Genomic DNA, 72089 nt, shown 5'->3' with positions numbered 1-72089 from the left:
GGTATGGGGAAAGGGTACGGCGCCACCATGCCTTCTCAGAAAGCACCATTTTCCCTGAATCTCCAAGTGCACCAATCTGGAAGCTTCCCAAATCCCATACCTCTCAGTTTTTATGGAAGCTTTATTACATAGGCATGGCTGATGAAGTCGCTGGCTACTGGCAATGGACTTAACCTCCAGTATTCTCCCTTCCCCTTCCCAAACTTAGATGACATAGGGACATTCCAAGAGTCAACTCATCAGTACCATAGCAGAAGACATCTTCATCACTCTCAAAACAGAAAAATTCCAAGGGTTTTAGAAGCCTTTTGCTAGAAACTGGGACAAAAACATTTCTTATTTCTTATAAATGACAAGATCACACCTTTCCTAAATTGAAGCATACTTTTCTTTTCTTTTTTTAAAAAAGATTTTATTTATTTATTTGATAGAGAGAGATCACAAGTAGGCAGAGAGGCAGGGAGAGAGAGTGATAGGGAAGCAAGCTCCCTGCTGAGCAGAGAGCCCGACGTGGGACTCGATCCCAGGACCTTGGAATCATGACCTGAGCTGAAGGCAGCGGCTTAACCCGCTGAGCCACCCAGGCACCCAGAAGCACACTTTTCTAAACCTTGTATTTCCAACCACATAAAAGATGCAGCATATTGATAACTCACTGTCAATTCTGGATTATACCTCAGAATTTTTTCTATAACATTCCCCAAATGGACACTGGCATATCATATCAGACAGTTACGTGCAGTAACAGAAGCCTTTAGAGATTTTAAGATCAAATGTGGGTTTTTGTTTTTGTTTTGTTTTGTTTTGCTTTTTGCTTCAGCAACTTTACTTTTCTCATTGTGAAAAATAAGCATTATCTTGCTACTGGGTTCTGGTGAGATAGAATACCTGACCACAGGACACCAGGTTATCACAAGTCCTAAATTTTTCCAATATGAACACGGAGTTCTAAGCTCTCTTATTGATAAAGTTAGGTATCCCATGAAGAACATTATGTCATAGAATTCTCATTCATGAGGCTGGGCCTTAACAAATCCTAAAGGTCCAAATAATTTTCAGGAGACCCTCACTTACTTTCACAGTATAGCATGGCACCAAGGGACTTCTCTATGGCTAATTAATGGAAAAGTTCAAACAAAGCAAACAAACAAACAAACAAACAAACAACTAAGCGTGGTTGCTGGCAGGCTCTACATACTGTAGTGATTACTGCAAAAAATAAATTGCCATGGTATTATTACCTCAGGCTAAGGAATTCCTGAAGAATATTGGAGAATATTGGATAATTTATCCATTAAGTAGAGGTTCCAGAAATAAACATTTTTAACTATGTTGCTCATAGAAGAAATCTATTTCAGTTTGGCCAATCAGGAGCATGAAGGAATATAATTGGTAGCAAACGGGAGGTTCAAGGAAGTTATATGGGGATGGGCTTTTTGGTGTAGGTTGTGTAGTTAATATCACACTCCTCAAATAATTCTTCCTTACCCTGGTTCAGTGGCTGGTGTGCAGGAAAGCAACACTTCCTCTATGGGATGGAGTAATGGTTGAACAGAATCAGGATGCCACAATGCATTTCCAGCCCCATAACAGTCTAAGGAGAGAGAGAGAGTTCATCTCCAGCTCCCCAGAAACTAAAGCTGGAATATGTGCCCTACTCTTGGCTAATCAAAAATTCCATTCCTAACTTTTGAGTCTTTTGAATGTAAAGCAAGATGAGGGATTATTCACAGCAGCTGACAGTGGAAGGGGCTGGCAGTTGTCTGAAATGAAGCAGACTGTTTCTATGGTGCTACCCTCACTCCTCTATTTCCTTTGGTTCCTGCCAAGTTTCTCAACTCATCCTCCAACTTCCTTATACTTCCAAGGAGTTAGCCAATCTATTTTCTCCTTTTAATAAGCAGAGCTGTTTTACTGTTGTTTGTCTCCATATCATTGTTTGTAAAACAGAAGAGTACTCTTTTTAAAGTGAAGGATATAATGGGGCTTGGGTAGCTCAGACGGTGAAGCATTTGCCTTTGGCTCAGGTCATGATCCCAGGATCCTGGGATCAAGTCCTGAATCAAGTCCCCTGCTCAGGGGGGAGTCTGCTTCTCCCTTTGTCTCTCATGAATAATAAATAAGATCTTTTAAAATTTTTTAAAAATGAAGTGAAGGCTATATTTTTGGGTTTTTTGTTTGTTAAGATTTTATTTATTTATGAAAGAGAGAGAGAGAATGAGCAATGGGAAGGGGCAGAGGTAGAGAGAGAAGCACACTCCCCACTGAGCAGGAAGCCTCATGCAGGGTTGGATTCCAGGACCAGGAGATCATGACCTGAGCTGAAGGCAGATGCTTAACCAACTGAGCTACCCAGGTGGGGTACCTACCTTTGTGTTTTAATAACAAACATACACTCCTTATAGAAAGGGAGATTTTCTTTATAATCACATCTTTTTTTAATTTAATTTTATTTTTTCAGTGTTCCAAGATTCACTGTTTATGCACCATACCCAGTGCTGCATGCAATATGTGCCCTCCTTAATACCCACCACCAGGCTCATCCATCCCTTCACCCTGCCCTGCTCCAAAACCCTCAGTTTGTTTCTCAGAGTTCAGTCTCTCATGCTTTGTCTCCCCCTCTGATTCTCCCAATTCACTTTTCCTTTCTTTCTTTTAATGTCCTCCATGTTATTCCTTATGCTCCACAATAAGTGAAACCATATGATAATTTACTTTCTCTGGTTGACTTATTTCACTTAGCATAATCTCCTCCAGCTCCATCCATGTTGATACAAAAGTTGGATATGCATCCTTTCTGATAGCTGTGTAATATTCCATTGCATATACGGACCATATCTTCTTTATCCATTCATCTATTGAAGGACATCTTGGCTCTTTCCACTGTTTGGCTATTGTGGACATTGCTGTTATGAACACTGGGGTACATATGGCCCTTCTTTTGACTACATCTGTATCTTTGAGGTAAATACTCAGTAATGCAATTGTACAGTCATAGGGTGCTCTATTTTTAATTTTTTGAGGAATCTCTACACTGTTTTCCCAAAGTGGCTGCACCAACTAATAATTGTATCTTCTAAAAATACAACTAAGAGTTTACGATTTTTTAAATCATTTTTCTATTTTTTTTTTTCACAAGATGCATAGGTTTATTAAATGAAATGGAGGGGGAGAAAGAATAGTGATTTTGGTACCTTCTCTCTCTGAATTTTTTTTTAATTTTTAAAATTTATTTTCAATGTAACAGTATTCATTGTTTTTGCACCACACCCAGTGCTCTATGCAATCGGTGCCCTCTCCAATACCCACCACCTGGTTCCCCCAACCTCCCACCCCCCGCCCCTTCAAAACCTTCAGATTGTTTTTCAGAGTCCATAGTCTCTCATGGTTCACCTCCCCTTCCAATTTCCCTCAACTCCCTTCTCCTCTCCATCTCCCCTTGTCCTCCATGCTATTTGTTATGCTCCACAAATAAGTGAAACCATATGATAATTGACTTTCTCTGCTTGACTTATTTCACTCAGCATAAACTCTTCCAGTCCCGTCCATGTTGCTACAAAAGTCCTTTCTGATGGAGGCATAATACTCCATAGTGTATATGGACCACATCTTCCTTATCCATTCGTCTGTTGAAGGGCATCTTGATTCTTTCCACAGTTTGGCGACCATGGCCATTGCTGCTATAAACATTGGGTACAGATGGCCCTTCTCTCTGAATTTTTTTAAAGACTTTATATATTTATCAGAGAGAGAGCACAAGCAGGGGGAGCAGCAGGCAGAGGGAGAAGCAGGATCCCTGCTGAGCAAGGAACCCAGTGTAGGGCTCTATCCCAGGCCCCTCAGATCATGACCTGAGCTGAAGTCAGTGCTTAAACAACTGAGACATCCAGGCACCCCCTCTCAAAAATTTTCAAGCTGTATTTTTCTAACTCTTAATTCTCACACACATTTTTGTTTTGATTGACAAAAGATAGCCATTTTTTTCTAAATACACTGATCTTTTGTCTATTAAATAAGAAACCCTCTAGTAGCAATAAAAATGATTTTAATTTTCCCATTAGATAGAAAAAAGCAGTTGTTTACAATATCTGACATACAAGACTTATCCATTCTCCATTCTGTCTACCTTTAGAGTCTTCAGGTATAGGCTCTATACTAATGTCAACAAGTTAAAATACAGAATCAGAAATTTAAGTACTTATCAATGCTGTTGCAAATGCTGCTATAATTGTTAAAGAAAGCTAACAGTTGTTAAATGAATACAATCTTCTTCACAAGAGGCTAGGTTTTATACGCATTATCCTAATCACAAGAATTTGGTGAGATGGGCAATTATTATTCACAATTTAAAAATTAACAAAAATCAGGTTAAATCAAGCAGCTTAATGTCTTACAGTTGTGACATGGCAAAACTAACATTCAAACTGAGGTTGCCTGAGATATAAGCTCTCACTCCTGCAGCTTATCATTCAAGACATATTTTCTTGTACTCACCTAGAAAACCGAAAACCAAACACAAATCAGGGTGTTTGGGAATCTTCTTAATAGCATTGCGATTGTACTTTCGAATCGCCTCATATAACTAATGCTTTGAAGAGTCTTTCAGTATCTGATGGAAATCATAGCATTTACAGGAGAAAGCACAATTTTTAATTGTTTGATATTACTAAAATATTTTTTTTAATCAAACATCTCCCAGTGATGGAGACATGTGTTTGGTTGTAATTAGCTACATTAGAGTCCATTCTGTTACCATTTTTCATCTTTCTCATTTAAAGTAAACCATTCAAGCCACACCACAGGAAAGGAAGTAGTTGCCTATCCAAAGTCCTCTTGGGGTTGGGAATTATCTCGGGGTCATGTCCCACTTGTCACCGCCAAGAAGATAAATAGTCATCCATTATAAGACCCATTTGTAAAATTTGGAGAGAAAGGTTGTCAGCCTCTCCAACAAAAGAAAAATCCTAGATGGTGCTAAGGTAGATGACTGCTGTAAATGCAACAATGGAACAAAGATAATGTTGTCTTAGCTACAAGGTATGTTCACTGAGTCTCTGTGGTGTTTTCTTAGTTTGTGTGTGGATGTGTGGGCTGGAGGAGTGAATGGAGGTGGTTAAAGATTCAATCCAATGGTGAAGATATAAGTCTGACCTAACCTTACCCCTGGCATTTCCCAAAAACACTGTCTAATTCATTGTGCCCCTTTTTGCCAGGAGGCAAAAATTAACTGTTGCCTATTTTGGAATTTGGGTAAGTCCAATGGTCTAATTAATTGAGTAAGCTTAAGTAACCCTCATCAGTAAGCAAATCTCTCTCGCCATGAGCACATACGTATGTTCACATATAGTATGATTACTTTGTGTTTGTTGCTATAATCATCAGTTCTGGGAACTTTGGACTTTGAAGTCAGATATTGAATTATTTAACAATCATAATGCCCTTAAGAGTAATAATAGATAATTATGGATTCATTTTATGCATCTATAATATAATAAATTCTGTAAATGATGCTATGAATTATCCAGTGTAATCCTCCTTTCAACCTTATGGAATATTATGATGCTAATAAACAAAACCAAGACATTCAGGAATACAGAACTTGAATACCTTACAGAAACGTAGATGCTACACCTGAGGTTAACATCAGTTTTGCCTCCCTTTGTATCCTCTGTGTTTAACCAGTACTGCACAGTGCCATTTGTTTTGGTGTTGCCAGTAAGAAAATAAAACACATTTTAATAAACTTGCCTGACTTTAGAATTTCCATTACTAATCTCCAAAGATGAAAGTTTCCTAGATAATCATGAAGCTCTTGAATGTTCTGACTCATTTGTCCTAAAGGACAATTCTATACAATAAATGAAGTAGGTGTGATTTTATAAACAAGGACAGTTTGACCTAAGGATGGAATGACTCGTAGTACAAGAACCCAAATTAGAGCCCAGGTATCCAGACATTTACTCTATTTTCAATTTGCTGCAGCCTCTTCTGTACCAGTGATGGCAATTTGAGCCCCAATAAGCAGGCAAATGTGATGGTCTGGAGATCTCAGTGTAGACTGTCGTTACTCTTAAAATCGAACTGATGCTAATAGTGAGATCTCATCTGATACAATCATTGAGAACCAATGGCATGAAATCTCCTGAATTTTGTATACTTTTGTTATTTAATTGATTCTTTTTTTTAAAGATTATTTATTTTTTTTATTTATTAGTCAGAGAGAGCAAGCACAAGAAGGCAAAGTGGCAGGCAGAGATAGAGGGAGAAGCAGCACCCCCCCCTCCACCCATGAGTAAGGAACCTGATCCATGACTCCATCCCAGGACCTCGGGAACATGACCTGAGCTGAAGGCAGCTGCTCAACTGACTGAGCCACCCAGACATCCCTGATTGATTCTAATGTGAATTCTTTAGTTAGAAGTTTGACAAAAATGATATAGAAGAAACCTTTTTATGATTATTGGATTGATTCTTTAACCACTGAATCTGTATAGATTGTTTATTTAAAGTTTATACAGCAAGTAATTAATTATATATTCTCTAACCACTTTAATCTCTGAATTGGCTTTTTAGCCACAACTTCAGAGAAAAAAGAAAAAAGAAATTTAAGTGAGAATGTGAATGTTATATAAATCTTACAAATGACGTTTGCACAGCATGGCCACGTAAACATTTTTTCTCCTTTATTTTAGGAATTTGGATTTCTTCACCATAGTTTCAGACCCTCACCTTTCTACTTCCTCTTTAAGATCTGGTTCCCAAAGAAGACTGACCTCTCTTCTCAGTGTCTCTAGAAGATTGCAGACCATTTTACTTAGGGGTGGGGGACATCAATTCTGAGCTTAACCAGCATGGAAGACAGAATAGACCTCCATTATTCATTTTCCTTATTGCTCACTGTAGTGTTACTCTAGTATTACTAAACCTTAACTGCTTGCTGAATATATTCCGTCATGCCATAATTTATTTTCTATTTGCACTCACCCTATCTTTTTCCCCTCAAATAATTTCCTTCAGGGTATTTCTCATATAGCTAGTTTAGAAGCCCACTAATAAGAGCAGAAATACAGTTGTTCTTCAAGACATTTTATGTTTCAAGGACCTCACACCAGAGGTTGTCTTATCTCAGAGTTGAGATAGAGACATAAACCCAGGAGACAAAGCAATAATTATAGGACAAGTGTAAAAGAGTTACTACTTCCAAACAACATATTTGCATAGAACACACACAGATACACACACATACACACACACACACACTGGCTTTTCTCTATAAAAGAGCATAGATCATATATCCAGGATGAAAAGATAAGATGGATTTTGAGGCATTTTAATATTTTATTAAAAATTAAATTGAGGGGTGCCTGGGTGGCTCAGTCAGCCAAGCTTCCAACTCCTGATTTCAGTTCAGGTCTTGATCTTAAGGTGGTCAGTTCAAGCCCTGAATTGGGCTCCATACCCAGTGTGGAGCTTATTTATAAATAAATAAATAAATAAAATTCAGTATCAAGCAAGCAATTAAAAGAAACAAAAAGGTCAATTTATTTGTTTTAATTATTTTTATTTAATACATGCTCATATTAGTGTTTATTATATGCCAGTAACACAAATGTTTTACAAATATCTACTCATTTATTCCTCTAGCCATCACAGAGCAGTTAAATAACTTTATCAAGCTCACACAACCCATAAGTAACAAATCTAAGATTTGAACCCAGTCATCTCTTATAGTAACTACTGTGTCTTAACTGTTATGTTAACTACTTCTCAAGATCACAGATATTCTTCTGTAGAATTAGCTAGCTTACCCTCAGGCACTTTTTTCCTAGAATTTTTCCAAACTCTCTTTTACATGAAAGAACATGATTTTAGGAGGGAAAAATAAAGCTTTGCTTTAAGGATTTTGCCAATTTTCACAATTCTACTAGATCTTATCGACCAAGCCACACTCTTTTCCCTTCGGCTTGAAAGGAACTGATTTCATTTCTTAAAGTGCACAGATTTTGGAGAATGACTGCTCCTCTGAACACCAACTCAGAATAACATCTCCTGGTACCAACGAAGATGTTTAACTACCTCCTTTAAAGAAAATGATAAGAAAAGTAAACAAACCAAATAGATCACAGAAAATGTCATAGCTGTGATTTTATTATCCTTCTATTGGCTTCCTTAGAAAGGAGAATAAAGATATTCTCACTTCATACATCACTCAAGTCAACTCTGATAACATCTATTTTGGACAAGAAAAACAAGAAAACCAAGATGTTGGAGACCAATTATACCATGCCAACTGAATTTCTCCTTGTTGGATTCACAGATTATCTCCCTCTCAGAGTCACACTATTCTTGGTATTTCTCATAGTCTATACACTAACTTTGGTGGGAAATATGAGTTTAATAATCCTAGTTAATATCAACTCAAGTCTTCAAACCCCCATGTATTTTTTTCTCAGCAACCTGTCTTTCTTAGACATCTGCTATTCTTCAGCAATTGCCCCTAAAATGTTGGTGAATTTCTTAGCCTCCCAGAAAAGCATCTCTCCTTATGGCTGCGCTATACAAATGTTTTTCTTTGGTTGTTTTGCTGATGCTGAGTGCCTTATTCTAGCGGCAATGGCATATGACCGTTATGCAGCCATCTGTAACCCGTTGCTCTATTCTACACTTATGTCCAGGAGAGTCTGTGTCTGCTCCATCATGTTGGCCTACTGCAGTGGAAGTATGACTGCGATGGTACACGTGTGCCTCACGTTCAGGCTGCCATTTTGCAGCTCCAATATCGTGAATCATTTTTTCTGTGATATCCCACCTCTCCTAGCTTTGTCGTGTGCAGATACCCATATCAATGAGCTTTTGCTCTTTGCCTTGTGTGGCTTCATTCAGACGAGCACTTTTGTGGTCATATTTATCTCTTACTCCTGTATCCTTATCACTGTTTTGAGCATCAAGTCCTCAGGGAGCAGGAGCAAAACATTCTCCACCTGTACATCCCATTTCATAGCAGTCACACTATTCTACGGAACGCTCCTATTTATGTACTTACGTCCCACGACCAGCTATTCCCTAGACACGGACAAGGTCGTTGCGGTGTTTTATACTCTTGTCTTTCCCATGTTTAACCCGATAATCTACAGCTTCAGAAACAAGGATGTAAAGAATGCCCTCAAAAAGCTATTAGAAAGAAACTGGACTTTTAAATGAATAAGAATTTAAATTATTTAAGAATATTCAAGATATAGCTTGCCCTTCCACTGTCATCATGCCATGAATACCTAGTATGTCAACTCTTCAAAATTTATTATCATTTTTCAGAAATAAAGATAACTCTTTCATTCCCAATACGTTAAAATATTTTTGCCCTCTCATTCAGAAATAGGCTCTCCAAAATCATTCTACTCTGTGAAAGATACTTGAAATAGAATAAATAAAAATAATTGCTTTCCAGTTAGTGTTCACTAAATACTTTGTGCAATACTTTGTGACTCATTATGTTCTTTATCATGTTATATCAAAGATGTATGTTGAATTGTCTGTCAACCGCCCCATATGAGAAGCTCCTTGGCAACAGGGGCTATTTTTCTTGGTTTATTGTTCTAACTCCCATATAGTATTGGACATACAGCACATTCTCATTACATGTGTGTTTAAAGGATGAAAGGCTAGAAAAATTGATGATGTAAAGATGAGTGAGTAAATTTAGCTTTCTTTGGGAAACTGAGTCTAGATTCTGCACCCGCAGAACATTCATCATCAGGGGCATTTGATGTCATTCATAATAAGCAATGGTGGTTTCACTGGCTCTTAGGAAATCAGATAGAAGTCACATTGCAATGGTCTTTTTAATATTAGGACAGTGTGAAGTTATAAGATTCTGATTTTCTTTGGGCTAGATTGATTAGTATAAGAGATCCTCTAGTGTTCCATTCATAGTGGGTACATACGAAAACCAAAAAAGTTTGTGAAGACCATCAAGATTATAAGCTGTATATATTACTAATTATTTGGCCATATGTTACTGAGTTAATCTTTGAGTCCCTGTCTTCAAGAAGAGGTGAACAATTGCTCTAATCATTTTATGCTGCAAATTGACAATGCAAACCAATTGAAATGTAGACACTCCTTGCTCTGGGATCGCTTTTGATGATTAAATTATCAGACATTTTCTGTGGTTGAATTTGCTCCTTCAGTCTCCATTTCCATTGTTTTATCTTGATAAAGTTGAAAGAATAAATTGTGTACATGTGAATATATAATACTGTGCATTTTCTAGTAAGTCTGAAAATATGAATGACTAGATTAGTTTCTACTGGTTGTAACCCTATAAATGGAGATAAGTCAATTGCCATGGGTTGCTTTGAGGATTAAATGAACTAATATTTGTAAAGCTATTAGCATATGTATGATTTGAGAATTAGGTGATCAAAAATGTATCAATCTCCTAGAATACATGCAAAGCTTATACTGCCAATTTTAATGTAATGGTATATCATTGTTCATTATTTTTCTACTAGTATATTACTATTTGATTTTAAGAAACAGGGAAGGTTTGATTCCCAGAAGAAATTAAGCACTTCAAAAATATCTGTGAAGCATTCCAAATGTTCTGAGATGTTGCCAGAAAGCAAAAAAGAAAAAAACAAAACAAAACAAAAAAGAAAGAAAAGAAAAGAAAAAAAACCCAAAAACAAAAATGCAGAACTCAATATTTAAATTAGTGACCTTCAGCATGTTAAAACACCTGTCCTGGGGCACCTGGGTGGCTCAGTGGGTTAAAGCCTCTGCCTTCAGCTCAGGTCATGATCCCAGGGTCCCGGGATCGAGCCCCACATCGGGCTCTCTGCTCAGCCGGGAGCCTGTTTCCTCCTCTCTCTCTCTGCCTGCCTCTCTGTCTACTTGTGATCTCTGTCAAATAAATAAATAAAATCTTTAAAAAAAAAAAAAACCTGTCCTACTACGAAGACTGTCCACGTGCACAGTACAATACCATTAATTTGTTCTTATTTTTTAATAAGAACTTTCTGAAACTTATGGGCTAGTTCAAAGTTTTCTTTTTAATTTTCATGTAATTTCTTTTTAAAAAAACATTGATGGGAGTGTTGTGGAATGAATTTATTCTTTCTCATCATCCATCATCCATCATCCATCCATTGTGTTATGGATATAAGGTTGCATAAAAAAAATTATCAGTTTCCTTAATAGGGCCTATTAAATCTGAGACTGTTTTCATTTTTTTTAAAAATAAGTTAGTTTAAAATAAATGAACTACAATGTATTTGGTTTTGTTCCTGCTGTCATTGATTTTATTTTTTTAAGTTTTTGTTTAAATTCTAGTTAGTTAACATACAGTGTAATATTAGTTTAAAGTGTACAATATAGTGAACCAACACTTCCATAGGACACCCTGTGCTCATCACAGCAAGTGCCCTTCTTAATTCCCATCACCTGTTTAACCTACTCCCCCTGCCAATCTCCTGTCTGGTAACCATCTATTTGTTCTCTATAGTTCAGAGTCTGTTTCTTGGTTTGCTTCCTTGTCTCTCTCTCTCTCTTTTTTTTTTTTCTTGTTCATTTGTTTCATTTTATAAATTCCACATATGAGTGAAATCATATGGTATTTGTCTTTCTCTGACTGACATATTTCACTTAGCATAGTACTCTAGCTTCATCCACATTGTTGCAAATGGTTAAGATTTCATTCTTCTTTATGGCTGAGTATATCCCATTACATATATATCACATCTTCTTTATCCATTCATCAGTTGATGAACACTTGAGCTGTTTCCATAGTTTGTTATTGTTGACAGTGCTACTGTACATGTATATCTTTGAGTTGGTGTTCTTGTATTCTTTGGGTAAATACCTGGTAGTGCAAATGCTGGGTCACAGGGTAGTTCTATTTTTAACTTTTTGAGGAACCTCCATACTGTTTTCCAGAGTGGCTGCACCATTTGGCATTTTCAACAACAGTGCAAGAGGGTTCTCCTTTCTCTACATCTTCGTCAGCACCTATTGTTTCTTGTATTGTTGATTTTAGCCATTCTGAAAGTGTGAGGTGGTATCTCATTGTAGTTTTGATTTGTATTTCCCTGATGACCACGGTTGTTGAGCATCTTTTCATGAGTCTGTTGGCTGTTTGTATGTCTTCTTTGGAAACCTGTCTATTCATGTCTATTCACGTCTTCTGCCCATTTTTTGACTACACTGTATGCATAAACTATAAAATTGTTAAAGTTTAATGATTTTATTAATTATTAAGAGTTTATTAATTGTTAAGAGTTTATCTAACCTAGAGTTCCTATTGACATTTTGGGCCTATATTTCTTTACTGGGGAGGAGAGAAGCCTATACTGTACATTTTAAGGTGTTTAGAAGCATCCTGGATTTCTATTCACTAGATGTCATTAGCATTCTCCCAATGGAGGACAACTAAGTGTATCCAAACATTGCCAAATATCTCTTTGGAGGCAAAATTACCCCTTAATGAGAACCACTGAACTTAGTCAAGACTATTTCTTTGTCCATAAAGCAAGTGAAACACATAAGAGTGAGGTCACTGCCTGAATATATCAGAATAATAATTTGCAAAGAACATCTCAGATCAGATTTTATCTTCTTCTGCATTATTTCCCTAATGTTGATTTATTTCAAAAATCCACCACATGAATACAGAAAATTAACACATAATTTAATAAAGTAAGCACATAAATTTAAAGCTGAATGAATGTATATTAAAAAGTGATCTATAGTTGAGAAAAATTATAATAAAGTGGGTTCTTTTGGTCATCACATCTTACGAGATTTACTTTTCTGCTTTTATGTTGAGAAAGAGAGGATGTTACCAGAGAAGCTATATTACATTTCAGTTACAAGAAAGCAAAATAGTATACAAAGTTAAAATCCTAAAAATATTGTTCCTTTTGTAGTAATATCTGCATATTTAATGCAGATCTTTTTTCAGGTCAGAAATAAAGTATATGTGATAACTCTACATCTTTATTACCTTTACATTGAGCATTGGAGTGAATTTCATGGCAGGAGTTAAAAAATATAATTTTTTCTGTGACATGAAACCAAATACAATTGTTGGTCATATTTAAAAGATATATTTTTTTAATTTAATTTAATTTTATTTTATTTCAGTGTTCCAAAATTCATTGTTTATGCACCACACCCAGTGCTCCAGGCAGTACATGCCCACCTTAATACCCACCACAAGGTTCACACATCCCCCCAACATTCTCCCTTCTAAAACCTTTAGTTTGTTTCTCAGAGTCCACTTAAAAAAATACATCCGTAAGTAATTTTTGCCTGAGAAATAAATAAAAAATACTCTCCTAAAATACATGAGATGTTTGTCAAGTTGATAGAGACTGGGGGTGAGTATTAATTGAGAATCCATACTTTCTCTTAGTCAGCTGCTAAGCCTGGTGAGGACATGCCATAATTTATAAATGATACATTGTTATTTGTTCTAATTAAGTATGTATATGCCCCATTGCATTGTTATATAAACATAGTCATCATTGTTTATAAAAACAAGGATTTTATCATAACTTATCATTTTTCTCCTATAAGAAGATAAAAGATTTTATGCTCCATAAAAATCATTTTTGTTTTATGTGTTCTTGAACAAACTAAAGGAAAATTTCTTTTTTTTTTTTTCTTGGCACCACCTCCTGGTGTCATCCCTCCTCACAGTTGGAAGCAACATCAAGTGTACTGTTCTCGTCAGCGTTTATCCCATTTTGAGATAATGTATGATAATCTGGCTGGATCAGCCATCATTATTTGAGAAGCAGGACGTGGCTTTTAACGTGTATTCTTAGGGAGGCAACAATTCCTCCTTCTTCCCATCAGAGGACAGCATCTATATGCCATGGCCAAACCCTGTTTTAACCCTTTCCTGAAAACTCAAAATTCACTAGCTGGGGGAGCACCAGCTTCTAAGATTTGATTTTGAGGTTGAAAAACAAACCTTATAATTGAGACCATGCAAGAAGATGAAGCCCTGGTATTTCCACAAAGGGGCACTACCACACATCAGGGTGAGCCAGAGCTGAAGTCCAAATCTTTCAGGTGTAGCTATAGAAATAATGTCAGAATATGTGACCTGAGTTGCCCTGTCAGCATTTGTTCTGGTTGTATATTGCTCTAGTGGCTAAAAACAACCATTCATTTTGCTCAGGAATCTACCATGTGGGAAGAGGTAGATAAGGATAGTTTCCTTGCTCCCCAATGCTTGATGTCTCATTTGGGGTCACCTGAATAGCTGGAATGGGAATAGCTGGACATTGGCAAGGCATCTCTTTTCCATGCAGTCTTAGGACATCTTGTTCTGGCCTTTCCAAGTGTTCTCTTCAATAAATGGTCTTGGGATAATCCAAGAGCAAGTGTTCCAAAAGCCTAAGGCAGATGCTACTAGCTTCTCATGTTCTAGCCTCAGAAGTCCCAGAACATCACTCCTTTTGTCTTCTGTTAAGAAGTCAGTCAGGAAGGTGCCCCCAGATTCAAGGGGAGGTGTGTCCATGAATTTACAGCTATCTTTGGTCCATCACAGCATTATATCATAATTGATTTTCTTAACTTCTCAACCCTATATACTTTTCATAGCCAGCAAAGAATTAGTTTTGAACAAATTGGCCCTTCACTCTAATTCTTTCTTTCCTATTCCAAGGTGGTGTCTTCCATGATTTCTACCACACTATGTCAGTGATCCTTTCCATTTCCAATAAAAAGTGCTGTCAACATGATCCCTGACGTTGCTACAGGAGCAAGTATTTAGGATTTAGGATTGTGAACATAGCAAAAAACTGTGTAGTGACACTTGATGCCTTTTACTAAGCCAGGAACCAACCAATCTAAGATTCCTCCAAGAGAAGATGTCCAAGGATGGTGATGTACACTTTAGACAACCATCTGGGTTTTTTCCCAATCCAGAAGGTTGCTAATGTTGATCTATATGCAACACAAGTCATGAACCAGGATCCAAACCAAAGTGTGGTCGTGAAATTGTAGGTCATGGAAGAAGTATGGAAACATGAGGATGGTTAAGCGACAAGCCCTAGAGTACAGACCATGTTCACATGTGGCTGACAGGGGTGGACACTTGTCCATATAAAAAGATTAGTCTTATAGGAATAAATCATCCAGTAAATAAGGTGTCATGTGAGTCAAGCTGCCCATAGCTGTTATCATCATCATGAAAATAAATAATGTATAAACAAGGCTAAAATCTGTGGCTACAGTATAAAACTGGGTAATTTTGCTTAGAAACATTTTCCAATGACCATCTGGGCAGGTATGGTAGACATAATAATGACCACCCAAAGATGCCACCTCAACACTTACATGTCGGGAAACATCAGTGTCCTCATGACTTGTTGAAGATCAAGAACCTCTGGTCCAAACCTCATAAGTGAAAATACAATAAATTAGGCAGGAGCCTGATCTACTACCTCAGGCTTCATGGTTAAGGAAACGCCATCTTTTTTCCTGGCTTAATCAGGGGAATGGAGTCCAGTTGCTGATGTTGAAGCTTTTGACATGTGGCTTCCCTGCTTCCTCACCTCAGCACTTTCCTTTGCTGCTTTCACATTGATCTGTAGCCGATATCCATATAACATTGCAAAAGGACAGCCTGTAAGGAATCACTCCTGAATAAGTTAACCCTTACCTGTCATTTCTAATAGCCCATACGTCTTAGCTTTTTATATTAACAAATATCGCTTCACATTTCACTAGTGAATATATTTTCACAGAATTTATGTAAGCCACTATGATCAGTTTGAATGCTGGCATCCATTTATAGAGGAATAGGCAATGGTTGATTATTCTGCTTGTGGTGCAAATTTTTCATTGATTATTCTGGAATGCAACTCAATTATTCATTTATATCTGGCACCTTTAGTTATTCACACATGCACAATCTTAATTGATCCCTTCATATTTTATAATGTTTACAACTGTTATTTATTTCTACCTAAAACTATAAAGATGGTGAGTACAGTAATATAAAATATATTCAGTTTTTCAGCTAATCATTAATGTACAATTTGATACACGAAGCATTCTATTAGGCACTACTAGAGAAAGACAGAAAGATTTTCACTGTGGGACTCTGACAAAAGTCTTGTACAAGGAGGTAAAGTCTGACCTAGATCTATAAAACAAGGTTAAAGAATGCCTGTGATCTTGAATGGGAAGGAGGCTAAATGTAGTGTTTCCCAGACATAGGTCTAGATATTGAAGAATGCCGAGTATATTCTAAGAAAGCATGCTAGTAATTCTTCTTAAATTTTTCAATTTCCAGTCCTTACCTGAGTAACAAATCATTCTTCATATGCTTGAATTTTGTACTTGAAAGTGAAATTACAAAAGCTTTTAAACTAATGATGGAAATTCTAATGTGTGTTCTAGGTTACCTGAGTGGCTCAGTTGGTTAAGCATCTGTCTTCAGTTCCAGTCATGATCCTGGATCCTGGACGAGTCCCACACTGGTGCTCCCTCTCTACTCCTTCCCTTTGCTCCTGCTGCTCGTTCTTGCTCTCTCTTTCTCTCATAAGTAAATAAAAATGTTTTTTAAAAAACCTAATATCTGTCCTAAATTATCTATTATTCTACAATTTATATTTAGAGTTATATGGATATTCTCTCTCACCCTCTCCTCTCACTCTCTCTGTCTCTTCCCCTGTCCCTTCCTTCCTTTTCCCATTCTTTCTCTCCTTCCTCCCTTCCTCCCTTTTTTCATTCCTTCCTTCCTTCTGTCCTTTCTTTCTGTGTTATTTAATACTGGATTTCATAGATGCATATAGAGAGATACATTTTTTAATCCAATGTCACCAGAATTCCATAAATGATGTGTGAGAAGCTGAATATAATAAAGTTTTCAGTGTGTTATCAGCAATTAATGTAGTGATAAGTTATCAGTATGTCAAACTTCAAATATCATTTATCTAAAAGCTAGAAATTAACATGAATAGTTATTTTGTTTTGGAATATTGAGCAAATTATTCCCCCAACTATTTCTTGAAATGTGAATTATTTGTTAACTTCAAGCACCACTTTTCCACACAGAAATGTCTTTTCACTACCAATTTTCTATTATTTTATTCAACAAGCAATCTTTTGCTGTAATAGATATAAAAAATCAACTTTTCTCCTTGCATTTTGATTCAGAGTGCAAAACAGGATAGTCTAATTATAAAGCTAGCGAAATGTAACAATCACTTCTCTAAGGGCTCTTTAAAATTGCCATAATAGGGGCGCCTGGGTGGCTCAGTGGGTTAAGCCACTGCCTTCAGCTCAGGTCATGATCCCAGGGTCCTGGGATCGAGTCCCGCATCGGGCTCTCTGCTAAGCAGGGAGCCTGCTTCCCTTCCTCTCTCTCTGCCTGCCTCTCTGCCTACTTGTGATCTCTGTCAAATAAATAAAATCTTAAAAAAAATTGCCATAATATATAATCCTATTTAATTAAATTGATTATGTTTTCAATTGAATTTATAGATTTCTTTTTATTTTCTCAAGCTTATTGGCCAACAAATTAAATCAACACAAGAATATGAATGCTTTATATTTTAATACTTGACTATATTAATATGGTGAATTCCAAATTGTCTTATTACTTTATACTCTCCAAAATCATACTAACATTCCCTTTAATTTTCAATAAAATACTCAGTTCTAGGTCAGTTGCTGATTATGTATTTGGAGTTGGTTTTGCAAACATGATCAGTCTGATGATAAAACAAGTTTTCTTAAACTGTGGATTTTGTGAATTTAAGTTTATCATTTTTATAATAAATCTAACCTTCCTTGTATCCAAAATACTTCCCCATTTTTGAAGGAACTAACCCATCTCAAGAAAGTCAGAGATTCCATTTCAGAAAACATAAGTTGTATACCAGCCAAGATATTTTTGGCCAGCAAATACAGGATTTTCTTCTTGCCATTGACACTGATCCCTTGTTGGAGTTATTGTAGCAATGACTTCACAAGTTATGAAACAGTTGATTTTAGAGTACATGCCATTGATTTGGCTACATTTAACCATATTGCTTTTTTTCCTCCTGCTTCTAATTTGCAAATCTAATTCATTATGTAGCTAATTCCATTCCTCACTGACTATTTTGTTGGATTCCAAAATTCTTTTCTCTCATTACATGGCAATATATTCTATTTTGTATCTAAAGACACTCCAATGTTGATTTATTGGAATCTTCACAACTGCATATAACTTGTGATAATTATTTGGGTTTTGTACAATATTTGGATTGACATGACTTCATGCTTTAATTTATCTGTATATATTGTGACTTACTCTGCTTTCATGTTAAAATTAACAACACACCTTCACAAAACCAACGACCACCTTCTCCCAAACATACAGTAATAAATATATTATTTGTATGATTAAGAGAGCTAGATATAAATTATGCAAAAAGCTAATAAATCTATGTGAAATATATGTAAAATCTTTACAGTGTCTTATGTGTCTACTCTTCAGTAGAATGGAAACTACAAAAGAATTATAAGACATAATCCACAGTTCTGTGATGTCTATTGAATTATTAAAGAAAAGAAAAGCATACTATTTTATACAAATAAACCAAAAAGAGATTATAAAGTTCAATTAATTCTGTATGTGTGTAAAAATTTAATGCAAATTATTGTTAAAGTTTAGAGAGTATGATATCCTGCATTAATATATATCAACTTCATAAGGAACCAACGAGGATGATAGAACATGTGTGAATGTCCCCATTTTACAGGAAAAACATATATAATCTCAGCTGTTTCATCACTAGAACATTTGAAGATTTGTCTAAGTAGCATATATTTCTTTAGTTCCTGCATTGCATTTATTCTCTATTTTGTGTCTATACCCCAAGATGTATGAGTGATTTATTTATAAAAGGAAGAGTGAAGTTTTATCAAAGTGAAGGCAAAGGCATCTAGAAGACCTTCAGGGGAATGATTATCTCCAGTCTCCAGAGACCAGAAAAGATGCTAATGATTCAGCCTGCGGACATCTAAGATTCACATACACACATGAGCTACAGTTCATGTCCCCAAAAGAAAAGCAACCAAACATTAAAAAATCTCTATGCTCAGGAATTAGTCTTTAAAGAATCATGAAAACCTGGTCTTCTCACTAGATATTCTGCTTATTCTGGACTTTATTTTGTTGTGAATATGTTCGAGAAGCAGTAATGTAGGTTTATTTAAAACTTTTAATATTTCTTTTCTCCCTACACTAAAAGAATCTCTCACCAGCTGTATGATTTCAGTATTGTTTCCAAATAGCCAGAAAACAATGTCCTTAGTTGTGGGTTATTTATTTTTCAAAGATTTCAAAAGTTCCCATTTTATGGGAAAAAGAGCAATATTTACATAATACCTACATTCAATATTTTCGTGTATGCTTGTGTATTTATAGTATTTAACATTTGTTGTATGTAGTAATGTAAGAATAGTTACACATTTATGGAAAATTCTTTTTAAAATAGAATATCTGAGAATTACAATGTATTTTAACTATACAAGGAAAGCCATTCCTTTCATAACTGTATGATAGTATTTTGGAAATGTTTTAGATATAATTTTATTTTATAAGTCCAATGATAATATTTTAAGAATTAGTTTCTATCTTTCTTGAGTTTGTCACTGTATCCTGTCTCTAATAAAACCAGGGCATGTACACAGACATTTGATTCTCAGAGCTTAAGACTGTTTTTGCTACAACAAGCTGATACTTCCCACTACAACACTAGTGTGCCAGGATACAACAGACTTCAAATCAATGTGTATTGTTTTTAAATCAGACTACCTGAGCTATAAGGCTGTTGTTGATAGTGGATTTTTACATTTTTATTTGTGATTATTGTTTAAGTTTTATTTTTTGGGGTGTTATCTGATTTTTTTGCTTCCTTTGTCTTAAAAGCAATTTTTAGCCATGAACTATTCAGTGTATGTCATTTAAAATTATAAGTACATGTATATACTTATGAGGTTACAGATTATGAATTTAAATATATAAAATATTTCATGTAATGCTTAATCCATTATATATTTATTTGTATATAATATCAGACCTATCTGATTGGTATAGTTTCAATATCTTGCTCTTACACCCAACCCCTTGACATTGGGTTTTTGGGGGGATTAGAATTAATGCTGATAAAAATCAAAGATGCAAGGTGAAGTTATCCAGAGATGCAAAAGAGAAGGGCTTTCAAATCAATTTTTTGATGGGCTTTAACACTATTAAATGAAGAAAAGATTGTTTTGCCTCTTCCTCTCAGTTCAGTTCTTATGGAGAACACAGTCATTGATATTCCAAGTGCAGAATCTGAGGAGAAGGTGAGTCATAAAAAAGTTCCGAAGTTTGAGATTTGGAAAAGAAAGGGATTGCATGTTATGAAAGTCAGCATCGTGAGTGAACCAGGTGTTGAAAAGTAGCCACAGTTTGGCCAGAAGACGAAGGAATCATTTCTATTACAAAAAACCCCAGTGTGTAGACGATGTAAGCAGAGAACTTGTCTATGCCCTAGCATGAAATAGAAGTTTGGTATGAGGCATATTTGGGTTTGACTGTCAATTTTACCAATTAATATTTTCTTGATCTAAAAGAGTTTCCTTCTCTCAATATTTATGATGTGGAAGCTGAGAAGCTGGGCATGAAATCATTTCTAGTTCCAAGAATTTGAGTCACTGTAAGTAGATTGTCTAGTACATGTATACCCCACTGCTGAAGTTAATTTCTTCTCTTCAACCAACTGCAGGGTAAACATAAACAACCCAATACTATTACGGATACTGGATCATGGAGGAAACTGTACATATATCTTTTTCATCTGAGTGATATCACCTTGTTCTGCAACTGAAAAGCTATATAAACCTGAATGTATGGCAGGTTGGAACCATACAGGGGTGAAGGAATTCCTTCTGGTAGGTTTAACTGAAAACCCTAATTTGCAGATCCCTCTCTTTTTGCTTTTTACCCTTATTTATTTCACCACTCTGGCAGGTAATTGGGGGATGATTATCTTGATCTGGTTAACTACCCAACTTCATACTCCAATGTACTTCTTCCTTAGCAACCTCTCTTTTTGTGATATCTGCTATTCTACTGTCTTTGCTCCAAAGATGTTGGTCAATTTCCTATCAAAACATAAGTCCAGCACATTTGCTGGCTGTGTTCTACAGAGTTTCTTTTTTGCAGTATATGTAACCACAGAGGGCATCCTCCTGTCTATGATGGCCTATGACCGCTATGTGGCAATAGCTAATCCCTTGTTGTATACAGTCATAATGACCCAAAGTGTTTGTGTTCAGATGGTCCTTGCATCTTACCTGGGTGGGCTCATTAACTCACTCACACACACAATCGGTTTGCTCAAATTAGACTTCTGTGGTCCTAACATTGTGAACCACTATTTCTGTGACATTCCCCCTCTTCTGAAACTCTCTTGTTCTGATGCCCATAACAATGAAATGCTGCTTTTAATATTCTCTGGGGTCATTGCAATGTTCACTTTCACTATCATTATGGTCTCTTATATGTGCATCATCATTGCCATCCAGAGAATCCGCTCCGCTGAGGGGAGGCGCAAAGCCTTCTCCACTTGTGCCTCTCATCTGACTGCTGTGACATTATTCTATGGTTCTGTGACCTTCAGTTACATCCAGCCAAGTTCTCAGTATTCCCTGGAGCAGGAGAAGGTCTCTGCTGTGTTTTATACATTGGTGATCCCCATGCTAAACCCACTGATTTATAGCTTACGAAATAAGGATGTGAAAGATGCAGCCAGAAGGTCAATATGGTGGAAGAGAACTCCCACTTGACCCAATCTTTTCAATGGATTTGTTAACCTAACATTAAATAGATAGGCTTTTCTTAAAATTGTGTCACAGACACAAACGCCCAAAAACTGTAATCAAGGTAGACTCATGAAATTGAAGACGTGTTGAGATTGACAGGAAGACTGAAAATCACTATATTTTATCATTCGTTGTTTTGTGACTTAACAATTTCATTCTCTCAAGAGCTAGTACATCTTTTTTTCCCTAAAAAATTCTGATGCTATGCTATGAAAGAACTCACCACAGATTTAAAAGACTCTGACATTGATTCAAATGAAAAGAACACTCCAACAATAGGAATTTAACAAATGCATTCTGATTTCAGAGGAAAAGTGAAATAGCCTTTTGGCATGATTTTCTTGGATCAGATCTTTGTTGTTTTTGTTGTTCTAAAAATGCTATCACCCAAGTAAAGACATATATCTCCATTTTTGTATTTGAATTATATATCTTAATGGTATCTTAGAATAGCTATAGAAAAAAATAACTGTCATTAGTTATAATTTATTCCTTCAACACACTTCTGTTTAGTACCTTTACTTGTACCAGTTACTCTGTGAGAGCCAAACATTAAGAGATTTAAGATATGGGGCAAAAGCTGTTAAAGGAACAAGTAATGGAAGGGTATGGTAAATAAGTTTTCAAAATATTGTGTGAAGATGAATGCATTACCTCATGTTACATAGCAAACTTTTGGAAAGCATGACTGTATACTGGATAATATAAAATAATATTATGTCATTACTATTATAAAGAAAGATATGTGTATATAAATGGGTATACACACACACATACATATATACATATAGTAAGATAGAGATTAAGAGACTGATGAAGCAAATAAGCAATTGCAGTTAGTATCTATAGGGAAGGAACACAGGAGAGATCATTTAAATATTCTTGCAAATCTCTTATTCTTGATTCTGTTCAATAAGTTTAAAATGTTTCAAAATTTTTTAAAAAATTAGGAAAATATACACTTTTACTTCTGGATCAAAAGAACATCTATGCAAAAATAATGAAAAAAAGCAAGATAAGTTAAGACATCTGTTGAATGAATTGAATGACTTTTGAAGAAAAGAGAGTTGGAGGGGCTTATATTTCAGAGAGACATGAACTTGGAGATGCAGCCTGACTTAGTCTCCCTGATTCAGGGCACACTTGACAATGCAGGTGAGGACTTGCATGGAGGGCTCTGGAAAGGGTTCAGCAGACTCAGGAGAGGTCCAGACAGAAATTTTCCAGGTTTCACCACACAGTGACATTTCTTCTCAGGGAATTAGCCATATTCTGGGTCTGAGCAGGCTTGAAGACCAGGTAAACAAATAAACAGAAGGATGAACATGTAATAGACTAGATAGATAAATTAGATATATGATAGATGAGGATAGAAAGATGATAGATGATAGATAGATAATAATAGATAGATAGATGGTAGATGATAGATAGATAGATAGATAGATTTAAATGAAAACTTCTAGGGGCATCGGGGTGGCTCAGTCGGTTAAGCATCTGACTCTTGCTTTCGGCTTGGTTCATAATCTCAGGGTCTAGTGATGGAGTCCTGTGCTGGGCTCTGTGCTGAGCATGAAGCCTGCTTAAGATTCTCTCTTTCCTTCTCCCTATGCTCCCCTCTCCCTAAATAATAAACAAACAAACAAACAAACAAATAAATAACTACTGAGAAACAGAGAGAAACGTTTGGTGTTATCCCAAGCAAACCAAATATTAAAATTGCTGTCTGTCAAAAGCAGGGGCTTCTGTACCCTGTAGCTGTTCTGGCGGAAGAGAAAACAGTGGTCTTCGCAGCAGTTACTTGGCCTGAGGAGTTGAACTGGAGTATATTGGAACTTAAACACACAGCTATTTCCCTCTCCTTCCCCGCCCCACCCCAAGAAATTGGATGGGATGGAAGGTGGAGGGTGTAAGACACTGGTTTGGGCCACAGGGGTTGATGGAAATCCCCCCAAACTCTTGCTGTGCTTAGAAGACACAAAATCTTGCTGGAAGGAAGAGCTACCAAAAAATGTAATAAAGGTTTCCTCCCCAGAACATTTACCAGATTCTGATCTTGCTATAAACCAGGCGAAAAGGGCTAGAGTTTTCTTTGTGCGGCACAGAAGATTCAGATGTCTGCAGATTCAAATGGGATTGGAAAGACAGTGGTATTTTTTCTCAGCCTCTAGGTGCTTGGTTGATAAGGTCTCACCAGAGGAAGAGGGCTGCGTCAGACACAAGGTTGGCAGCCCCCTCCAGATATTGGCTGCAGTTGATGTGTAAGCATGCCTCCCTTTAATATGCTTCACTTTATTTAACTTCACAGCTACTGTGTTTTTACAAATGGAAAGTTCATGGCATCCCTGCATCAAACAATTTTATCAATGTCAGTTCTCTGACAACATCTGTTCACTTTGTATCTCTGGGTCACACTTTGGTAATTCTTGCAATATTTCAAACTTTTTCAATATTGTCATATTTGTTTCAGTGATCTGTGATCAAGGATGACAATTCGCTGAAGGCTCAGAATGGTTAGCATTTTGTAGTAATAAAGTGTTTTTATTTTTTCTCAAGCTTTTGTTTTAGTTTTTTTTTAATTTTTATTGTGTTGTTTTTAAATTAAGGTATGTGCACTGGCTTTTTTAGATACAATGCTATTACACACTTGCTAGACCACAGCATAATATAAACATAACTTTTATGTGTACTGGGAAACCAAAAAACTCATTTGACTCACTTTATTGCAGTGTTCTGGAACCAAACCCACAATATCTCCAAGATATGCCCATATAGGACAGGGAGCTAAGTTCACACCACCAAAGAATTAAAACTTAATTTTCTATAGTGTTTAAAGCTAGAGAGAGAGAAAAGTGCAACTCTTAACCAATATCTTGGGAAATCTACACCCAAACAGGGAGAAGGCAGAAGAAAAATGAGGTCCAACTTCAACCCAAGGCAGAACCAGCACAAATAGTATTTGAATTAACTTAGCTTTTCATTGTTATGCCTTTTTAGAAAGAGTGAAGCCCTCCCCGGTGGAAAGTAATGCCATCTTTACTTTCTATGTACCTTTAATCACATGCGAAGAATGAGAAATTATTTTTAAAAAGAGTAAGAAAGAGTGGGGGAAAAAGCAGGGTCACATAAGAGCTATGAATCTTAATTTTAATTCATATCGTACATGAAGATTGATTTAAGATGGATCATAGAAATGTGTGAAAGATGAAAAAAAAAGAGCCTCTAGAAGTAAACATAAGTCTGTGTTTTCATAACATCAAAATTGGCAAACATTTCTTAATAAGGATATACAGGCCACCTGGGTGGCTGAGTTGGCTAAGCATGTGCCTTCCGCTCAGGTCATGATCCCAGGGTCCTGGGATTGAGTCGCTCATCAAACCCCTTGCTCAGCAGGGAGTCTGCCTCTGTCTCTGCCTGTTGCTCCCATGCTTATGCTCTCTCTCTCTCTGACAAATACATTTTAAAAAATCTTTTTTTAAAAAAGGATACACAAATAGTAAAATAAAAAGAACAATGGGAGAAAATATCTCTTTCATTTATTCTTTCTTTCTCCAATTTTAATTTACACTCCAGTTGCTTAACATACAGTGTAATATTAGTTTCAGGTATAGAACTGAGTGACTCAACACTTATATACAATACTCAGTGAGGTTTTGTTTTAAATAAAGAGTTCCATCCCTGGAAATACATCATTACAAGACTAAAAAGGCAAGCCACTAAATAAGAAAGAATATTCATAGAGTGTATACTGGCAAAAGATTCATCCAAAATATATTAAAAAGAACTGCCAGTCAATAAAAGACAAATAGGACAACCAAATATGGAAAAAAACAGAAAAATGTTTATATGAAAGTCATTCAAAATAACCAGTAAGCATATGTAAAAATGTTTAATATCATTATTCACACATTTCCAACAGGTGTATGAAAATGGTTCAGGTATTTTGGAGAACTGTCTGATGGTAAATTGAATATATGGCTAACTCGTGTTCCAAGATTCCCTAGATATGAGTGTGTGTTCACAAACATGCATGAACAATGATTTTTTCAGAAGTTTTATTCATAATATTTATACTTACAAACTAGAACCAAAAACCTGACCATTTAAGAGAATAAATTAAACATTTTGATATATTCACAAAATGGAAGACTAAACAGCACTTTAAAAAAAAAAAACACTGATGTACATTAAGGTAAATGAATGTCATAGATGTTATGCTCAGTAAAGGAAAGCAGAAACAAAAAGTCCATATGTTTAAAATAAAAAAAGACAGAAAAGCAAAGTCCATGTGTAGGATTCCATTTGTGTAAGGTTTAACAACAGATGAATTTAAGTTATGGTAATATAGTTATGAGAGAGCATTCTGTAGTGTTGGAAATATCTGTATCATTATGTCTGTATGGTTTTTATGCTCATGTACATATACAGAAATTTGAAATAAATTGTATACTTAATTTCAAGGTGCTTTACAATGTGTGTGTATGTGTATGCATGTATATATAATTCTTGAACAAGTGCTCAGAGGAAAAGACAAAAAATGGAATTTCAATGAAAATATGGAAAGCAAAGGGAATGGTAAATTGGAGATTTGAGGGTAATTATAAATTGTAATTGAATTTTGACTGTACAACAATATTTTATTAGGAGGTTTAAAATAAATACAACATAAGTGCATAGAAACAATAATGCAAAAGCAGTGTAAATTAATGGGACTAAACCTTCTGAGGCTTTAATAAGAGAAATGAAATAAGGAACAGAGTACATTATATTTACTGTTTAAAATTGCATAATTTGGGGCACCTGGGTGGCTCAGTGGGTTAAAGCCTCTGCCTTCGGCTCAGGTCATGATCCCAGGATCCTGGGATGGATCCCCACATCGGGATTTCTGCTCAGCGGGGGGCCTGCTTCCTCCTCTCTCTCTGCCTACTTGTGATTTCTGTCTGTCAAATAAATAAATAAAATCTTTAAAAAAATAAAATAAAATAAAATAAAATTGCATAATTTAAAACAGAAGGCAATCCATAACACAGTAAATGCAAAAGTTAGAACAATAAAAAATATAAATTGAGACATCTTAAAAACTTAATAGATAAAACATTTCTTAAATAGGACATAAAATGTTCTGACCATTAAGGAGAAATTAAGAAACACTGAATTATATTGCTACTTAAAATATATTTATAGGATGAAAAAGTAACCCAGAGTCAGTGAAAATAGTTTCCCTACATATTTATAAACTATAATAAAAATGTATAATGAAATCTTACAAACCAATAAAACTAAACATAATAGAAAAAAGTTGGGGACAAGGGCGCAAAGTACTTGTAATGCACATGACACAATAAATACCAAAAACCTCCCAACTTCCAGAAAAATAAAGGAAAGTTGCTCAGCTTTATTAGTAATCTGGGGAAAGAAAATTAACCACAGTAAGATATGGCAATACAAGCTGTATATGATATCAGGGGCACCTGTCGTTCAGTCGGTAGAGCAAGTGACTCTCGATCTCGGGGTTATGCGTTTGTGCCCCGTGCTGGGTGTAGAGATGACTTAAAAAAATAAGATTTTTTTTTTAAATATACAATATCAAGTGCTGAAGAAAGGGAGCAGCTACACCACTCATAAAGCAGTGATGGAGATGTTACTCATGACAACTTTGAAAAATAATTGCCGGTCCTTAACAAAGCTGCCCATACGAAATGCAGAGCATCAACGCTGTGTTGTATATAAAGTATAGCTCTTAACAGAAATTTGCAAGACCTACAAAGAAGCAGGAAAATGTAATACATTGGACTCGAAAAAAAAGAAGCTGGTAGAAACTGAATGACCCGGATGTTCGATTGAGCTGAAAAAGACTTCAAAGTACTAATATAAATAATATGCTTAGATAACTAAAGAAAATATATAAAAAATTAAAGGAAAGTGTTATAGTAGATATTCATCAAATAAATTATCTCGATTTTAAAAATGGATTAATAAAAATACCAAATGAGTATTCTGTAGTTAAACATACGGTAACTGTAATGAAAAATTCCACTAGAAAGATCCAATGACAAATATGAGGTGATAGAAGAAAGAATCAGTGATCTTGGAGCTAGACCAATGGAAATCACCCCTTTTGAAGAACAAATATGAAAAGAATGAAGGAAAATAAACAGCCAGAGATTTGTATGCCACCATTCAGTGTATCAAGAGATACATAGTGCAGTTCCCGAAGAGGAGGAGAAAAGAAGTGAAAAGCAAAGCAAGACAAAATAAAGCAAAACCTGAAAACAAAACCTGGAAAAAACTGCATGTGTTTGGTAAAAAATAATTCCAGTCAAATTTTACTAGAGATTCCTATCACATAACATATAATACACAAAAATACACAAAAATAAGTTTCAAGAATCACAGACCTGTACCCCTAAGACAAAAAATACATTATATGTTAATTTAAAAAGAGTATATACTTAAAAAAAATAGATGAGCTTAAATGTGAAAGATAGAACAGTTCAAAAGTGAGACAAAAATACATACGGAATAAATGAACACTACAAAGTAATGGAATGTATAAAATGAAAGAACAATACAGAAGAAAATAATACAAAATAAAATGAATAATACAAAGCAAAATGCTAAAGGCATCCAAATTAGAAAAGAAGCAGCACAATTCTCATTATTTTCAGGTGAAATTATCATGCATCTAACACACAAAATCAATATACAAAAATGAACTGTGTTTCTGTATATTAATAGCAAATGATTCAAAAACTAATAAAATATTTCCATTAACAATAGGACATAATAGAGGAATAAATTCAACAGCAACAAAAAAAATTAAGACTTAAGAGTAAAATCATGAAAAGTATAAAAAATTGCTGAGAGGAATAGGAGATCTAAATTAATAGCCATTCCCTGTTAATGAATTGGAACACTCTATTCTTAGGTATTTATCCAGGAGACCTGAGTAATCATGCCCATTCAAAACTTTTACTCTAGTATTTATAACTGCTTTAAAAAAATTTTTCTTTATTTTTTTGAGAGAGAGAGCATGGAGGATAGAAGAAGAGGGAGAAACTATCCAGCAGGAGCCCCCTGCAGGGCTCCATCTCAAGACCCTGAGACCATCACCTGAGCCAAAACCAAGAAGAGGATGCTTAACTGACTTAGCCACCCAAATGCCCCTATAGCAGCTTTATTCAAAGTAGCCAAATATTACAAACAACCCAAATGTCCATTAAGAGGTGAGTGAATAAACAAAACATGCTAATCCATACATTACCAAGCAATAAAAAAAGAAAGAAAGAACTAATGATTTATGTAACAATGTGAATGTTTCTAAAAACATTACTCTGGGGCACCAGGGTGGCTCAGTGGGTTAAGCATCTGCCTTTGGCTCAGGTCATGATCCCAGGGTCCTGGGATCAAGAACTGCATTCTGCCTCTGTCTTTGTCTCTTTCTCTGTCTCTCATGAGTAAATAAATAAAATCTTAAAAAATATATAAAAATAAAAATATCATTCTGATTGAAAAAATATTCAGACAAAAAAAACTGTATTACCCCAATTTTATGAAACTGCAAAAACAAATCTCACAAATATAATCAACTGATCAGCAGTTTTTTGAGGTTAGAGGGCAGAGATTGGGGTTTCTTAGAAAAAGAACAAGATATTCTAGGGATTATGGAAACATTTAGTTTTGATTATAGTAATAATTGGTCCATAGCATATATTTGTCAAAACCCATTAAATTATACATTTAACTGACCTCTGCTTATTGAATCATAATTATTCCTCTAACTTTTATTTGAAAAAAATTATTTTCTAAAATATAACACTTCAACATATTGTATTCATTAATATAATTCTGAATCATATTTTCACAAGAAGTCTTCTTTCATGACAGAAAATCAATAAATATATACTAAATTCATTTCAAATAATGCTGCTAATTTTTTCTGTATGTCAAATTCAATTGCAGCCCTATATATGTGCTAAATATCAACTTTTAAATTTAACATATCCATTTCTATTGTTAATAAAGCCATTAGATCTTAGTTTGGGTCTCTAAGTATCTGATGATTGGTATGAGGTCATTTCCCAGAAATAAGTGTTTTAAAGACAGCATTGCATGGGATGCCTGGCTGACTCAGCGGTAGAACATTTGACTCGATCTTGGCGTCCTGAGTTTGAGCTCCACGTCAGGTGTAGAGATTAAAAAAAAAAAAAAAAAAAAGGGAAGGAAGGGAAAAAAAATAAGAAAATAGTATTGCATATAATCTCAAGGGGTTAATAGATCTGCAGAAGATAGAGAACCTGATAGGGACTTTCTAAATGCAGTGTTTTGTTTTGTTTTGTTTTTTCCCCTACACTGAGTGTGTGTCAACCAAGGAAAGACAAAACAGCACGTTTCAAAATAAAGTATGTGTGTTTATTTGGGGATTTAGGGATTGCAATCCAAGAGAGAGAGAAATTTAACCAAAATCAAAAGTGTGTTTTGGAGAAACAAAGGAGGTTAGAGTTTTTAAAGAAGAGAGGAAATTTACATAAGTCATTTTGAACGAGATGAGATCCGTATGCCAGAAGCATTGGTAGAGCTAACCATTAGACTTGGCTGTATGGGACTGGCTGCTAGGCAGAACTGTATTAAAGCAGAAAGCCCATTTCTGTCCGTTTTAACATAGAACACATCGCTGGCTTCTAGCCCCACCTCTTCAATGTCCTCCCCACTCCATTTAAGATAATCGTCTTCGGGCCACTTGGGTGGCTCAGTCCTTAAGTGTCTGCCTTCTGCTCAGGTCATGATCCCAGGGTCCTGGGACCCAGCCCCGAGTTGGGCTCCCTGCTCAGTAGAAGGCCTGCTTCTCCCTCTCCCACTCCCCCTGCTCCTGTGCTCTTCCTCACCATCTCTCTCTGTCAAATAAATAAAATCTTTTAAAAAGTAAAAAATGTAAAATGTTAAAAATTTTTTAAAAGTGCTAGTTTTCATTTTCTTTGATTTCCTCTTCATAATCCAAGAAAACAAAGGCGTAGATTTTTGTTAACCAGCTGCTCTTCTCCTACCTTAAAGCCCACTGATGTTTGAGTTTTAGTTTCGCTTTTGTGTGTGTGTGTGTGTGTGTGTGTGTGTACGTGGATGTGTGCACGTGCATTTTCTGACAAGCAGGCCCAACTACTGGATTTTCTGAGAAGCTTCCCTTGCTAAAGTACCAAGCAGGCATCACTATCTATTCTTTGCACTGTTGTTCAGAATTTATATATTCTTTTTTTTCCCCCTATACTTAGCCCTTCATTTCCTTCTATTTATTCTAACGTTCAGGAAATTAAATGCTTTCAGGGAGCCATTAAGGTCCTGAGAGTTTCCTACGTCCCTCAAGAAACACAGAGGAACTTTTAATCATGTATTTATTATATCTTTTTGATTAGAAAATTAACTCTAGAGACTCTATTCCCATTTGTACTAAAGTAAATATGTAAGTAAAATTTTTGGCCGTCTTGCTCTTGCTTTCATACGATGGAGGCTCTGCCTGTGGTTATCATATTTTAAAGGAGAAGTTTGAATTTCAGTCCTCCTACCTGTAACTACCATCATTTATCCAATTATTGTATTACTGTAAGTGTTAGATAAATACAACTTTTGTGTATGCTTCATTAATTGTTTTGGGAGGAAAATAGAGAAATATCCATTGGAATGAGCAGTTGTAAGGTTCCTAAATAAGCTAACGTATTGAATGTTTTTTTTCTCTTACTGGTAAGTAAAACTCACTTATTTCACTTTCTCATGTAAATATATTTTACAAATCAGTTAAAATTGCAAAAAAAAAAAACAAGATGAAAGAGACATAAAAATTATGTTTTAATTTTATTCTTATAAGTACAGAGTAGGAGGAAATTATAATTTGGCCATTTATTCTCACCCCTTATCCTACACATCAATTTCTTTTTCTACAGTAACATCAAAATTTTTAGGTAACATCTACTGAAACAATGAAAAATCAATGTTTTAATCATTGTGGAATGTTCTTCCCTGAAGGATGAATTGCATCATGTCATAATTAGATATTCCTATAGGGATTACTTACCTATCAGTGTAGAAACTCTATGTCTAACAGTTACATCATTTCTTGCTATTTCAATAATTTTGTAATGTTTTTCTGAGTTTTACCAACTGTAGTAAAGAAATAATGTCTCCCAAGTAGAAGAATAATGAAACCATCAAAAACCTCTCCCTTTATTCTCAAGAGATAAAACCATAGCCTTGTGAACTGTTTAAAATATTTATTTTTATTTTCCATAAAATGTAAAAAGGTAGTTGTATTTTTTCAGACAATATGTAATAATCAACCATTGTGTATTAAGTGGAAAAGACATAGTAAGTTTTAAGAAATGTGTTTCAACATCCAAAAAATATGGTAAAAAGGTATCTATATGTTTTATAGGTTTGCTTTATTTTATAGGTTTACACTGCTCTTTATTAGAAAAAGGTTAAAAACTCTGTATTCTGAGTCTCCTGAGTAAGATATTTCTATTGGATTTCAAAAGCCAATCATTTCTTTTTCAAGATTTTTTTTTTTTTTCATTCGACAGAGATATAGAACAAGCGGGGGAGCTACGGGGGAGAGGCAGAATCAGGCTCTCCCCTGAGCAGGGAACTCCACATGGGGCTCCATCCCAGGACCCTGGGATCATGACCGGAGTGGAAGGCAGCTGCTTAACTGACAGCCTCCTAGGCGCCCCTCAAAAGCCAATTATATAAGTTGTTGTTCACATTCTAGCTCAGACTACCCTCTCCTCTCATTCTCTGTGGCATTTTTCTCAGAAACCAATACTTCTGGCTATTTTCTAAGGATGACCTTTTGGATGTTAAGGCTTTGTCTTTCATCACATTCAACTTACAAAAATACTGTGGTATGTGAAGTAAACATGAAGGCGTATCTGGAATTTCACAGTTCAAATGCCATAGTACGATTAATTCTTATATTTTGATGTATTTGACATTAGCTACCATTAAATCCAAAGTGAGAAGTTGAAAAGATCTTCTGTGAGAAAACAGATTAAATTTCCAACCTTAGTTATTATGCTTAAAAACCAGATTTTGCATCACATATATTTTAGAATGAATTTCACTTCAGCTTTTTTTTTTTCTTCACATAAAAGGGGAAACATTTAAATGCACCTTGAAGCTAACACCTTAATGTTTTATTTTTCTCATTTATGGAATTTCCTTTTGGAATAGACTTATAAACAGTACTTGAAGAGACTAGAAAGTTACTAGTTAAAATTTTCTAATTTTATAGATAAAACAACTGGGAAAGAAAAGTCAACAACTCAAGTTGCAAGGTGAGTTAGGGATTCCAAGTAGTCTTGATGGTGTGGCATGATCATCCAATTTCATTTTTCTTATCATTAACAGGTACCAAGAAACACACACACATGACTGATGTTAATTTTACATTGGTTACGGAATTTATCCTTTTGGGACTGACAGATCGTGCTGAACTGAAAGCGGTCCTCTTTGTTTTGTTCCTGCTGATCTATATCATTTCTTTGGTGGGGAATCTAGGAATGCTCTTTCTAATCCAAATAACCCCCAAACTCCAGACACCCATGTATCATTTCCTTAGCTGTCTGTCATTTGTTGACGCCTGCTATTCGTCAGTCTTTGCACCCAAAATGCTGCTGAACTTCTTTGTTGAACGGGAGACGATCTCTTTCTCAGCTTGCATCGTGCAATATTTTTTATTTGTGTCACTCCTTACCACTGAGGGCTTCTTGCTGGCAGCCATGGCTTACGACCGCTACATGGCCATCGTGAACCCGTTACTTTACACAGTGGCTATGACTAAATTCGCCTGCATTGCCCTGGTCATTGGGTCATGTGTAGGAGGCTTAATCAACTCACTGACACACACAGTTGGCTTGGTGAAATTATCTTTCTGTGGGCCAAATATCATCAGTCACTTCTTCTGTGACCTTCCCCCACTATTGAAGTTGTCATGTTCTGACACATTCATGAATGAATTGTTGCTTTTAATCTTCTCTGGAGTTATTGCTATGATCACTTTCTTGATTGTGATGATCTCCTATGTCTTCATTGTTGCTGCTATCCTGAGGATCCGCTCAGCAGCAGGCAGACACAAAGCCTTCTCGACCTGTGCTTCACATTTCACAGCTGTGACTTTATTCTATGGCTCTATAAGCTTTAGTTATATCCAACCGAGTTCCCAATATTCCTTAGAACAAGAAAAGGTGGTATCTGTGTTTTATACCCTAGTGATTCCTATGTTAAACCCGGTGATTTACAGCTTGAGGAACAAGGAAGTGAAAGAGGCTGTGAAAAGAGCTATAGAAATGAAATATTTTCCTTGTTAATTTCCTACCATATTGTCCCATAATAGCAATTAAGAAGTTCTCTGGATAAGAATATTTATATGAATTTATTAAAGTTTTGAGCCCAAAGGAATCCGAGAGTTTACTTAATGGGAGCCTCCTATTACACAGCAGAAGGAAAAACGTCTAGAAGAATAACAGATACAGGAGATATGACTGGTTATTGTGTAAACTAACCTAAAAACCATAGTGAGATCTAGGCTACTTATCTCTAGACAGTTGAAGACATTTTCGTTCTGTACATGGGTAGAAATGAATACATGCAAATAGATATGTAGGCACAGAAACAGACACACAAATAGACATACAAACACAAGATTAGTAAGTAATAAGGTATCTCTTAACTCATTATCTCTATTAAGCACAGAAATAAGCAAAATACTTGTAAAGCAAAGAGGATTGGTACATGAATTATCCACAAAGCTAGCATATGTATGTTCTGAAATTAGCCTAGATTATTTATAGCATGACTTTTTTCAAAATAAATGCAAATACTCAAAAATAGTCTGAAAGAGAACTTGGGTTCTCTTTTGCCTGTGTGATTTCATTCCCAGTGGTTAGTCTGGACCGTTTCCCTGTTCCTAACTTTGGTTTCCATCACTACATACAAAACTGAACAGGACTGAACACCACACTTTTCCTACCACTCCACATGGTAGGGTTACTAATACTCGAAGAAAACTTACAATGAAGAATTTGACTTCATGTTTAGAAAGGAGGCCTCCAATATACTTAAGGAGTCATGAATAATCCGACCCATTTCCCTTTTTCCATTAAACATCTCCCAGAATCTCCCTTAGACTTTAAAAAAGAAATTTCCTGAAGTTATTCTATTCAGGAGGAAATCTGTGCTGTCTATTCAAGGTAGGGAAAATATCTGAACACGTTGTTTTCCCTTTGATTCAAATTGTACATACAGGTGGATAGTGATGAAATCAGTCCCGTAAATATTTATTTTTCCATAGTATCTCTTCCCCCTAAATTGCTATAAAGTCTTCTTTATCTGGAAACCAGTGTTCTAGATAATATCTCCATTTACAAATAAAATTATATTTGAGTTTTTGAGATTCTTTTAAATATTGAATATTAAGAGGCAACAAGGCCAAGCAGCACAATGAGATAGCTGAATTGTCTTTAAATATTAATGCATGGTTTTACATGGCTCATAGATTAAACTTTTATTTTCTTTCCTCTCAGTGACAGACAAACTCATAAGTGAATGGCTCCAATATCTGTGAAGGTAGCAAATTGAAATGTAAAAAAAGATACCATATAGGCATCCCCATTATATTAGAAATGCAAGTAAAGAAATGCATATGAAAGTTTACTTTTCAGAATGAAATAAGCACACCAACAAGAACATCATATAACATTTGTATGGTCCTTTATAATTATCCAAAATCATTTATTTATTTTTTATTTTTTAAAAGATTTTATTTATTTGTTTGAGAGAGAGAGAGAGAGCACAAGCAGGGGGAAAGGGCAGAAAGAGCGGGAGAAGCAGACTCCCAGCTGGACAGAGAGCCCAATGAAGGCTCAATGCAGGGCTCCATCCCAGGACCCAGGGGCCATGAGCTGAACCTAAGGCAGACCCTTAGCCAAATGAGCCACCCAGGCGCCCCTAAAATTATTTAATATATTATTTGAAATTGAGTCCCATAAGGCTACATATATGTGACATTTATGTATAAGAGGCATTCCTATAAATGAATTTGTATTAAAGTTTTGATTTTCAGAAAAAATAAAAAGGTGAAATAATAATGATAAGTGAAACTAATTTTATAACATTCTTCACAATTTTTTTCAACAGCAGTCCACATCTTATATCCTAAAGTATCAAACACAAAGCATAACATACAAGCCAGGTAATTAAAACTCAGAAAAACAAATTGAACTCATCCTGTTACAATACTCACCTCATAAAATAAGGGGCTGGCCAGGATGTAGATAAAATAGTTTACTAAGTAAACATGTGTGGGAGGGGTGTAATTTTATGGAACAAAAGTATGATATTTGTTTATGTTTAATATTGACCTTCAACTCATCCTAACAAAGAATTACTGTATTACAGTATATACAGTAATATATATTATAATATAAACAGTACCTGAATGCTCGAATAAGATTAAAAAAAAATCCCTTTCTTACATTGTGAGGCAGATGAAAGGTGTGTGGCAGATTTGTAGCATGAAGATTGGAAAATGAGTAATATATTTTATATAATGGGTAATATACCCTATATATAACTGACTCATATATACATATATGTGTGTATATATAATTTATATATAAATACATATATATATTTATATATTTATATACATACACACACATCAGTAAATACAACTCAGTTAAGTAGATTCCAAATATCCTTAAGTGGTTAATATACTTACTCAATTAGAAATAAACGAGGACTTCATGAATGAAATACCTGACACTATTTCTTCAAATTCCATGTAAAATATCAGGATACAAAATTGAGAATGGGCACTTTCAGCTCCAATCCCTCTATCCCATCCATAAAATCGGTTACTGCTCAAAATCAACACTTGAAGAAATCAGGACTCAGCAGATGTTTATCTAGCATGACTTTCCTCTCAGCTCACAGAGAATCTCCAGTAAATGTGTATTATTTTTTTTATTTCACATAGTTCAACTTGGAGTTTGTAGTTTAAAAATTGGCCTAAGTCATCAGAGAAATAAGTTGCTGGCACTATGTGGACAAGTCATGAGTACATTTGCATCATGGTCATTTTTGTTATTTTTTTATTTATTAAGAGACCCACAAGTCAACATTCCCAAGATTTGAGATTTGATCTTGTGCTCTGAATGCAATAGTAATTGCATCAGCTGCAGCTCTGATGGCCATTTTCAGTTACTCCTTGGTCAGTTATGGCTTGTGAACAAATTGTGACCCTCAGCATTATGGATATCTAAGAAGCACATTGTCATCCTATCAAAACCCTAATTTGCCATGGAATGCCCTCTACAAATGGTCCAATATTTGTCACCCTTCCCCTATAAAACTAGCTTGTTAAATTTTACCAATTAAATATGACTTCTTTTTTTTTTTTTCCGATTTAAGCAAGACCCATCTCTTTCTTTAGAGTTGGTATCAATTAGTCTTAGATATGTCTTATGAAGTCTTAACATTCATATATTTACTCTTCATTCTTAGACTGCTTCAATGTTCAGTGTTTGCTGAATCAGACCAGCATCCAGAGGGGTGTCTGGGTGGCTCAGTAGGTTAAGTGTCAGCCTTCAGCTCAGGTCATGATCTCTGGGTCCTAGGATCAAACCCTGTTTCAGGCTCCTGCTCAGTGGAGAGCCTGCTTCTCCCTCTCCCTCTGCTACTCCCTCTTCCTGTGTTTTCTCTCTCTCTGTGTCAAATAAATAAATAAATAAATAAATAAAATCTTGAGGGGGTGGGGAAGAATATTATCCTGAGTCAAATTTTTCTCATACTGGATATTGCCTATCTTTTCCACTATTTTTCATGCAATATGGTTTCAAATTTCATCATTATTGTGTTCACTCTTAGTTTGTCAATATTAAAATGCTGTATGGAATAAACAGTAAAAGCAGCACCAATTTTTACATGAGACAATCATTGTATTAAGATATTGTTTTACCATTTCCTAAAGTCCACACTCAATTATTCTGAGGCATGTATAATGTGAATTATATGGATCAGGATATTCAATTAAATAAAATTACATGATTAGAGGTAATTAGGAGTTGTGAAGTGCCTGGAACATACAAGGCATTTAATAGATAAAAATAACACCAACGAGTATCTTACTTAATATTTCTTTGCCAGAGAAAAAGCAATATTCTTGTTAGTTAAATTAATTATAATGTTTCCTGTGTGTTAGTCTGTTTGAGCTATTGCTTCATTTTAATATCATTGCAAATTCTCGCCACCTTGTTCTTGTAAAATTGTGTTTGTTGGTTTGGTTGCATTTGATCTGTATCAGTGACTTATTTATTCTTATTTGCCCCCTCCCCTTTTTTACTGAATGTAAATGTCTACCATTTTATTCTGATTTACCACCTTTTATGTTTTTCGTTCTATCCTCCAAGGAGCAGCTTACTTAGAATTTCTAAAAATTACATTTATGTTCAACCACCACAGTGATAAAAATGTTAAACTTGATATTTATTTTAGTGTCTTAATTTGTTCAATTATCTCTTATATTAAAAATGTATGAACACACGCACATTTGAACTCTATCTAGTGATTACTGATTGCTTCCCCTTTTTCTGGGTTATCTCAAATTGAAATATATGTCTATTTTCCATAATTACTACCCAATAATAATACATGTATATAGAAGCATATGGTCATCAACAAATGGAATTTAGCCCTCTTTAAAACTAAAAAAAAGATATATATATAATATATATGATATATGTAACTATATTATGTAAATTATGATAAACAGTCATGGAGTTCATTTTTAATAATTTAGGGGTTGTTTTGCAGAGGCTTATATAGTTGAGACAGGAATTTATGTGACCGTTTTCTCTAAAACTGAGAAATGGCCATATCCATGAATTGCTACAATTTGGAAAGATAGTGCTGGGACTTTACCTTCCCCAAGTCTCTCTTTGCTCTTTTAATGAAACATAGTGTCACAGAATCACTGGGGATTCCATCCTCCAAAGACCCTCAACCAAATATAAGCACAAGTCAAGAAACTGAGAGAAAGGTCTAAGTGTCATCTCAACACCAGGCAGGTATTATATTTATGTGTTCTAACAAAGGAATTACAAATGCCTCTCCAGTTGTCAAAACCAGCAACTCTTAATACATGCTATGAATGGAATGTGAAGAAAAATCATCAGCTTCAAATCCATTCAAATTATTGAGATAAGTGAAATAGAATTAAACCATTACCACATCAGATAGCTCTCTCTTTTTCTTTCTTTCTTTCTTTTTTTTTTTTTTAAGATTTTATTTATCTATTTGATGGAAAGAGAGAAAGCACAAGCTGGGGGAGCAGCAGAAGGAGAGGGAGAAGCAGGGTCCCTGCTGAGCAGGGAACCTGATGCAGGGCTTGATCCCAGGACCCTGAGCTCATGACCTGAACCAAAGGCAGCTGCTTAACTGAATGAACCACCCAGGTATCTCATCAAATAGTTCTCTTAAAATAATTACTGGGTTTGGGTTGCCTGGGTGGCTCATTCAGTTAAGTTCCAATTGAATTTTGGCTCAGATCATGATCTCAGGGTGGTGAGATCAAGACCTGTGTATGGCTCCCTGCTCAGAGGGGAGTCTGCCTGAGATGCTCTCCCTCTCCCTTTGCCACTCTGGCTCATGCTTTCTAACTCTCAAATAAATCTTTAAAAAAAAAATAATAAAGGGTTCATTCCCTATTTTCTCAGGTAGCTGTATTTAGAGCTTCATATAATTATGTAAATTACAAAAGGAAATTTATTTAAAGAAATTCTTTAAAATTTAAGTTTAATTATTACAAGCTGTGAATTGTATTAAATCTGAGAGAGTGGTGATTTTCACCCTGTTACCAGAGCTAATTTTTAGATTCAAAGATTAATTTATTCTGTACAACTGACTTTACAGTTAAAGAAAAATGGCATGAAAGTCAGTCCGGATGAAAATTACTACTTATTAAATGAAAATCAAAGAAATACATACAAAGTCAGTGACTTAAGAGGGACCTCATCGTCAAAGTAACAAATTGAATTGTTTAAAGTCAAGGGAGGCAGGCAAAGCTATCTAAACGAAATGAAACAAATGAACGAAAAAATCAAAGATCCAAAATATTACTTTAGTCAAAAGCCATTTGTCCAGTATGTCAATAGACAGTCTGGTGTCTGTTTTACTTTGATTGTACAGCAAATATTTAGGGGCTGTGCCAGACAGTTTTCATATATTTTCTTATTTAATTATCACAGCTACCTTCTGAGAAAGATTCATAGAGGAAATGGCAGTTAAGCTAGAAACTGAGACTTAGACATGAAATCACAGTTTAATTGAGCAAAAAAGAATGTGTCCTTCTTTTTCACCTCTGGCATTTTAGTAAAGTAGACATGATCAAAGCAATCTGGTCCCAAGGTTTGCAACATTTGAATTGTTACTAACTTTATACCACACTGTGAGTAAAGGGCAGAGATCCAAACTCATGTCATTCTCACTTTTTATTCAGTATAAGGAAAATATTATTCCCAAAGCCTGGATTATGAAACACCATATTCATTAATGTTCAATAAAAAGATTCAATTGTCAAATTAATGTGAAGCATGCTTTATTTTTATTTCTTTTATTGGAAACTCCCAAAGTGTAACAGTCCACCATGTATTCCTATAAATCTTGGAGTGAAAAAAGATTTCCTCAAAAATTATTTAATCCTGTGTTTCTCTAATATACCAGCTATTATAACCTCATTTTTTATGTATTCTGGGATTAAATGAGAAAGCCTAAAATAAAATTAATTTAATAATCCTTTTCTTGATAAAAATCTGTATCCATGCATGATCTAATGTACCTAAAGTATATGCATTGTCCTTGAAATCAGACTTGAGGTCTTTTGACTGCAGAGATCAAAAACATATTAAAAAGTATCTTGATTCAAAAAAAAAAAAACTATCTTGATTCAATCTTAAAGAAAAAAAAGTCTGATATGGACTAATTCACATCATTGGCTAATAAATGCTCTTGGAAATCAGAAAATGAAATGACAAATATCTGTTGGAATAGCAAAGAACAACTTCCTGGAACAATTGAGTTTTAAGAAAGGAGTAATGTTATGTAGAAAATGATTACTTTTTCTCACTCTCTATTCTAGACATCCTTAATTCTCATTTTCCATTTTTTATGGATAGTCTATAAATCTAATCATGTTTATATTGTGTATATATATTATTGTGTAACATGTATAATATTTTATTTCTTTTATTGTTTTATTTATGTATTTCTTTATTTTATTTATTATTATTTTATTTATTTATAGTTACTTATTATTTTGTCTAAGTTAAAAAGATGTCATAGACAGTAGTTTTGCTAGATGTCTCAGAAATTTACCTGTTACATACTGAGTTTTTGTGTACTTTGTTAAGGGATGTTTTTCCAAAAATACAGGGTCCTTGCCTTATGTTCTGGAATCTGGAATATGCTGTTACCCCAGGTCCATCTCCTAAACTCTTTCTGTTAAACCTACATTCCTATGAGGCTTTCCAAGGGAGTTTGGATTCCTCCAACGTTCTCACAGGGCATAAAGTCAGTTCACACCCCTAGAGGAGACTTTGAATCAACCAAAGTCTCTTATCGGGCTGACTTCTCACACTTACTGTGGACTGTGATTGTTAACTAAGATCGTGCAGTTTTCTAAAAATGCTAGTTGACTGAATGCACATATTCATGCTATACGCTGCTTATTTTCATTGTTCTCTTGCTCCCTGCAGATCCCCCGTAGTGGGGGACACATAAATGGCCAACAGAAATGTCAGTGTGGTAACGGAATTCATAACCCTGATCTAAATATTGTCCTTTTCGTGGTATTTCTCTCAATCTACCTCGCCACTGTGGTGGGCAATGTTGGCATTATCACAGTCATCTGGGCTAGTGCCCAGCTCCATTCCCCCAAGTACTTTTTCCTTTGTCACTTGGCTTTCTTGGATTTCTGCTATGCCTCAGTCTTTATTCCTAGAATGCTGGTGAGCTACACAACAGGATGGAAAGTCATCTCCTATCGAGGTTGCCTCCTTCAGTACTCCTTCTTCAGCATGTTCCTGACCACGGAATGCTTCCTCCTGGCGGCCATGGCCTATGATCGCTATGTCGCCATTTGCCACCCACTTCATTACAAAGGCCTCATGACCCGCACGTTCTGCGTCCATTTGGTGACTGCTTCCTACCTGGTAGGTTCCACCAGCTCACTTACCCACCTGAGCGGCTTGCTCAGCCTGTCTTTCTGTGGGCCCAACGTCATCAATCATTACTTCTGTGATACCCCACTGCTCTTTCAACTGTCCTGTTTGGACACCCAGTACAGCAAGATTTTATTTACTGTCCTCTGTGGCACGACATCAGTGACTACCTTTCTGGTAGTGGTTAGTTCCTATATGGGAATCCTCCTCACTGTCCTGAAGTTACACTCCACAAGGAGCAGGTATAAGGCATTCTCCACATGTGCATCTCATCTAATGGTAGTGACTCTCTTCTGTGGAACAGTGATATTTACTTATCTGGGAAGCGGCTCTAACTACCCACAGGATAGAGCCAAAATCCTGTCTGTGTTTTATACTCTTTTGCTGCCAATCCTGAATTTCCTGATATACAGTGTGAGAAACACAGAGGCCAAAGAAGCAATGAAAAGAATTATTTTGAGAAGAATATTGGCTCAGTGACAGTGAATTTTCAAGAAGAAAATTTAAGGAATGTTTATTGATTTTGTAGGCAGGTGCATTGTTAAATACTTGTGAGATTTGTTAGAGGGAAAAAAATGGTATTTTCAAATGTATTCATTATTGGCTTTTGGAAACACACACACACACACACACACACACACACACATATATATATATAAAATATGTATGCATGCATATATGTACATATACACACACAATACATTCTACCTGGGAGGAAATACATTTCTCCATCCTCTTAAGTTTACTCTTTGAGGACCTCTGAACTGATACAAGATTAACAGGCAGAGTTTGTTCATATGTATGAACAAAAAAGATGCACAAAAAAAAAAAAAGTAGCTTGTTCAATAATTAGAGAATGGGAGTTCATATACTTAATTTAGTATGTGAAAGGCTTTTGTAGGAAGACCAAATGGGCTTTTGAGGGAACAAAGGAGAGAGAAAAGATTCTGTGAGATTGCTTGTTTATAAAGGGGCAAGTGGTCTTCTTTGTCTTCTTTCTTGGCAGACAAAACCCCAGGGAGAGAGCAGTTACAGCAGCCTGACTCTTAGAGGTTCCTGCTTTTAGTCAGATAAGGGAAACTCTGAAAAAGCCTCTTATGCATCAATTGAATCCAAATGGTCTCCAGCTGAAAATAATTTTATGCCACTATGTAATTTGGATCTGTTATATTTGCAAATTATTATTTTGGATCTCTACTAACTCAATGAAAATCAGTTACAGAAAATGCCCTCAATCTTCCTTCTGCTTTACAATTCTAGAGGAGCTGACTTATTTCACAAATGAGAAAACAAAGGATCAGTAGACATCAATGCTCACCCAAGACCAGACATCAACATCTGAGAGATCAACATCTGAGAGAATTCAAGCACACACATATCCACACACTTGCACACGGACCTCCATCCATTTTTAAGAAACAAATAGAATTCTCTGTGTGTACTTTGTATTCCATCTTTACCTAGAACTGTTACAACTGAATATTTAGCTTAAAAAATAATTCCACAACCTCTTTTTTTTTTTTTTCTTTTTAGAGAAAGAATGTGTGAACAGGGGAAGGAGGGCAGAGGGAGAGGGCGAGAAGAAACTTAAGGAGGCTCCATGCTTACCATGAAGCTTGATGTGGGGTGCAATCTCATGGCCCTGAGATCATGACCCAAGCCAAAGTCAAGCGTCAGACACATAACTGACTGAGCCACCCAGGTGCCCCTCCACAGGCTCCTTTTTCAGGCAATTCCATTTCTGCCCATTGTTCAATATTTCTTTTTAAAGTAGGCTCCACACAAACATAGAGCTTGAACCCACTACCTGGAGATCAAAAGCAGCAAGCCCTACTAACGGAGCCAGCCAGGCACCCTCGGTGTCAGTTGTTTAAAAGAAATACCAAACAACAATGCAAAGGTATTCTGTCATATCAGGTTATATTCGGATTCACTTAAAATCAGGCTTTAGGAACCTTCCATAAAACAGCTGCTTGAAAGTGCTAATAAAGATTTGGTATATAGATATAATGGAATATTATGCAGCCATCAAGAAACCTGAAATCTTGCCATTTGCAACGATGTGGATGGAACTAGAGGGCGTTATGCTAAGTGAAATAAGTCAATCAGAGAAAGACACTTATCCTATGATCTCACTGATATGAGGAATTTGAGAAACAAGAGAGAGAATCATAAGGGAAGGGAGGGAAAAATGAAATGATATGAAACCAGAGAGGGAGACAAACCATAAGAGACTCTTAATCTCAGGAAACAAACTGAGGGTTGCTGGAGGGGAGGAGAACGGGAGGGGTGGGGTTGCTGGGTGGTGGACATTGGGGAGGGTATGTGCTATGGTGAGTGCTGTGAATTATGTAAGTCTGATGAATCACAGACCTGTACCCCTGAAACAAATAATACATTATATGTTAAAAAAAAAAAAAAAAAAGAAGAAGAAAAAGAAAATGTTGATAGTTTCTTAAACAAAATGACTATTAGGACCCCATGTTGCATATCTTCATCATTCTATATACTATTTATTGTTCTGCTTACTCAGCTGGGCATCAAGAACTCTGTCCAGTATCATTGTTGTCACCACAATTGTTAAGCAAGTAAGCATAGACTTTAGCTAACAGCACTTTTGCAATAGCTAGTGAACAATGGCTTTGAGTGTGTGAAAAGAATGTTTATCAAAAAAAAAAAAAGAATGTTTATCAAATGAAATGATATCTAGCTCATAGCAATAAATCTATCCTGTTAAAATCTGTAAGTCTGTGAATTTTTTTTTCTTAGTGCTTGACAAATTTAGATAAATATGTAGTATAATGTGTTAAAGTAAATTTTATTTTACTGTTTCTATACTGTCCATATTTTCTTCCAGAATAATCCCATTGTCAGATATTTTAATATAATAGCTTTTCAGTAATCACTGTAATTGTTATAATCAAGCATCCAAAAGCAAAACTATCACCTAATAAGGGAGATTTTGGACAATGGTAAACAGTTTTCTGGATATCTCATAATCACAGACTATAATTTAATGTTACGTTGGCCTACTAAAGTGTCCATCTCCCTGTGTTACATACTTTGGAGTTTTTTTATAAAGAAATTTATATCACAATGATAAAGTCTGTATATAAATCTTTATTTTTCTAATTTTTTTTACCTTAATGGATTTCTGATAATGAAATTTTTGGTAAAATACATAGAAAATTTTATTTTAATACTTCGTTAAATTACTTTCCAAAAACATTCTATAAAACCCAATTCTTTCATCAATACAATTATGTTTATTTAAAAGTTTAGTTATTTAACCTCATAGAAATAGATAGTAAATGTACTTCACAATAAAATTTCATAAATAAGGGAAGTTGAAACCCATAATGTAAAAATTAATGAAGATAGAATGAATGATTTTGCTCTTTTTCCCCAAATTACTAATTGATTCAGAAGCAATTTAAGGAGATAAATTTCCTCTGTTCTTCTTACAAAAAAAAAAAAAAAAAAAAAAGGACTTGAGAACATGGTCAATGGATCAAAATTAAGAAAACAGCGGAATAGTAAGTCAAATAGAAAGAGTGAAATCAATGGAAATAAGCATTCTGAGAAATTATAGATAAAGGTATTGTTTAGGAATACCATTAAAACCACAAAGAGGTGTCTGGGTGGCTCAGTAGTTAAGCATCTGCCTTCAGCTCAGATCATGATCTCAGGGTCCTGGGATAGAGTCCCACTTTGGGTTCCCTGCTCAGCCGGGAGCCTGCTTCTCCCACTCCTACTCCTCCTGCTTGCGTTCCCTCTCTCACTCTCTCTCTCTCTGTCAAGCAAATAAATAAAATCTTTTTTTAAAAAAGGTTTTATTTATCTGACAGAGAGAGAGTAGGCAGAGAGGCAGGCAGAGAGAGAGGAGGAAGCAGGCTCCCCACTGAGCAGAGAGTCCTATGCGGGACTCTATCCCAGGACCCTGAGATCATGACCTAAGTCGAAGGCAGAGGCTTAACCCACTGAGCCACCCAGGCACCCCTAAAGTCTTTAATAAAAAAGAAAAGCCTACACAGAACCTAGATGTATTTAAATATTTGTTACAAAAGTTATAAACTGGTAGAGTGAATTTTCTTAATAGTTTAAGGCTGATATGTAAAAGAGCAATAAAAATTAACTTCTCTGATCTGGAAGGACATTAAGTTATATACTAAGAGTTTCTCCAACAGTCAGTAAAGGACTTTAACCAACCAAAGTTTTCCCTGAAGTTTGCTTTATCTATGGCTATGCTTTGTGATGATCTTGTTTCTGGTTATGGTTTTTAAAATTAAAGCAGTATAATTTAACATAATTTGATGACATGCAAATGAATGAATTCTTTCTTTAGATCTATAGCCAACCTGAAGATATATGTTTGATTTTGTTGCTATTAAAACCTCCGTTAGTAGTAGAATGCTAATGATAGACATCTATCTATAGACATCTAAAGGTATCTATATATCAAGCTATTTATAGATAGATACACAGTTTGTATGGCAAAATTAAGGCATTAAAGTGTTTGGCTCTACTTTAATGAACAGTGGTCAGACAATCCTGAATTAATATACATAGATGTAAATATTACACATTTCAATGTTCCAATTTATTTAAGTTCTTTTGCAGGAGAAAACAACAATGCAGATAAAAACATATCATGTCGACGTATACAGAATTGAAAAGGTCAGGGCACAGATTGTAATTGCTTCATTATTGAAAAAATGTCATAAAAAGAAGGGATTAGATTTGTTTTACAGGGTTTGACAGATTTAAAAAGTTATGAAAAGAAAGAAATAAAATAAAATAAAATAAAATAAAACAAGTAAATAAGAAACTAAAAAAAAAATATTTGAATTAAGTGCATTTGGAAATCAAAGAAATATATCTTTAACCCTAACTTGACTTCTTAGAAGCTGTGTGGAAATACATTCAACTCAATGTAATGAGGCTTTGCAATATATGATATTCTGAGTTCAAGGGAGATACATAGAGAATAAAGATAGCTTGAAAGATTCAAGCCAAAGACGGACAACAATTTGGTGAGAGTTTGAAGGGAGCAGTTTTAATTATCAGATGGATGTTATGTGTGTTGACTGAATGCCATTTCAACAGTTAGGCATTGTGCTGATGGATATTAAATATTTTATAACTTAGGAATTTCAAAGAGCTGAAAATGGCTTCTTTTTTGGTGCCATGTTCTTTTTTCAAAATTATAGAAATCCAAAATTGGACGAGATGTTATAATCTGTTCTTCTGGTGAGAAAACCAAGTACTGAAGAGAAGAAAATGCAACTATTACTTGTCGGGTAATTAGTGGCAGTCTGAATTTCATTCCCATTCCCTTATAATTGTAAATGGCATTATAGAGCAATTTCTTTTGCAAGCTAAATAAGAGAAATAAGAAAGTCTGAGAGTCACATTCATACTTTTTTTAGATATCTGAGCATTTTATACTCACCAAAGATATATAGTTATTTTTATGAATGTCCTTCGGATTCCTAAAACCCCGCATTTTAAAGTAATCTCACCACGGTACCTGTGCCTAATTTCTATTCTTATACTATTCTGTTTCTGGACAAAAGTATTTCCATACATTCAATCACACCAGTCGAGGATCTAGCAAGTCAGCATATATTTGTCTATCTTACTTTATTCAAATATTTATTGTTTTGGATATTATTGACTCTGATTCCCAAATACCCTTAAACTCAGTTTCCTCTCCTTCATTAATCATCAGTGCTGCTGTCTCAGTTCAGGTCTTGTGTTCTTGAACCCTAACTGTTGAAATAGTCTTCTGACTTCTTCCGTTGCTTCCCTGCCCTTCCCTGTGTCTCCATTCTTATATCAGAAAAAGGTTTTGGTCATAATTCTTTCCTTAATGCCATATACATTCTCTCATTTTAATAATTTATACTTATCTTTAATCATTCTCCAGAGCCAAGAACAAGAACTCCCATCTTTCTAAAGATCTTCTTGATAACATCCTTGAGAAAATTAGATTACTTCCTCCATTTCTCTATGATTGCACTGTATTGTGACAATGGATTGTGAACTTTTGTTTTTACTCTTCATTCCTGTTCTTTTTTAATTTTTTAAAATATTTTATTTGTTTGACAGAGAGAGAGAGCGAGAGAGACAAGCAGGGGGAGTGGGAGAGGGAGAAGCAGGCTTTCTGATGCGCAGGGAACCACATGTGGGGCTCCATCCCAGGACCCAGGATCATGACCTGAGTTGAAGGCAGGTGCTTAATGACTGAGCCACCCAGGCATCCCTGAACTGTTTAGTCCTGTAAGGAAAAGACTGCATCTTATTCAACTTCACAGTCTCAAGATTACTGGGACAGTGATTATCACAATAGCAGGTACACAATACTTATTTGTTTGTCAATACTTACTTACAATATTTACTTACTTGTTTAATAAATCAGTGAGTTAAGTATTTCAAAGAGTGTTTTTGTTTTTTGTTTGTTTTGTTTTGTTTTTACTTATGATGTAATAGCATATTTAATACTGAGGAGTAAATAAAGACAAATTTTAAATTAGGAGATTTTCCATCTAGTACAGTTAAAAAAATTCAGACACTTATAGAAGTCAGGTTTTCAATAATATTTAAAGTGGTGGGCATATAAATAGTAAACAAAGATATAAGGAACTATTCCAGATGCATAGTAATGAAATATATACCTAACAAAAAAACCTTTCATTTATTGAGCTCTATTATATAAGGAGCTTGAAAAGATATAAATGGCCAGTGGAAGTAAGGTATGATGACACTGATGATCAAGGACAATCCTCATTGAAATTAAAATTTGTCAAACCACTCTAGACTGTCTTCCACTAATATGTAACAAAAAGTTGTAAATTGGTCCCAAAACACTGCTTCTGGTACTTAGCTAAAGGAAACAAGTTAACATTTACTCTGAATTATTTAAAAAAAAAAAAAAAGAGAGAGAGAGAGAGAAATCATGATGAATGTAATGTCCAACGGTGTAGAAAAGTTTAATGAATGTGGGTGTACAGATGTAATAGATTATTGCAACCTCATTTATACAAGATATTTTGTATATAGTATTTAATTTCATCTTGACAAACACATGAGGCAGGTACTACTTTGTCGTTTTGTAGATACAGATGCTGAGGATGAAAGAGATTAAGAAACGTTCACATGGTCATAAGGTAGTGAATGGTATTTCAAGACATAAACTCAGAATTATGTTTCTTAAATCTATGCATTTTTAACTATAGCACAGAGTCTTCATTTGAAAAGTTATAATTACAGAGACTTGGAAATTCAAAAGCATCAAGAATATGTGTGACATATTCTTAAGAGAAAAATATGGGTGCACACATAAAAATAGAATATGCAGTCCAGATTCTGGATTCCAAATACCATCCTCCCATAAAAGATGGCAAGGCTCCTTGGAGAAGTAGTTGTTTCTGGAGCTGAGTCCAGGAAAATATAAGATGAGCCTGGAGCTTAATGTGCTGCCAGAATGTAAGAGGTGAGAGGAAAAAAAGGCATGACCAAAGAATAAAGTATGTTAAGAGTTAATTCAATGATGGTTCCATAGCAGACCTGAAATAATTTAAGCAACAAAATTAATGATGGTAGTGCTGGATAATCCAAAGAAAAAGTAATTATAGTGAGTGCATATCCATATAACTAGCTAACTAAATAAATATACACAAGAAAGAACAACTCTTCCTTACAGAATAATTTCATTTAAAATATGTTGAAAGGTCCTTTCATAAAGGTGGCAGGGAAGGTGAAGAAAGAAGACCCTTGCTCCTCCCAAAGGGAAGCCAAAGCAAAGTCTTTGAAGGCCAAGAAGGCTAAAAGGCAGCCACAGCCACAAAAAATGACCTGCACATCACCTACCTTCTCAAGGCCCAAGACACTGCTCTCTCAAGGCAACCCAAATATCCTCCAAAGAGCACCCCCAGGAGAAAAAAGCTTGACCACCATGCCATCATCAAGTTCTCCCTGACAACTGATTCAGCCATGAAGAAAATAGAAGACACCAGCTTGCTTGTGTGCATTGTACATGTCAAGGCCAATAAGTACCAGATCAAACAGGCTGTCAAGAAGCTCTATGACATTGATGTGCCCAAGGTCAACACCCTCAGGCCCAATGGAGAGAAGAAGGTGTATGTTCCACTGGCTCTTTGAAGATGATACTTTGAATGTTGCCAACAAAATCAGGATCATTTAAACTGAGTCCAGCAGCCTAAATCTAAATCTTTTCCCCAAAATAAATATATAAATAAGTAAAAAATAAAAGAAATGGAAAGAACAGGAAAATGGAAATTTGCAACAATAACAACAACAACAACAAAAACCACATAATAATAATTGGCAGTGGGAACATTTTGGTGGGTGCCCAAAAGAATAAAGAGAATATTTACATAGTCTAAATTACCTTCCTCAAGTGTATATAAATTACAAAGCAAAGTCCTAACTTTATGGTGAAAAAGTCCCACAGACACTATAGTAAGTAAGTGATCCAGTTTAAATCACTAGTAATATCATTCATTGACATCATGTATCCCCAGAGAAGATGAAAGGGCAACACACCACCTCTCTGGCATATTTTCCCTGTAATGAATTACCTCCATTTAAACAAAAGAAAAATATCAGGTAATCTTCTACTAAGTGCTTGATGAGTAATCTTGACAAGTTTCATAGTCACAAAAGAAAAGGAAAGAAAATGGGAAAGTCAGAGATCATAGGAGACTAGGGAGTGATGACATTAACCCAGCACAATGTTCTGGATTGGATCCTGGAACAGGGGGAAAAAAAAAAAGCATTTGTGGAAAAACTGGTGAAATTGAATAAAATACACAGTTTAGTTACTATTAATGATTCAATGTAAATTTTTTTAGTGGCAATAATTGTACTGTAATTAAGATGTTAACTTTATAAAGCTGGATAAAGTACAACTCAAAACTGTACATCCAAAAGTATCTAAATAAAATACTGAATCTAGCTGACAACTGGAACTCAAAATGGCTGATATGAGCAAATATGAATTCAACTGAGATGACATTCATTAAATTTATTAAATGTCCACTGATCCTATACCATGGTCAACCATAAGCCTAGAGGTTCACCACATATCAGACTATCAAAGAACTGAACCAAATTTTGAATCTTGAAAGAAGCAACTAACTCTAAGTGATGTGAAAACAGAGGCAAGATCATTCTCATCTTTGAAGTCTGAGAAAGCATAATGTATGCACACCTCAGAGATATTGCATGTTTGATTCTAGATCCGTACAATAAAGTGAGTCAAATTATTTTTTTTTTGGTTTCCCAGTGCCTATAAGAGATATATTTGCCTTATGCTGTAGTCTGTTAAGTGTGTAATAGCATTATGTCTAAAAAATCAATCTGCACACTTTAAAAGTGCTTTATTGACAAAAATGCTAACCATCATCTGAGCTTTCAGTGAGCATTTTTTTTTTTTTTTTTTTTTTTGCTGGTGGAAGTTCTTGCCTTAGTGTTGGTGGCAACTAATTGATCAGGGTGGTAGTTGGTAAAGTTTGGAGTCACTGAGGCAATTTCTTAAAATAAGATGACAATGAAGTTTGCTACCTCAGTAGAGTCTTCCTTTCACAAATGATATGTATACCATGTGATTCTTTTTTTTTTTTTTAAGATTTTATTTATTTATTTGACAGACAGAGATCACAAGTAGGCATAGAGGCAGGCAGAGAGAGAGAGAGAGAGAGGGAAGAAGGCTCCCTACTGAGCAGAGAGCCCAATTCAGGACTAGATCCCAGGACCCTGGGATCATGACCTGTGCCAAAGGCAGAGGCTTTAACCCACTGAGCCACCCAGGTGCCCCACCATGTGATTCTTTTTGATAACATTTTACTCACAGTAGAACTTTGTTAAAATTGGAGTCAATTCTCCCAAACCTTCTCACTGGTTTATCAACTAAGTGTATGTAATATTCTAAGTCCTTTGTTATTTCAATAGTCTTTGTGGCTTTTTCACCATGAATAGAGTCCATTTCAAGAAATCATGTTCTTTGCTCATTCATAAGAATCAATTCCTCATCATTAAAGTTTTATCATGAGATTGAAGCAATTCAAATATAATAATGGCAACATTTCAAATATTGCAAGAATTACCAAAGTGTGACGAAGAAACATGAAATGAGTAAATGATATTGGAAAATGACACCTACAATCTTGTTGACACAGAGTTGCCACAAACCTTCAATTTGTTAAAAAACAAATAAACAATAACAACAACAACCCACAATATCTGTGAAGCCCAATAAAGTAAAATACAATAAAACAGTCTTGTCTGTACCTGTCACTTAATAGATGCTCAATAAATATATGTTGAAGGGTCTGGGTGACCCAGTGAGTTAACCATCCAACTCTTGATTTCAGCTCAGGTCATGATCTCAGGGTTGTGAGATCAAGCCCCACGTCAGGCACAGTGCTGGGTGTGGAGTCTACTTAAGATCCTCTCTCTTCCTCTGCCCCTCCCTCCCTGTTCCTTCTCTCTCTCAAAAAATATATATACATACATACATAAAAACATTCATTGAAAAAATGAGTAAGAGAATGGGTGGAAAAATGAGGTTTCAGGTATACAATCCAAGTTTTTCAAAGTGTTATTTTTTCAGGATACATAGAAGAGCAAAACCAAACACCTACTCCATTTCTTTTGTCTCAATATCTGAGTACACTGATCATCTACAAATGGTATGGTACATATATAATAGATTTTATTCCTTCTTAAGAATCTCTGAATGACAAGTAGGATTAGAGATGCATTTTTCTTGTTCCCAATGAAGAATCTGTCTGGTTTCATCGTCATAATACAAAAATTTAAGTAAACATAAGTAAATAAGAGACTATAAGAATTACAGAAGAAAAATAATTTAATTAAACAAGTCTGTGAGATCCTTCAAACCTGATGTTTGTCAATCATCCATGGACATGAGGAATTTTTTTTTAAATTTACTTTTGTAGGTCTGATCCTACTAACCCAGAATGTTTTTTAGGGGTGGGTCTAGGAAGTTTCTTCAAAAAAATAAACAAACAACAAATGGGATAATGATGTAAATTGAATTCCTATCAGCCGATCATGAAACTCAGAGCAGAGGGTAGAGTTTGATTTTTTTACTTGAAGTTTCTTATTTATTTTCCTAGATAACACGCTTGTTCTCAATCAGGATTTTGTGCGTGCACCATTGAACACAGTCAGCTAAAAGTCACTCAGTGCCTGCAATACAAATAAATATGTAGATGATTTGTTGACATCGTAGTAGCATAATTTCAATATATAATAATACCATTTGATCAGTAAATAGGAAAAAGTTTATTTTTCCTTGCTGGGAGGGTTGTCTAGGAAGCCCAGGCAGAGGCAACAGTAATCTGATACTCTCTGACATTGTGTATCTCATATATTTTTATAATACTTAGTGCTTTAGAAAAGCTTCGTATATATACATATGTATGATATATACATTATGTTATAATTACATCATATATGCATATATGTTGCATATATGTAATATCACATCATTGTATATGTGTTGTTAAATATATGATTGTATATTATGTATCACATTGTATTATATTATAGTCAAATATATTATATAATATTTTAATATATTTAAGTATATCATTTATAATATATAAACATGTATCATGTATATATTACATATATGTTAATATAAAAAACCCAAGTTTCAAAACTATATCAATTACATTTTTCAGTATGTTTATATAACCATTTAAACTGAAATAATGCAAAAGGAAGGAATATGTATTTCTGAAAACTTCTACTGGAAATGTATCTCAGGCAAATTAAGGATAGGCTTTGGGGTACAATTAAAATGCAAATCTCAAGGGATGCTAATTGGCCAATTCCTTTATGATACAAGCTTGAGAATTTAAGGAACAGATGCTGCTATGAGAAGACTGTTAACACACTAGATTTCTGAAGATAATCCTTTGTTTTGAGACTTCTTTAAAAATATATGAAGAACAAGACAAATCCTGAATATGAATCTAGGTTTGAGCTAAAACATTAAATTTTAATTATCAAGAAAGCATATAAAAATAAAGTTATCTTAGTTAACTTAGCTGTTTTATTCTATTTTATCAATGGAAGGTAATAGACACATTACCCAGAACTGTCCTCAACACCAACATTTTTTTTCATCAATTCCATAAAATTACTAGAGGTCCATTATATAGGAAAATTAGCTCTGGGCTAAACCACAGCAACAAATCAAAGCCATCGTATTAACAATTCATGAGATCCAGAACTGTAAATGAGGCAAGTGTATGTCAAAAATTAATGGTGAATTTGGTGAATATTACGTGTTTTCTCTCCTGTCCTCTGATTAACTTGAAAATAACTGGAAAATGTCTCACAGAGAAGGTGTCCTCTGGATAACTAATTCCCAGGTGAGTCTAATCTTAGCATCTTCTTTCTGTAATTCTGTGTGTGTGTGTGATTGTGTGTTTCTCACACTGCAAACCTTTTCCTTTTTACATGCTCGCCTATTCCTTCTAGTAAGACTTAAGAAAAGTGCTTCTAATAACAGGTAAGACAAAATTCCTTCATTGATTAAATGCTTGTTAAACAAATTGGTAAAGAATAGGGGCTCTTGTGAAGGTGGGACACTATTAACAAATGATTAAGTCTAATTGATAGAATGTCAAGTCCCTTTGGGTCCACTCAGATGGAGTGTCAAACATCAGAAACAAACTTGCATTATCCACCATATCTATGTCAACTGAATTAGGCAAACATGTTCTCTGATTTTCTAATAAGATCACCTTGTATTTTAACCCTCTGTTGTAAATATAGCAAATCGCATTTATTTTACTATTTATAGTCTTTTTATTTTTGACTTGGAAACTGCCGTTTTGGGTGACACATGGGTTATTGCCTGATGTCATCGATAACCATGTGCTCTATGTTGGGAGCAAACATGTTTGCTGAGTGCATATGCAAAACAATTTGACTATATTATACACAAATTCGTGTTTGGCCTTTGCTAGCCAATAGAAAGCATATGTGACAAAAAAAAGCAAGTATGAAGAATTTTAGCATTCACATATAAAGTAAGCAGGATATTTTATATTTTTTTCTTACAACATTTAACAAAGCTTTATTGAGTCAAAGAAATGATTAGATGTATAGATGTGACCCTATAAAGTATCTGTTAGGTGTTGACAAATTAAGACCGCCACACAAGGGTATTATTAAATTCACAAATTATAGAACCTTCTCTCCTTAATAACCTTTATACTTTCTAAAAGTATCATATAATTAATTCCAGTAGATAAATTGCTAAATGTATGATTTGGGGCCCAATGATAGGCTGAGGTAGAAAAGGTTGCATACCAGGGGGAATCTCTTCCAAAAATCCTTCCAGATAGCTATCTTTTAGAGGGCTACCAATTCCACACAACTGTCAGCTTGGAAGTTTTTACTACTATCTGCCAGTTCTAATTAAAAAAAAAGGTAAATCATGTATAGATTCTCAATTAAGTCAAAGTCACTAACTATGTGCTTGCCATCTTTTACTGTCTCATTATTGGAGTCTAAGTCAACTCTGATTAAGTTTGAATCATTCTCTTTAAGTTTGAATCATTCTCCAATTTTCGTTACTGTCATTCAGCAGGTAAGTCAAAGGCCTGAGTTGATACAAATGACTGGGAACAATCTCACTGAGGTGACCTTCTTCATCCTTTCTGGATTTGCAAATCACCCTGAACTGCAAGTCAGTCTTTTCTTAATGTTTCTCTTTATTTATCTGTTCACTGTTTTGGGAAACGTTGGGCTCATCATGTTAATCAGAATAGACTCTCGACTTCACACCCCAATGTACTTTTTCCTTAGCAACTTAGCATTCATTGACATATTTTACTCCTCCACCATAACACCCAAGGCACTGGTAAATTTCCAGTCCCAACAGAAAACCATCTCTTTTGTTGCCTGCTTTGTTCAAATGTACTTTTTTGTGGGGTTGGTGTGCAGTGAGTGTTTTCTTCTGGGATCGATGGCCTATGACCGTTACATAGCAATCTGCAATCCCTTATTATATTCAATGATTATGTCCCAGAAAGTGTGCAACTGGCTGGGAGTCCTGCCATATGCAATAGGCTTCACAAATTCTCTGGTATCAGTCTGTGTGATAAGCAGCTTGGCATTTTGTGATTCCAGCATCAATCATTTCTTCTGTGACACCACAGCTCTTTTGGCCCTGTCCTGTGCAGACGCCTTCAGCACAGAAATGGTCATCTTTGTTTTAGCTGGGATCACACTTCTCAGTTCCCTGCTCCTCATCACGGTCACCTACACTGCCATCATCTTAGCCATCCTGAGGATCCAATCTGCAACAGGCAGACAGAAGGCCTTTTCCACCTGTGCGTCCCACCTCATGGGAGTAACTATCTTCTATGGGTCCCTGATTTTCACGTATTTGCAGCCTGATAACACATCATCCTTAACCCAGGCACAGGCAGCATCTGTCTTCTATACCATTGTCATTCCAATGCTAAATCCACTAATCTATAGTCTGAGGAACAAAGATGTGAAAAATGCTCTCCTGAGAGTCATACATAGAAAACTTTTGTCATGACACATCTGTGCACATCACCATGAAAACACACTTGGATGGCTTCAGGCATTCAATTGCTCCAACAGTCAGGAAAATCTTGATGTAAACTCAAAAGGCTTAACGTAAACTAAATGATACCTTAAGAGACTTGAAATTTGGGTGGTGAATTATTACTTTATTTGTTTGTATTGAATACTAAACTGGTATATTAGGAGTTCATTTCAGCATGTAGATTATATATACCAAGCACCATGACAACAGGCACTGGTTAATATAGAAAATCTCCTGATCATGTGGATTAGTTTTACCACACAGTTAAAATTTGGACCACTTGTCTGTGAAACGTGAGCTTTACTGACAAAGAAAATGATGTTTATGGAGTATGGTCTCTATCAAATGCAGCAGAGTTTAATTTCAAAAAAACATAATGTGCTTCCCAAAGTTCAAACATTTGGTAAGCATTTCAGTGCGTGCCTTTGTGTGTGTGTGTATGTGTGTGTGTGTGTGTAAATAAAGCACTAGCTATGGCACAATTCCTACGGCATTTGGAAGTATATTACAGAGATTCTTGCTGTTCCAAATCAGGCAGAGATGCTTGGTGAAGTCTCTAGTATTAAAAGGAGAAACTGGGTTTTTATTTTGTTTTTCCTTAAAAAGAGACCGCAATTAATGGACTCCCCCAGGCATTGTTACAAAATGTTACCACTGGAAAAGATGTGTCCTTCAGTACTGCCTTTGCCATGCATAAATCACTGAGCAGTAAACCAAGGAACTGCAGATCAGTTTAAAATGTATGTTGAAAGGAACAGCTGATAAATTTGATGAAGCACTTCTACAAGAAAATGAGTGTGATCTATATTTTTTCTGTCCAACAAGAATATAAGCTCTTTCAGAGAAGAGTTTGCTTAATTATATTTGTGCTCTCCATATTTAGGAAATGTAACATGGACAAAATATGGAGGTAAATACTTTCTTAGTTGTCTGTTTGCTGGTGGAAGTACAGTGATCAATCCATAAAGGTGAAACGTGCTGCCTTTCTCCATTTATATCTTTCTTGAGTAGAATCTGGATAGTCATGTGTATATTAGCACTCAAAAAATTATCAGCTTAATTGAAAATTCTTATCTCTAGAATTCTTTCAAAAACATGTCTCATTTATATGTTAAAATCGGCATAGTAATTAACAGATTTTTTTTTTCAAAGGATTTTTTCCCTCAGTGGTTGGGATATAGAAATAAGTATACACAGAATTATACTTGATATATATGATTTTAAATAATTGGAGTAAACTCATATATCATATACCACAAACAAACCTCCTATTAAGAAGATCAGTTTTCAGGGTGCTCAGGTGGCTCAGTCGTTAAGCATCTGCCTTCAGCTCAGGTCTTTAAGGGTCCTGGGATCAAGGCCCACATCGGGATCCCTACTCACCTGGAAGCCTGCTTCTCCCTCTCCCACTCCCCCTGCTTGTGTTCCTTCTCTCACTGTCTCTTTTTTTGTCAAATATATAAAGTAGAAAGGAAAGGAAGAAAGAAAGAAAGAAAGAAAGAAAGAAAGAAAGAAAGAAAGAAAGAAAGAAAGAAAGAAAGAAAGAGAGAAAGAGAAGAAGGAAGGAAAGAAGGAAGGAAAAGAGAGAAATAAATGAAGAAAGAAAGAAAATCAGTTTTCAGTCTTGGGAGTGGCTGATGGTAATGTATGTGAAAGGATCTATACGTGCGTATATACATATATTTGTTTTGGAACTGATCTATATAACTAGGGTCTTACTCATGCAAACTTCATTTTACAATGCAACATTTTACCCTACAAACTATTATAAGTAACAACTTATGAAACATACTATGCTTAAATATGGACCTACTGAGGCTACTATCTATCTCATTAAAATCACCTTTTATTAAGCCTATGTGAGAACTTTTTTCCTTTTAAGAATAGTGTCAGATTCAGATTGGCCCTTCTGAAGATTTTTCATCATCATTGAGAAATGTTAAACTGATTATATTTCCCTTCTTCTTCCTTTTCCACCAAAGATTTTCATCCATGCATTCTAAATACAATGCCCAATTTTTTATAATTTTGTGGCTTTTGCACATGATTTATATTAGAACATATAATGTAATTGTATGTTATTTTTATCTTACATTGCATGTGTATTCTGCTGTAAATAATTTCAAGATTTAATATTTGTTTAACATGAATAAAGCTATGTATCTGATTGCTTTGCTATATTATTAATACTTTCTTGGTGATCTCTGCCTAGGAGCAAAAACAGAACACACTTTTCTTGCTCATTGTAAGAAGTAGAAATATATTTTATTTGTCCAAAATTATGATTAAATGCCCATTTATGTTTTTCAATATGTTCTTCATGTTTCTTGCTGGTCTACCTCCCATTATTCTTTCCTCCAGATGCATTTTGTACCTTCCTTCTGGACCCTGTAATACATGTCTTTTCACAAGTGTTATGCCTATCTTTGTCTTTTCTTCTTTTCTTCAGTCCTTCCTTCTGCTAGACTCTCCCAGAACTTTTGCCATTGGCCAATCCAGAAACCAACTCCATAATCTCTAGGACTATGTCCCAGAAGTGATCATAGTATGTTTAATTTTTCAGTTATCTTCTTCTTAAAAAAATATGCTGGAAAAATTACTCAATTTAAAATATGTTTGCTGCATCAGGCTTCAATATAAAGATAATGAATGTTACTGAGTATTCTTTTTTTTTTTTTTTCAGGCTGTTAAACCTGTGGTGCCTTTGTCATATACCTGTTAAACCTGTGTATTCCTTGACCATGTGTTCTATTTCACCACCTTTAACATACCTTTTAGAGCAAAACAAAAAATCATAAGATTATTCTCCTTAACTTGTTTTATTTTAAGAAGTCTTGCAGAAATTCCTGAAGAAACAACAAATTGCTCAATGAAAATAAAACATATTGATTAAAATTGACTTATTGATATCAGGTAGAGTTAGACTCACACTTGTGCTCATACAAAGATTTGAGGCTTATTCAGAAAGAAATGTCAGAATATTGTCTGATAATTGGAGAGAGTAGTGTAGAATAGATCAGGATTTTGCACTGGATCTTTCCCTTTCAAAATGGGTAGATAAGCTGTCTGAAAATGACTAAAAGGCAACAAATAAGAAACGAAAATTCATTTCAGGAAAGAAAACTGGAAATAGTGATATTATGAAATATAAAAATACTAGAGAAAATATAACTGATTTTATATTTATTAAGTGTAATACATTCTAAAAAGATGAAGACTATCAGGGTGAGTCAACGTGCAAACTCCCCAATGTTTATAGCAGCATTATCAGTAATAGGCAAATTATGGAAAGAGCCCAAATGTCCATCAACTAATGAGTGGATAAGAATGTAGTATATGTACACACACACACACACACACACACACACACACACACAGGAATATTACTCAGCCATAAAAAAGAATGAACTCTTACTATTTACAGACATGGATGAAGCTAGAGAGTATTGTACTAAGCAAAATGAGTCAGAGAAAGACAAAGACCACATGATTTCACTCATGTCGAATTTAGGAAACAAAACAAATAAAACATGGGGTCAAAAAAAAAAAAAAAAAAAAAAGAGGAGCGAGAGAGAGAGAGCGAGCCAAACCAAAAAATAGACTCTTAACCATAGAGAACAAACTGAGGGTTACTGGAGGGGAGGTGGGTGGAAGATGGGCTAAACAGGTGAAGGGGATTAAGGAGGGCACTTGTGATGAGTACTGGGTGTTGTATGTAAGTGGTGAATCACCAAATTCACTAAATTGTACACCAGAAACCAACATTACACTGTGTGTTAACTAACTGGAATTTAAATAAAAATTTGGAGAAAAAAGTACAAGCTCCAGTGTGGTTTTTTACACAATTAGTACCAAAATAAAGTGATGTAAAACATTAGGAATGTAACTAAACCAAGGGAGAGTTTGTTTAATGAATGCACAGCAAAGCAATAAAAACAGACACTAAGCCTTTGCAGTAGAGAAAGATAGGCTATTTATTGGAGGGGCAAAACCAAGGAGAATGGCGAGCTAATTCTCTGAAGTCCTGAACACCTGATGCCTTGCAAGTGAGGATTTTTAAGGGCAAAATCCGGGACAGTCTCCTGAGTAGGTGAAGGCATTGACTGGAAGCCCATGAGGTCATCCTAGCAACTGTCCTGGTGTCACTTCCTTGGGTCCTCTGGAGGTCTCTTCCATTTCAAGAGACTTGGAATCTGAAAATATTTCTTTATTCTTTATATCAGAGAGTTCATTAGGTACATCTGATGATTCTATCTCTAGGGTAATGCTGGCTCACTCCTTGTCCTCCACGTTCCTTTGAAGGACAAGCATCCTTATCCTTTGAGATTAGGCTTACGTGTTCTTTGACTGGTCCTATGCTTGGGGTTCATAGAACCTCCTGTGTTCATTCTTCCATCTGAACTGACAAGATGGACCCCAGCTTCTGGAAGAAGAAATGAATTTTGCATTACATTATTTTTACTATTCCATTTGCCTGAATCTCACTTCTGCAGATATTTTTGTGTCTACTTCACTTCTTTCAGTGTGGCCCTCTACCTGTAAAAAAAAGAAAAAAAAAAAAAACATTATTTTAAGAGAGTTAAGTCCAACTGTCTCCAAGCACTCTCTTCCCTTTGCTTTTCTCCACAGCACTTGTCACCATTGACATACAGACACTTCACTGGCATTTCTCTGGTCACCCCAGCCCCCAGCACAGAATGATACCACGTAGTCCTTGCTATTCCTCCAACTGCAAGGTCCATCCAATGCATGGAGGCTTTGCATGGATATTCCTTTTGTCTGAAACACTGTTCTCCCATGTATCAATATGATTAACTCTTCCTTCCTTCAAATCTTCAATCAAATGCCAATTTTTCATTGAAGCCTACCTTACCCACACGATTTCTGATTGCTTCCTCATGCCCCTACTCCAGGACTCTCCATTCCCTAAGCTGTTCCACATTTTAGTTTTTTATAGTACTTTCCCCTCCTAACATGTTGTATCACTATTTTTTTGTATTTTTTTTTGTTTCCCCCTGCTAAGAATCTATAAATATAATAATATTTCCCAAAACAATGCTTCCTCAAACAACAAAAGCAGAGACATTTGAAGCTAAAGGTGTGTGCATATTCAGGAAGGGTCTTACACAATAGGGAATTCAGCATAGCATGTGGGGAAGTGGGGGGTGGGGGGTGAGGGGGTGGCGAGTCATCTTAAGGTGAGAGAGTCCAGGTGCTGGCTGATCAAAGTCTGGGGAAGGCAGGCAAAGGTTAGTGTCATCAATTCTCTGGCTCCAATTGGTCCAGTATTTGAGTGCTCAAAGAGGTTTAAATTCTGCAAAAATAACCCAAGAATATGCTTTGGTTAAGAAGTGCTTGTCAGGCATATATCACAAGATGGCCAGGACCTAAAATGATTTTTCTCATGTTAAGAAAGGTTTGTCCTGTCCCTTTTTTGGAGGACACCTAACTCTTTCTGCTTGCAATCTCCCATGTAAAAAAGAATCATTCAGGTTATTAAACTTTTGTTTTTCTTTTGTTAATATGTCATTTATTATGGGAGAAGAGGGATGCCTAAAACCAGCATCTAGAAAAGTAAAGATTATTTTTCCTTCCCCACAAAAGGAACAGAGGGAATAAAATGATAAAACTTAGATAACAATTGATGAATTTGAAAGCAAGAAAAACAGAAATAGCTTCTTCACTACCCCGGTCAAAAATTTAGAGCATCACGAAGGAAAATCAAACCATCAGGCCCTTCACTGTGTGGCTTCTAAGGGAAAAGGCAACTATTTTCTCAAACTGAACATAGCCGCATTTAGTCCTTGAACTTTTGTTCTTGGAAACATGCCAAGCAATCTTCCTTGGAAATTGGTCCACAGGGATGACCATTATCATCAGTCCCCAGTATATGAGGTGCCCTGGAATTATCAGGGCAAGACATACTCTGCTCTGCTTATGTTCACCCTAGCTTCCTGGTATTCTTTTCAGAAATAATTTCCTGGCAAATTTTCCATTTGACCAGGACCTGAACAAGATTTCTAGGTTGATTAATTTTTGTCTCATAATAAAAGAAAATGAATACACTAAAATTTAAAAAGAAGTTATCTCAAAAAAAACAAGTATTATATCACAGAAATTTTCAACTCAAATGGTTATCAAATTTGATTTGTGAGAAAAACTTGAGGTTGACAAACTTCTAAGCAGATAATATTGGAAGGTTTTTTTTTTTTTTCCTCCAAATTTGGTTCACAGTAAGTATTATTCTCTCAAAGTTGGAGGTCTTTAGTTAGGATGGAATTTAATGGGGACATTATCAGAATAGTATGCATATACCTCTCATTTAGACCTTACCCCAAATAATGCCAGGAGTTGTGAAATCAGAAATATAGAGTTAATGGAATCAGAGTCTATAAATAAAGACCATAGTTAATTTTGAATAATCAGGTTAAGAAAATATCTTATCTTTTGAAAATTAAAACTAACATGTGGTCTATAATTTTAATGTATCTTACTAAAGTCCCCTAAATTTGAAATCTGTATTTGTCTTAAATAATATTGAAAAAATGACACAATAATTAAAACTTGTTTTTATATCACCATTTGTTGTATACCCAACTTTTTTTCCAGGTTTGCTGAAATTTATTGTAAGCAGGAATATAGTATTATATGCATGCTTTCTGGAGACAGTCTATCTCGGTAGAATCAGAGTGCTAACACTGTAGAGCACTGGCTCTGGATAAGTTACTCAAACTGTGCCCTTTTTCTTGTCTTAAAAATTGTGGCTAAGAGTGACAACTATGGAAGAAGAGTCTCACAAGAACTAAATACATTAAGACGTATTTAGAAATGGATCAGTCTCATTTCAATTATTCGATATAGTAACTTTAATTATATTGTATTCAAATGTCAATTCATGCCTTCTTTTATAGTTGGCAATCCAATTAAGATTGTTTTTCGATCATGGTCTTTAAATCACTCATCATGAGTTTCTAGAAACACAGTTATAAATATGGCATGTGGTTCCTATAAACACAAACCTTTTGGAATTCATTCCTGCTAAATATCAAATTTGATTTCTTCACAGTGCACAGCAGCTGGCACTATGGGTAGAAAGAATAACACACATGTGCCTGACTTCATCCTTCTGGGGTTGGCAGATTCTGAAGAGGTCCAGCGGGTCCTCTTCGTGCTGTTTCTGCTCATATACCTGGTTACCGTGCTGGGCAATGCAGGGATGGTACTGATAATCCGCCTGGATCTCCAGCTGCACATCCCCATGTACTTTTTCCTCAGTCACCTCTCATTTCTGGACCTCAGTTACTCAACTGTCATCCTACCTAAAACCTTAGAGAACTTACTGACCTCCACCAAGTATATTTCCTATGTGAGCTGCTTCACCCAGATATACTTTTTTGTTTTCTTGGGGGCCACAGAATGTTTCCTTCTCTCCTCCATGGCCTATGATCGCTATGTTGCTATCTGCAATCCTCTGCACTACCCAGTGGTTATGTCCACAAGATTCTGCTGTTCCCTTGTCTTTGCGTCCTATTCGATTGGCTTTGCAGACTCCTTTGTCAATGTGCTTTGCATGAGCAGATTGCATTTCTGTGACTCCAATGTAATCCATCACTTTTTCTGTGACACATCCCCAGTTTTAGCCCTGTCTTGCACGGACACAAATGACATAGAAATCATGATATTTATTGTCGCTGGCTCCACCCTAATGGTGTCTCTTATCACGATATCTGTGTCCTATGTGTCCATTCTGTCGACTATCCTGAAAATTACTTCCACTTCAGGAAAGCGAAAAGCCTTCTCTACATGTGCCTCTCATCTCCTGGGAGTCACCATCTTTTACGGCACTATGATTTTTACTTATTTAAAGCCAAGTAGCTCTTACTCCTTGGGAAAGGATCAAGTGGCTTCTGTTTTTTACACTATTGTGATCCCCATGCTGAATCCACTCATTTATAGCCTTAGGAACAAAGAAGTGAAAAATGCTTTCATTAGAGTCATGCAAAAGGGAGAGGGCTCTGGGCACTTGAAATAAGCAATGCTAAACTTTTAAGCTCATCCTGCATCATCCTCTCTACAGTGTATTTCCTTTTTCTCCAAAACCAACTGAATCCTTTGTTTGTATTTCCATCGAACCATTCTTTACTTCACCAAATATGATCTTGGATATTTCCAGGAAGATGTCTTTAGAAATTCCAAGTTATAATAGAAAGCCATTAGGTATGTTTTAAATCTATGATCTAAATATATGTGTTTGGGAGCACCTGGCTAGCTCAGTGGGCTAAGCCTCGGACTCTTAGTTTTGGCTCAGGTCATGATCTCAAGGTCATGGGATCCAGCCCCTCCTTGGGCTCCATGCTCAGTGTGGACTATGTTTGAAATTCTCTCTCTCCCTCTCATTCTGCCCCCCCAATAAATAAATAAATAATAAATAAATAAATAAATCTTTAAAAATAATATATGTGTTTTTAAGAGCAACTGATATGCAAAATGAGACAATATAGTTGTCTTCTTTTAAAATATTTCATACAAATTCCCATAAACAGTTTAACTTCAGGGAATTTTATTATGGAAAAGAGCTCCATTTGGGGTACAATGATAGCAGTTTTAGAAGCTATTTCATTTACTATATGGAGGAAAAAAATACAGCAATTACCAGAAATTGCTATGGAGTCAAGGATTTGGATTTTAACTCTACTAACGTTCAGCTGTATAACCCTTAATGAATCAGCCTCAGTTTCCTCAACTGCACAAGATAAATAATAAGTCTAGGACCAATGACTTAATTATAAAGATTAAATCAGATAATGGATGTAAAGCATTCAAGGGAGTTCTAATAGATGCTGGTCAGTATCATTAGAAGCCTTACTTTCCTGCAATATTTTTTTAAAGATTTTATTTATTTTTTGACAGACAGAAAGAGAGAGAGAGAGAGCACATAAGCAAAGGAGAGGCAGAGGGAGAGGAAGAAGCAGACTCCCAGCTGAGAAGGAAGCCCAGTGCAGGGCTCTATCCCAAGACCCTGAGATCATGACCTGAGCTGAATACAGATACTTACCCAATTGAGCCACCCATTGCCCTTCCTGTAATATTTTTAATGCACAATGGCTTTTTCTTTAAAAAAAAAAAAATATTCACTTGTGGGGCACCTGGGTGGCTTATTTGGTTAAGTGCATAGTCTTGATTTCAGCTCAGGTCATGATCTCAGGGTCATGGGATGGAGCCCTGCATTCACTGAGTCTGCTTTAAATTCTCTCTCTCCCTCTCCTCCAGCTCTCCCCACTCCCAAAATAAATAAATACATAAATACATAAATACATAAATAAGTAATCTTTAAAAAAGAGAATATTCCCTTGTGTTTTATAAATTACTTTTGGCTAATTTAATTGACAAACAACTAAGGAAAAACTCAACTCTTCACAATTTTGAATTTAAAATGGTGTCTGTTAACATTGGAGAACATGCTAACCATGGACACCACGAACAAGAAGAAGGGGATAGAAATGCCTTAGCAGTCATTAACAGCTTTGTGTGTGTTCCTCTGGATCTATAGTTATGAACACATGTGCATATATTACTTATATAAGCAAAATTTCTGTCATTTTCTATGTGCTTTTCAGCAGCTTTCTGTATACACTTACAAGCTTAACCTTTGATAATGCCTTTGTCACTGAAATATGAGATGTATGTGTATGGATATTTGGGAAAAAAATGAAGAACTCTCCTCTTGCAAGGCTTTGAATCTGAAATGTAAATGCATCAATTTAAAAATCTGTATGCAGTGGTATCTCTTTGGTGGCTACCTGCTAAATACTTAAAAAACTTACCTTTCTGTAACTTGTCAATAAACTTCAGGAAACTGCTGCTTTTCTGTGTGTGTGTGTGTATGTGTGTATGTGTGTATGTGTGTGTGTGTGTGTGTGTTTATATTACAGGTTTCTCCTAAGTTTTATAGGTTTGCTAAGGTCACTAAAAATAAATTTTGAAGTAAATGTTTTACTCATTTGTTCTAATCCTTTTTAACAGAGACAAGTTGTAAAACCAGGAAATGATAGTGAATTCAGAATTGATAGCAATGCATAAACTGTAGGCATAGGGCTGAAATTTCCTATATTTTTCCTTTATCCCCCCACCTAATCCGAGCTAGTTTTCATTTTCTCTGCTGTGTAGATGTTAAGAGCGTATTCTTCTATTTTCCAAGAATTTGATTTTTTTTTGCTTAAACTCTTGTAATAAGACAGTTTTCATTTCAACCAGTAATATAGAATTTTTATTTCTGAAATATAACTATAGTTTACTATTTTTCCTAAATAATTTCTAAAGGTTTAAAATAAAATGCAAAAGTACAATTTCTCTTTTATAAGTAACTTTTATAAGTTACAAGTTTAAAAGTTTTTCACTAACTCAAAATGTCAACAAAATTATTCAAATTCTTAAATATGCATTATTTTCCTCCATTTAGTTTATTTTAAAATTTCCATTCTCATATATCATTCCACTTAAAATTATCATGACTCATTTTTGGTTTGGTATCCATGTGGTCTAGACTCTTTGTTGCTATTGTTACTTGTTTTTGTTTGTAATTAGTAATAAGTATATGATAAATACTTATTGCTTAATAATATGCTTTTATAGTTGGCCATTCATTTTGCATCTTCACTATGTCATTTAATATATTTATAGGTCTTTTCATTTTTCTTTTCTATTAACTATGTTTTCACCTGTTGTTTCTGTTGATGTATACTTTTATGATTAGGAAATGTATCCTGTTGGTTTGAGTTGGCAAAAATGGCTAAGAGATTCTGTGATTTTGTAGATAGCAATTAAGTTGAAGAGAATCTAATTAAAATAAATTGTAATTAAAGTAGGGTTACCACATCTTCTTTATAATATAATTTAGGAAGTGTGTATGTTATTACAAATATGTAATATAATCTATGCATGATATAGAATATTTAGACTATTTGTGTTTGCCCTATGAAATTGTTATATTAGTGCATACCATATTGTACATAGGATATGGCCAGACATAATTTAAGATATATTCTTCTTGCCATGCAAAAATGTTATTTATTACAAATATGATAAAGAACATAAGAGTAGACTAGAGCATGAAAAAATATGAAAAGCTGTGTCTGCTTCCAAATAATTGACAGATATGGTATCTATATGATACCAATAATGTATTTTTCAGCATTTACTGTATGCTAGACAATACTCAGAGGCATATATTCATGTATATATTAACATAATTTATCTTCACAAGATAGGTACTAGCAATATCCAAATGTTAATCTCATATAGTGGAAAGCAATCTTTCTATTCCTTCAGGCAAAGATTTAAAAGAATAATCCATAATTGCCTTGTTATGTCACACTCCTGACATCCACTCCAACGGCATCCTATGTGGACCCTAAATACAAAATATATCCAGAGTCTATCTCTCAGCACGTTCTCTGTCACCACATTGGCCTGAAGGACCACAGTCTCAGAAGCACTGCTGCAGCCCCTTGACCTTAGCTCTCTTGAATCTAATCTCAGTGTAAAAGCCAGAGTGGTAAAACAGTAAATTGGATCACATCACTTCTACAAATCCAACCAGACTTCTCATCCCACTAAGAATAAAAAGCAAAACTTTTACAGGAACCCACTGATCCAAAATGATGTTGTCTCCACTCCTTACATCTAATGACTCATTCCTTTTCATCATATTGTTGATCATATTGTTCATCATATTTACTTTGTTTCAATAACATGTCCTCCTGGGGCACCTTTAAGCATCCAACTCTTAATTTCAGCTCAGGTCATGATCTCAGGGCTGTGGGATTGAACCCCACATCAGGCTCTGTGCTCAACAAAGTGTCTACTTCTTCTCTCTCTATCTCTCTACCCCTTTCGCTCTGCTCCTCCCTCTGCTTGTGCTTGCTCTCTCTCTAAAATAAATAAATCTTTAAAATCTTAAAAAAAAAAATGTATGCACTCCTAGCTCTCCCTGTGCACATTAGTCTCAACAGTGCCTAGAATTATCCCTTTTCATCTCTTCACCCTGAAACTTCCTTTTCATAAACAAATGTGTATTAAAACTTCCTTTTCAAATGCAAATGCAAGATTTTTTCTTATTCTTTTCTTAATAAGAATATCCCTTACCACCTGATTTAAAATTGTACCTGCTTCTTGCCCTTTTCTGTGCTTCATTTGTTTCCCATAACACAGTTTCTCTCCAGCTAATAAATATACATATTTGACTTATTTATTTATATATATATATGTATATATATATACATATATATATCTCCACATTTTTAACATATATATATATGTGTGTGTGTGTGTGTGTGTGTGTGTGTGTATGTGTGTATACACACACATATATATGTAGGCACCATGCCTAGCATGGAGCCCAATGTGGGACTTGAACTCACGACCCTGAGATCAAGACCTGAGCTGAGTTCAAGAGTCGGACTCTTAACCAACTGAGCCACTCAGGCACCCCCAACCACCATTTTATATATTTAGCTTGTATCTTTTGTTACCTGTATTCCTCCCCTACTACCCCTATATCATAAGCCAGGATTTTTACTTACTGTGTATAGTGTTGTACCCCATCACCCAGAATACTGCCTTAATAAATGTTTCTGAAGGAAGAATTTTGCAGACAGTAAACCTGGAGCACAAAGAGATTACATAACTGGTTCATGGCCACTCCATGTTAAAGAACAAATTCACGTTGGAACTCAACATTCTTCAACATCATTCTGGCTGAGAATACTACTATTATCAGAGGTGAAAACAGAGAATTCATCATCATAGTAAAAGAGCATTAAATAAAACATCAGGGCTGTTAAAACTTGCATGTTTCTGGAACACTAAAACTGCTGATGGAAGACAGCGTGATTTTGACTAGCTAAATTTTCTCAAACATGCAGGCACAGTCCTACTTACAGAAAGAGTGATTCTGAAAGAAGAAAGAAGAATTTATCTGACGATGGTATTGTTCTGGAGAGAACCTGTAATAGTCAAGGCACAGAGTATGGTAGTCTAACAAAGGGATTCAGAAACAGTGTCTCAGCAAAGAAGAAACAAGTACCCTCTGTTGTAACAATGTTGCAGAGTTTAGCTGGCTATGGTCTTTGGATGGCTCCAAGGTTTCTTCTATATTGTTGCATTGGTGTCCCCCAGATCTGGTCCTCTTCAGGATCATTGAGGTGGGGTCACCCAGTACTCTGCCCATTGCAGTCTGAGGGAAAGGGGAGGTTTTCACATTGGGGAAACAATTCCCTGATTTTTTTTTTTTTTCATACAGACTTCTAAGGAGTAATTCAATTTACTTAATAGATATAGGACAATTCAGGTCACCCATTTCCTCTAAGACTGTCTTTAAGCAATTGTACATTTCATTTAATTTTCAAAATTATTAATAAAGAGTTCTTTGTAATATTATATATTATCCTTTTAATATTTCTGGGGACCAAGTGACAGCCCTTTTTTCATTCCTGATATTGGTAATGAGTATCTTCTCTCTTTTCAATGGTGGCCATGGGAATTGTAATATGTATATTTAATATAATGCAGTTAACCTAGAATAACATACAACATAACTTTTAATGTCAGAAGCTTAGAGCCAATTTTTCTCTATTTTTCATTCTATTTTTGTCATATATCCAATAATTAATGCATCAACATAGTTTTACTTCATTTACTCTTTAAAGAAGTTATAATTAAATATCCAATATATGTTACATTTATCTTCATTTTAGATATTTTTGGTTTTATTCATTTCTTTGTGTAAACATATTTTCTTCTGTTATACTTCTTTTGGCTGGATAATTGTTGAAGCACAAGTTTGCTTGATATAAATTATTACAGTGTGTGTATATTTATTTCCTGAAAAAGTCTATTTTGTTTATACATTTTTTAAAAGATTTTATTTATTTAGTTGACAGAGAGAGAGAGAGAGCACAAGTAGGGAGAGGGAGAAACAGCCTCCCCGCTGAGCAGGGAGGCCAAGGCCGGGCTCCATCCCAAGACCCTGGGATCATGACCTGAGCCGAAGAAGGCAGACATTTAACTAACTGAGCCAGCCAAGTGCCCCTTGTTTTTATTTTTCTAAGATATTCCAAACATTTCTATGGATATTAAATTTGGGATTGACAGTGACTATCTTTCACTACTTTAAGTATTTCTTCATTATATCTGGTGTGAGTCATTTCTTATGGCATCTGCTATATCCTTATATTTTCTCTTCTGTATGTGACATGCATGTTCCTCTGAGTGCTTTCATAATTTTCTATTTATCTTTATTATTAATCAGTGATACTAATGAGTCTAGGTGTGTTTCGTCGGTTGGTTGGTTCGCTTTTTGTACTTTTCCTTTCTAGGATTTACTTTTCCGACTCATGGTTTGATGTTTCCTTTCCTTAATTTTAGAAGTCTTGGCCATTATATTTTCAAATATTTCTTCTGATTAATTCCTTTTCTATTTTTGTTCTGTATATTAGACTGTTTGATATTATGTCACAATTGTTAGATACATTTATTCTCATTTTTTCTATAGCTTACATTGTTTGCTTAATTCCTATGTTTATCCTCAAGTTTTCTGATTTTTTTCCTCATCTTTTTTGATCTACTGATGATCCTGTTGAAGGAATTGTTTGTCTCTAATACTGAGTCTGGATGTGTGTTGAATGTCCATCATCGGACCCTTCTTTGTGGTTTCTGTCTGTTGACAAAATATAGACTCACGTATATATTATTTACTGTCTCCAAAGATCTTATTTTTTTTAAGATTATTTATTTTAGAAAGAAGAGAGATGAACATGGGGAGAAGCAGAGGATAGGGAGAGGATCTCAGGCAGCTTGGTGCTGAGTGTGGAGCTGGATGTGGGCTGGTTCTCACAACCCTGAGATCATGACCTGAGCTGAAATCAAGAGTCAGATCATTAACTAATTGAGCCACTCAGGTGCCCTGACGACTAGACCTTTTAAATCTCTAGGAATATCTGTTTTTGAAAAGTTGCTTTTATTAATATTCTTATGAGCTATTCTTACTATTCTTGGCTGGGAACAGCAGAGAACACTTAGAGTGAAGGTAAATCCACTTTCTAGGCTTCTCTGCTCTTCCCAATAGCCCAAATTACTGGATTAAATATATGTGTGTATGTATGTAAAATATATGTGTATGTATATATGTATGTATATGTTAAATGTGTGTGTGTGTGTATATATGTATATATACACACACACACACATATATATATATTAATGTATGCTTAATTTAGCTACTTTCTTTCTACCTTCTTGCATGGTGG

At 35.2% G+C, this 72089-nt stretch overlaps 6 protein-coding genes across 6 annotated transcripts; all 6 read left to right on the top strand.

Moving 5' to 3' along the window:
• Nucleotides 1–8262: 8262 nt before the first annotated feature.
• LOC116860503 (olfactory receptor 5AS1) lies at nt 8263–9201 on the top strand. Its single transcript, XM_032846555.1, has one exon. It carries the CDS (start codon nt 8263–8265, stop codon nt 9199–9201), a length of 939 nt encoding a protein of 312 aa, XP_032702446.1.
• Nucleotides 9202–20904: 11703 nt separating this feature from the next.
• On the top strand, nt 20905–21843 carry LOC116860523 (olfactory receptor 1052-like). The gene has a single exon (XM_032846570.1). The coding sequence runs from the start codon at nt 20905–20907 to the stop codon at nt 21841–21843; it is 939 nt and encodes a 312-aa protein (XP_032702461.1).
• Nucleotides 21844–33290: 11447 nt separating this feature from the next.
• Nucleotides 33291–34229, top strand: LOC116860473 (olfactory receptor 1052-like). Its single transcript, XM_032846529.1, has one exon. It carries the CDS (start codon nt 33291–33293, stop codon nt 34227–34229), a length of 939 nt encoding a protein of 312 aa, XP_032702420.1.
• Nucleotides 34230–41697: 7468 nt separating this feature from the next.
• On the top strand, nt 41698–42617 carry LOC116860404 (olfactory receptor 1019-like). The gene is given in 2 exon segments (XM_032846460.1): nt 41698–41734; nt 41737–42617. Coding segments are annotated over 2 exon segments (918 nt in total).
• Nucleotides 42618–55821: 13204 nt separating this feature from the next.
• LOC116860501 (olfactory receptor 8I2) lies at nt 55822–56754 on the top strand. Its single transcript, XM_032846553.1, has one exon. The coding sequence runs from the start codon at nt 55822–55824 to the stop codon at nt 56752–56754; it is 933 nt and encodes a 310-aa protein (XP_032702444.1).
• A 7114-nt stretch (nt 56755–63868) lies between these two features.
• On the top strand, nt 63869–64816 carry LOC116860500 (olfactory receptor 8H1-like). The gene has a single exon (XM_032846552.1). It carries the CDS (start codon nt 63869–63871, stop codon nt 64814–64816), a length of 948 nt encoding a protein of 315 aa, XP_032702443.1.
• The last annotated feature ends 7273 nt before the right edge of the window (nt 64817–72089 follow it).

The sequence above is a fragment of the Lontra canadensis genome, unplaced genomic scaffold (genome assembly GCF_010015895.1).
Source record: "Lontra canadensis isolate GAN:19392208 unplaced genomic scaffold, GSC_riverotter_1.0 scaffold176, whole genome shotgun sequence".
In the NCBI taxonomy this organism is placed as follows: Eukaryota; Metazoa; Chordata; class Mammalia; order Carnivora; family Mustelidae; genus Lontra; species Lontra canadensis.
The sequence above is the reverse complement of the archived record's forward strand: the minus strand, read 5'-3'. Positions and strand labels throughout refer to the sequence as shown.

Coding starts and splice junctions, on each gene's coding strand:
- LOC116860503 (XM_032846555.1), top strand. CDS start 8,263: ATGTTGGAGACCAATTATACCATGCCAACTGAATTTCTCCTTGTTGGA.
- LOC116860523 (XM_032846570.1), top strand. CDS start 20,905: ATGGCAGGTTGGAACCATACAGGGGTGAAGGAATTCCTTCTGGTAGGT.
- LOC116860473 (XM_032846529.1), top strand. CDS start 33,291: ATGACTGATGTTAATTTTACATTGGTTACGGAATTTATCCTTTTGGGA.
- LOC116860501 (XM_032846553.1), top strand. CDS start 55,822: ATGACTGGGAACAATCTCACTGAGGTGACCTTCTTCATCCTTTCTGGA.
- LOC116860500 (XM_032846552.1), top strand. CDS start 63,869: ATGGGTAGAAAGAATAACACACATGTGCCTGACTTCATCCTTCTGGGG.